The sequence below is a fragment of the Narcine bancroftii genome, chromosome 5 (assembly GCF_036971445.1).
Source record: "Narcine bancroftii isolate sNarBan1 chromosome 5, sNarBan1.hap1, whole genome shotgun sequence".
Lineage (NCBI taxonomy): Eukaryota > Metazoa > Chordata > Chondrichthyes > Torpediniformes > Narcinidae > Narcine > Narcine bancroftii.
In genome coordinates this window covers 176,832,631-176,904,719 of record NC_091473.1, presented here as the reverse complement: position 1 = coordinate 176,904,719, position 72,089 = coordinate 176,832,631, and the positions used below count along the sequence as shown (strand labels likewise).

The 72,089-nt window shown below is 40.4% G+C and overlaps 1 protein-coding gene across 1 annotated transcript; it reads left to right on the top strand.

Annotated features, from left to right (window-relative positions):
- Positions 1-29,998: 29,998 nt before the first annotated feature.
- slc6a1b (solute carrier family 6 member 1b) lies at positions 29,999-71,145 on the top strand. Its single transcript, XM_069942408.1, has 15 exons — positions 29,999-30,034; positions 32,645-32,951; positions 33,264-33,395; positions 33,800-33,900; positions 34,165-34,274; positions 34,396-34,528; positions 35,861-35,995; positions 36,094-36,197; positions 38,171-38,295; positions 41,315-41,427; positions 46,526-46,657; positions 52,234-52,336; positions 61,435-61,535; positions 62,007-62,174; positions 71,041-71,145. Exons 1-15 carry the CDS (start codon positions 29,999-30,001, stop codon positions 71,143-71,145), a joined length of 1,905 nt encoding a protein of 634 aa, XP_069798509.1.
- The last annotated feature ends 944 nt before the right edge of the window (positions 71,146-72,089 follow it).

Genomic DNA, 72,089 nt, shown 5'->3' with positions numbered 1-72,089 from the left:
CTCTTCCTCTTCTTCTTCTTCAGACACCAGCTTTTCACTCCTGGCCACCTGACTACGAGTGAGGATCCCCCTCCACATTGAGCCAACTTCGTCAGCCTAACGGACCCGATACAGTGCTTAGCGCATGGACGCGCTGGATCACAGCCCGATCACGCCCGTCATGCAAGAACGGGCTTCTTGGGGAGGCACTTCTATGTGAGGCTTCAGATGTTCAGTAGGCCCAAATTCTTCTGTTTTTTCAAGTGGTTTAAAATGTAGTTTTTTGGATTGTTGTATTTTCCCTTTTCTTGTTTCTTTCATTCTCAGAAGTTAAAAAAAATTATTGAAAGTGTTCAGTTTATAATCAGTCCTGTAAATTCGGGTTTTAAACAGTCCAGTCAGGGAGACATGAATTCCCACATCTTCGTCCTACGCCATCTTGCCATGCCCCCATCTTTTTGAATTTTAACATATATCCATATGTACTCTGTATTTTTCGATGTGAAATTTCAACGGTAATAAAAATATTGAAAAAGAAAGATGATCTATTTCTTTAATTTAATTCACTAATTCCAAACATTCTTTTTTAGCCCTTCTTTTCAGATTTATGGTATAATTTGCTCCCTAACATAGGCTTTCAATGCATCCCAGACAATTAGGCTGGAGGTTTTTGAAAAGGTATTTGTACTATAGAAAAAGGTTATCTGCTTCTCCATAAATTTCACAAAATCACTATCAGACTGTAAAGCCGAATTGAAACGACAGTGTCTATTTATTTTAGTAAAGTCAGAGATAGTACAGTAGGGGCATAATCAGATAACAGTACACTCTTGTAATCACAAGAGCGAGTCAATGGAATTAATTGATTATTAATAAGAAAATAATCAATCCTAGAAAATGTATAATGAACATGCGAAAAGAAAGAAAGAATTACACAATTTTATAACTCTCAAATATTAATTTACTGCCAAGCTATCTAGTTTGAGGGATTATTTGGTGGAGCAAACAAGAAAAGATGGATGCTAAATTGGTGATCTCTGGTCAAGAACAATTTATTTCCACCTTCCTACTCCCCTTCCCTACTCCAGCAGCTTTCCTCCTCTGGATACCCTTCATTCATTTTCACAGAAATAGTTATTTTGATAAAGAAAACACCATACATCAGAAATACCATAATCTGAAATGAAGGATTGAAAAAATGAAGTGGATTTACTCACTATTGCAGGGTTTGGAGAAGATCGATCCAACACAGGATCAAACCTCAATTAAAATTTTCACCAAGCACAAGAGAATCTGAATCCAGATCAGATAAGGAAGAAAGAAAACATTCAAAAAACCTCACATCATCCACATCTCCAGGTCAACAACTTCAGTTATTTTCACATAGGCCAGAGCAGACATCTTCTAATTCAGTAGCACATTGGCTTAAATATTCCGAAGTGAGCTCTAGGGATGACAAGTGCTGGCCGTGCTCCTTCACTCATGACCGAATTTTGATCAGCTTTAACTTCTAACAAGCTAAAAGAAGCTTTGACGTCAGCAACCAGTGCCTGTCTCTGTCAATCCAGTGGAGTAGAAATAGCCTCTAATGTTACGCTAGCAGTCACTTCTGTTTTCCAGGATTTTCCACTTCCTGAAGTCATTTTGAGGCAAACAAGAGTAAAAGAAGGGAAAGAGGCATAATACTTTGGTTGTAAACTAAAAATGCAAGAAGTGGAAAGATTAGAGAGTAGACAGGAGCTCCTGATAGTTGCGACTACACCACATCGCAGCTAGTCTGGAAGTGATTTTTTTTAACTCTAATGCCAATATTTCCCTATGTATATTTGTAAATCATTAACATATTTCTACAGGAATATTATTTGGCAGAAAAACATCTCAAACTTTTTATGCATTTGAAAGATATTTTTTGAATGGGAAGATTTTACCTCATAATTTTCCTTGTTTTAAATCAGCTAGAAGCTTGAGATTAGTAACCACGTCAACTTTATTGCTAGTTTTGTATCACCTTCTTGTTTCAATCCACACATTTATACATAAACACTTCCTGTTTCAATTATGAGCTAAGTACAATTAGTGGAACCTCTTAAAATAGCCATTAAGCATGTAATCGGCCTTGAACAACCAATCATAGAAATTACACAATTTTATAACTCAAATATTAATTTACTGCCAAGCTATCTAGTTTGAGGGATTATTTGGTGGAGCAAACAAGAAAAGATGGATGCTAAATTGGTGCTCACCTTCCTGCTCCCCTTCTCTACTCCAGCAGCTTTCCTCCTCTGGATACCCTTCATTCATTTTCACAGAAATAGTTGATTTCAAGGTGCAGCTCAAATCGTCTTGGAATAACTGGCAAGAAGGGAAGTGCTGATGACGGCGATGTCCTTTGCATGTGTGCTACAGCACTGTCAATCGTTTTGGAAACCTAAAATGACTGCACCTGGAATAACCAAGAGTGGGCAAACTTGCTGGCATAATCAGATGGATCCATCCAAGGTTTAAGTGCAAGCTGTGGACTATCTCTTTAAGCTGCAAATGTGTGATTTCTCCATGTGGCGAAATGCAGGCATTATTGCATAGTGGAAGGGCTGAAGTGTTGAGATACTAGGTGGCATGATTGGAATCAAACCTTAGTTACATATTCATTGATATTTTGATTTAACCATTGTGCATGCTTTCCATCATTGTTACCTGTGGCACAAGGACGCCTTTACCAAGCTCACCTTACATCACACATATGCTCACAAATGTGACGAGAACACAAACATAGGCATAATTCTCTGCATCATCAAGAACATCTACATAAAACATTGCTATCGAAGAGCAGCAGCAGGAATCATCAAGGATCTACTTCGTTCAGGACATGTTCTGTTCTTGCTGCTGTCATCAAGAAGGAGGTACAGATGCCACTTGGGAGATTAGATGTCTATTTAGTTAGATAAGTTTCCTCATGCTCGAGGGCACAATTATTTCAATAAATTTAATATCTCTCCAGCATGTTGTCTGTATGCACTGTAAATCAGAGTGCAGCTTATTAACTAATCATCTTCATCACATGGTAAAGCACGCTATCTAAAGCAGCATGTGATATTAGTTGTCACAGAGATAAAAGAAACATTTGATTACTAGAAATAAGGTCATCTACAATGTATTTTGGTATGTAGAATGAGCTAGTGGAGTGGGAAAACCATGCCTGACATCTGCAGCCGAGATCTATTCCAGATAGGTATGCTTCTTTGTGACCAGGTAGTTGTAGGGGAAAGCTCAACTTCTTAGTGGCTTTCAAAGTTCAAATTTATTGTCAAGAGTACATACATGACATCACATGCAACCCTGAGATTATTTATCTTGTGAGCCAGGCAGAATTTCTAATTACCAATAGCTGTAAACTGTACTCAAAGAATGAAAAATGTAAACAAAAGTAGAAATCCAAACAAGCTGACTGCCCAAATGCAGAAATATAAATATTATGCTGTGGCGACCCACTTACCAGTAAGCGAACCGGTTCCCAAAGATGGCAGACGTACTGTGGAAAATGCAAGAAAATGACCTGCATCCAACACAGGTTTTTATCTGGGTTGATGATGTCACTTCCTGTTCATGTGACAGAAGTAATGATGCCCAGCATGCATGCCTGGAGGTGTCAGGCTTGTATTATTATATCAACTTCCCCGAGTATACATCAACTTGACAATGTGTACAGTAATTCCACAATATGTACACTTACGTCTATGGTAGCCCAGTATAGAATACTTTGCTACACAGTAATTAATAATGAGCAAAATGTGTAGTAAATGAGTCTCTGAATAAATTGATTGTTCACGAGTCAGGTTGTGAAGGGGTGAAGACTATTCTTGAATCTGGAGGTGTGAGTCCTGTGGCATCTGTACCTCCTTCTTGATGACAGCAGCAAGAACAGAACATGTCCTGAACGAAATAGATCCTTGATGATTCCTGCTGCTGCTCTCCGATAGCAATGTTTTATGTAGATGTTCTTGATGATGCAGAGAATTATGCCTATGATATACTGAACTGTGTCCGCTATCATGGCCCCCATACCAGACCATAATGCAGCCAATCAGCACATTTTCCACTTCAACAGTTGTAGAATTTTGCCAAGGTTTCCAATGACATGCAGAATCTCCGCAAGTTCTTGAGGAAGTAGAAGTGCTAACGTCCTTCTTTGTGATGGCATAAATATGATGGTTCTCCAAGATGGCGACCCCCAGGATTCTAAAGTTGCTCACCCTCTCCACTTCTGATCCCCCAGTGATCACTAGATTGTACACTTTTGCTTTTCCTTTCCTGAAGTTTACAGTCAGCTCCTTGGGTTTTGGTGACATTGAGTGTAAGATTGTTGTTGGTGCACCATTCAGCCAGGTTTTCAATCTCCCTCCTGTATGCTGATGCATTACCCCTTTTTATACAGCCCACCCTAGTGGTATTGTTAACAAATTTGCATATGGTTTTGTTGCCATGCCGACCCATGCATTCATAGTTGTAAAATTAGTAGAGCAGGGAGCTATGTATCCTTGTAGTACTCCGGTATTGATGGAGATTGTGGAAGAAATGTTCTTGCCCATTGGTACTGATTGAGATCTGGAGTTGAGGAAATCAGAATCCAATTTCACAGTGGGGTATTGAGGCCCAGGTCTTGAAGTTTACTGATTAGTTTTGATGGTGTTAAATGCCGATCTGTAAATGATTAAAAAGCATCTTGATGTAAGCATCTTTGCTGTCCTGGTGCTCCAGGGTTTTGTGGAGAATCAGTAAGAGGGCATCTGTCATGGGCCTGTTACTACATAGGCAAATTGGAATGGATCCCATGTCACCGGTCAGATGGGAGCTGATAGGTTTCAACATCAGTGTCTTAAAACACTATATCTCTGTGGATGTTTGTGTCATTGGTCAATTGTCATTTAGGCAGGTCACCACATCCTTCTTGGCGGAGGGATGATTGAGGCCTGTTTGAAACAAATGACTACCACGCCCTGTCGAAGTGAGATGTTGAAGTTATCTGTGAATACACTAGCCAGTTGGCCGGCACAGGTTTTTAAGTTCTTGGCCAGACACTCCATCCAGAATGGTTGCTTTCCTTTGATTCACTCTCCTAAAGACAGCACATCTTCTTTGGGTACTGACAGTAGAGAATCATCAGGGGACGTGGGGATGCTCAGTGTTTTCTCCTTGTCCTCGTGGTCGAATTGGGCCCAGAAGGTATTCTCCTCCAAGAAAGGATGGAATGTGCTTTTGACAGTCTGAATCCTCTTAGAGAACATGCCTGTTGTGATACCAGTGATCAATATAAATTTAGACATACAGCACAGCATCAGGCCCTTCTGGTCCATGAACCCATACCACCAAATTATCCCAATTAACCTACAACTCCTGTACATTTTGAAAGATGGGAGGAAACCAGAGCACCCAGTGGAAACCCACGCAGACATGGGGATAATGTGAAAACTCATAGACAGTGCCAGATACGAATCTGGATCGCTGCTATTGGCGAGGTGTGTAAAGTGAGATTGGTGGGTGGGGGAATATTGGACAAGGGTCTAAACCAGGTATAACATGATATACTTTGGGTGGGTGTGACAGAGTATACAATGGTGTTTGGGAGATAAATTGGGAAAGGTTTGTTGGAGCAGGTCACACACAAACACTTTAAAACAGAATTTTTGCAGGAGCTTTTGCAAGATGCTCAGACTCCTGATGGACTGTTGTTTGCAAAAGGGCAACAAATGTAATAACAGTAGCAGCTTTGCCTGCTAAACAGAACTTGCTGTCTGGAAGGGCATGTGATCTTTGCAGGCAGAGAGCAGGAAAAAAAAAGCAGGCTTTGCTCTCAGTGAGGAGGGAGGGAGAGAGGGAGAGAGCCAGAGGGACAAGCTGGCAAGCTTTGGAAGACAACCTGGTCAAAGGAGAGAACTGGCTGTCCAGTGTTTCCCTTGGAATAGGAGAAACAGAAAGAAACTATGTGGTGGATGTCCTGGAACAAGAAAATCTTCTCTCTCTGAAAACCAACAAGAACCCTTCTGAGTGGTAACTATTTGCCTGTTAAGCACCAAAGACTAGTGAACTTTATTAAGGTTAACTTCTGTGCACAGTACAAGAATTGCCTGCAACCAGTGAGATTGGACTGTGAACCAAAGAACTTTGCTGAACTTACACACACACACACACACACACACACACACACACACACACACACACACACACACACACACACACACACACACACACACACACACACACACACACACACACACACACACACACACACACACACACACACACACACATTTCTTTACCCAGAGGGTGGTGAATCTGTGGAATTCATTGCCCTAGAGGGCATTAGAGGCAGGTTCATTAAATATATTTAAGAGGGAATTAGATATATTTCTTCAGTATAAGGGTATTAAAGGTTACGGAGAGAAGGCAGGGACGGGGTACTGAACTTTAAGATCAGCCATGATCTCGTTGAATGGCGGAGCAGGCTCGAAGGGTCGAATGACCTACTCCTGCTCCTATCTTCTATGTTCTATGTTTCTATGTTTCTAAGGGGGTTAAGTAGGTTAAGTGAGCTGGGTTTTGGGGTCCTCTGATGAAGACAATGAATTTCTTTAAGTATTACAGTTGCAACTTGACATTAATCTCCAACATGTTATCTTTCCATTGGCTGTGCAGTTGTAAATGAACATCAGGATGTTTTAGGCAGCATTCTGAAAACCTTTCTCTTATTTTCTGCAGCTATTCCTGAGTTTAGAGCATTCCCTCTGTTGTCCACACCACATAGTGAACCTTAGTTTGAATTTGTGCTACCTGCTTCTACATAGCATCAGGGGTGCAGAGCAGCTGCTCCAAGCTGCAAATGAAGTGAACTGTCCATAACATTTTATCCTGGGACAAAATCCATCAACCTACGCAGTTTCCTACATTATCCACTTTATCTGCAATCATGTTCCAGGGCAATACTACCAAATCAACCACAAAGTACTTGTGGAAAACTGACGTTGACCTGAAGATCCAAAGAATGGAGCTGAACAATAAACGATACCACATAATATCTGAATTAGCACACAGAGCACAGCCCAAGGCAGCCTCATATTTGATGAACTGTTGTTTTGCATTAGGGTCCAAATTTTTTCCAAGTATAATTGCATTGTCACTCTAACTGATGCAAAGAAAAAGTTAATGAGACCACCTAATCCAACTGGTACCTTGAGGGATGTTGGACCAGTGCCACATTGGCATAGCTAAAATGTTGTGATTCTACCTTATAAATGCCCAATTTGAGATACAGGTACGTAATCTTTTATCTTAAGTTCTGAAAACTGAAAACCAAGCACTTTTTCCATGGATGTCGTATGTACACTAAAGCTTGCATTGGGCGCCAAACATGACCCGATGTGACCCATACACAACTCACGCTTGAGTAAGAGAAAACATTTTTTTACCCAGAGAAGTGTGAATCTGTGGAATGCTCTGCCACAGAGGGTGGTAGAGGCAGATTCGCTGATTATGTTCAAAAGAGAGTTAGGTAAGACTCTAGTGGGCAAAGGAGTTAAGGGTTATGGGGATAAGGCTGGAAAGGGGTACTGATGGTAGTGATCAGCCATGATCTGTAAAATGGCGGTGCTGGCTCGACGGGCCAAAGGGCCTACTCCAGCTCCTATTGTCTATTGTCTATTGTCTATTATCCCATGTCGGACCGTGTCAGTAATTAGTGGAACCCTATGGAATTGTTACTATAGGTGCCAGCGAAAAAAAGCAGTCCAGCACCTCCAATTCTCCATATAGAGATGCATAATTCATCGTAGACAGCCCAATGACCAGATGCCCCCCATCCAGCACCACTGCAAACACCCCTCGACCAGCGCCACCGCAACCCCTGTCCAGTACCACCACAAATACCCCCTCCTGCCCAGTGTCCAAATGGGGAGCTTGGATGGGCAGTAGATTAGGGTGAGGATCTGTGGTCAGCAGTTTGGATAGGTGGGCAGCCAGGATGTCGGGGGTTCAGATGGGTGAATGTCCAGGGCAAGGAAGGGTGAGCTGCCGGGGCGTTGGGAGCTCCAGTGGATGGACGGCTGGGGCAAAGGTCCTCTGAAGGCCTGCCAGGAGCTCTAGTAGGCGGTCGAGAGCTACGGTTGGCAGACTGCTGGCACACGAGTCCACTGTCGGGGCATCAGGAGCTCAGATAGCCGCCGCAACCCCCTCACGTCCAGCACTGCCACTGCAGCCCTTCCTGTCTAGTGCCGCAATTGCAACCCCCCCCCCCCAGTCCAGCACAGCGGCTCAATCCCCCCTCCCAACCAGAGACCCTTTGCGTTGGAGTGTGTTTGTTTTGCATAAATCTGGAATCAGCACATTTACTTACTGTACTGCCATTACTGTTATTCTATTATCCAAAAATTCCGAATTCCAAAGAGTGTTTGGTCCCAAGGGTTTTAGATAAAAGATTATGTACCTGTATTATGTACCTGTATAAAGGTTCACTTTAATTGAGAGTTGAAATTCTTCAAATAGTATTATTACACATGTAGTTCCTCTAATTTCTTAATCCTAAAACAAGATTAAATAGTAATTTTTTGATATACAAGTTCCAATATTAGTTTAAAAAGAAAGGTCTCATTCATGCAGAGTACAGCAGCTGTTACCATAAATTAGAAAAATACAGATACTGACCAACTTACTCTTCCTTCCCCATCAGGGAAAATAATCGATATGTAAAGTGGCTCAAATCTGTGTGCTGCTTCAGGCATCTTGCTCCAGTTGGTGCCTTTCCAATTACTGTATGTTACAGGATCTTAATAAGAATGCGATGTATTTCACAGTTGAATCCAGAGCAGAACACAACCTTGAAAGGTAATACCAGATGGGAATTTAAACGTTAAATGTTTCCCATCATCTAACATGTTGTTTTACCACTCATTTGTTCGCCATCTGTTATTTTGATTTTTAAGGCAATTATGCCTTGAAAGTTCCATTTCATTTCCAATGTAAACATCCCTCATCTCATATTCGTGTTTTAGATACACAGCTGACATGTTTATAATCTGTACGTTTACTTAAAATGGTAGTATAAAATGTGTTGGAGTCGATATCTTTAGTTCTTTGCTTTTGTATTTAATTCATCTTAATCAGCCACTTAGAGATGGTCTTTGTTAATTATTATCTAATTGTAAGCCTCTTGAATGCTCACATGAAATAATCCTAGGTTAGGTTGGATTCCTTTCGTCTATTGTGTAGGGTGATTCTTACAAATGAATATGAGGAAGGCTTGATAGATGGAAAATAGTTATGAATTGGCTTTTACACCAGGTGACTTGCTATCAGATGCTCCTGTGTAAAATTGTACACCATGAACACTGCCTGGCAATATTTACTCCATGGAACAACAGTTTGTCAACTTGACTCGTTACTCAAATGATCATCAGCCAGGACCCATGACAATACTTGGCAGAATATACTAATCCAATCCATACAAAAAAAACTCACGTCCCTTCCTCTAACTCCTTACCACAACCAATCCACATTATTAAATACACAACATGGGGTGGAATAGTGAATTAAATTGTATTTAAGATGAATGCATTTACACCTCTCTGCCACACAGGTCAGCAACAGATGCCATCGTGCTGGCCCGCCACTCCGTGTTAGATCACTTGGACCACAAGCACTACGTCAGGTTGTTGATCAGCTCAGCATATTACACCATCATACCAGCAAAACTTTTAATCAGACAAAGGGATCAGGGAATCTGTTATGGCCCTCTGCAACTAGATACTCGACTTAATTACCAAAATACCCCAATCAGTGAGGATCGACAACGTCACCATCTCCTTGCTGGCCAACAGCACGAGGCAGTTCAAGCTGCATGCTTAGTCTCCTGCTCTGTTCCCTCCAAGCTCACAATTGTAAAAACAAGTTTGGCTCCAATGCAATTCAGAAACTCGCTGAGATTCCTAAACTTCTTCATACTCACTGTAACCATAACACTACTCAAAGATCTGCCTGCACTATTGTAACCACATTTTTTGCTCTAACTGCAACACTGACTAGCTATCCTTTTATATTTATTGTAGTTTTCTATTATATGATCAATCAATTTATACTTCTTGCTTGTTAATGTATTTTATGTACCTGTGTTACTGCAGTAAACAATCATTTCAGTGCATCTGTATATAGCACTTTTCACCCCACCATTCAAAAATGTACTGGGTGGGGGGGGGGGGGGGTTGTGGTGGATAATTGGGAATAAATTGGTGGCAAGGACTTGTGGGCTGAAATGGCATATTACCGTACGGTATATCTAAATTTTAAAAATTTCCTGTGAAACCTGTGTCAGTGTAATAACCTAAGCTGTCTCCATCTAAGATGGCAAAGGGAACTCAGCTTAGGTAAGGTTCTTTTAAGTTGTTTATTCTTGTAGCTTTCTCTCCTATGTGTCCTCACCAATGGTCATGATTCCCATCACCCACTGGACTCTCTGCACCCCAACTCAAGAATCACCACAGGTCCCTTTAACCCACAATATACCCACTCACTTCAATTTGGATCATACCACAAAGCCCCCTCCCCCATTATAATTAACCCAAACTTTGGCTTCTTTGACTTGTAATCACATCCTAAGACCTGCTAACCCCAGTGCTGCTAACTGCAGCCCTTCAAGCATTGACATCCATTCCCTGACTAGAAATCCCATCTCCATAGGAAGACTAGGGATGACCACCCTCTACTGCACATCAATAACTGTAAGTGGAGAGAGTAGAAAGCACCAAGTTCCTTGGAGCCCACTTAAGTAGTGACCTATCCTGGACAAAGAACATTTTGTCATGACTCGGGAAGGCACAACAGCGACTGTTCATCCTGGGAAGATGAAAGTGGGCAAGTCTACCGGCCCCCCATCCTGTCAACCTTCTACAGGAGCTCTCTTGAGAGCGTCCTGGCTGGCTGCATCATGGTGTGGTATAGTTGCTGTAGAGCAATGGATCTGAGGTCAATCCACTGGACCATAAAAGTAGCAGAGAGGATCACTGGCATCTCCCTGCTCCCCATTGATGTGGTCATTGTCTGAAGACGGCTTGCAAAATTGTTAAGGACTCCTACCACCCCACAAACAGCATCTTCCAGCTACTCCCAACCAGAAGGAGACTCACAAACATCAGAGCCAGAACCATTAGGCTGATAAACAGCTTTCTCCCACGGGCAGTAAGAAAGCTGAACAACTGATGAATTGCTCATACCATCCTTCTGAGATTCTACTCTTTATTTAATTAACAATATTTATGTATTTTTAAGAATTGTTTCACCTCACCAGCAGCAATTGAGAGAAGCATAAATAGATGTTAAGTTTAACACAAAATTTATTAACAAATTAACAATAATAGAATTACCTCAATAAACTTAACAACAGATATTTACAAGGTGTATGTGGAAGAAAAATCCCCCAGACCATAATGATTCAAGCTCAAAATGCCCCAATAGAAAACTCCCAAAACAAAACCTCGAGTCAGTCACGTCAAGTCCATCAGTGAAAAAGGAGCAGTTCATAGAGTCTGGTCTCCAGGCTGGGGATTCTTAGTTTGGTTGCACACTGATCTTTTAGTTGACGTGGAGACAGACAGCCATGATCACTGTAGACTTACGATCCCTGTAGACTTACAATCACTGTAGACTTACGATCGCTGTAGACTTACGACTTTCCTGAGATTTGAATATGGCAATGACCGCCTTTAACTTCTTCACAAAGGAATTTTCACCCAGTGAGCTCCTAGTCACTACACAAGGTTCATGCCTCCAAAGCCCACTTTAAGGTTAACAAGTGTCCTCCTGTCACACACATCTTCCCCTCTAAACACCTTGTTGTCAAGTGAATCTGTCACACAAAGTCTTCCTTTTGGAAGGACCCTGGGGAAGCCCAGGTCGGTCTCACACACAAACTATGGGTATCAGAGAGGTGCAAACTGCTATCAGGACAACAGTGCTGGCCCCCGCGGACTAAGTAGCTCAGTCTCCTTTCTCCCACTGAAGCTACCGGGTGAGCACCCTGACAAACAGTTATGGACGGCAGAGCTAGCACCCATGAACGAAGAAACTCAGCCTCTTGTTTGCTGTGAGCATGCATACACAGACCGACCGTCTGACAGACTTCCCTTCAACCAACCAACTAACTGAAAAACCTGTTCAAAACTCAATGTGCTGGGCTCTTCAACCACCCCAGCGCATGCCTTCAGCTCCCCTTATTGGTGGAGAGAGGTTGACTACAGCGGGCATGCTCTCCGCGAGCCCACCGGCTTCCAGCACTTGGCTCTCGTGCTTTTGACAGCAGTCAGTTTTTCCCAGCACTACTTCAGTGCTTCACAGCAGCACGATCCTTTATTTCCCCTATAGGCTCAGTCCTGTTCCTGGTCCTAAAGTAAAATTGTCCAGGATCCATAACAGTATGCACTGCATGTAAATCACTTGTAAATACATGCACTGTATCTACATATATGTGTTTGTATCCTTTTACACCAAGGATCAAAGGACGCTGTTTCGTCCAGTTATACTCAATAATAAACTTGAACTCGTGAACTTCTGAACTCCTCAACTGTTGACCTATCACTAAATGATGATCAAACCTTCAGCAGTCTACATTCTAACTGTGAGTGTCTAGCTACTGATAATGAACTTCCACCCCCCTGGCTGGTAGTGACAAACCTTGATTCCACACCTCCGCCACTAACAACAAACTACTCCTTCCACTGCTGCCAACCAACCACTCTCCAGCTGTAAATTCATGCACATCTCCCACAAACTACCATCATTCCTCAATTTGGTCTCCACATTTGACAGCTTCAAGCTCCAATCCAAGAGACTTTTCCACTCAACTAGCACCAACCCATACAAATGCTCCTCTCCAACTCCCTCTGACCTCTAGCAGCCAACCTCCTCCACTGAGCTCAATCCTGACCTCGCTACACACAATCTCCAACTTTCCCTCGTTCCGCCACCCCCACCCACCTCTGGTCCTGAACTTGACTGAATTCCTTTGCCTTGGGCCCCACGCTCTATTGAACCTCTGAATGGCCCAGGCCGACAAAAATATCTGTTTCCCCTACCCCTCTCTATATACACAGCAACTATTTACTTTGCAGGAACAGACCGAGTTCTAGGCTATTATAAGTGTATATTCATCTTGCATTTATGGGAGCTTTGGAATGATGTGAAGTGTTGAAAGATGCAATACAATGCAAATTCTTCCTTTTCAATAACACACTATCGGAGCCCCAGAAACTGCTTTATATCTTTATATCTTATTAACTCTATTATGCATACATCAAAAGATACAAGGTGTTGATGTTAAAAACTTCTAATCGCCACATTGAATATATTAGACTAGCAGTACTGGGGCAGATCATTGCAATCCATACCATACTTCATCCATAAATACCACAATTTCTTACTTGATATTAAATAGTAAAAAAAATCCGGTAGCTTTCAGCTCCTCAAACTTTCAATCTAGCCAGATGGTACAGGTGAGGAATGTATTTCTTTTGTGGCAAGACTTGTAGCCAGGAGCAAGGGAGAAGAAATCCTGCTCTCATGTATTACTGTTAGGGGTCACACGTAAACGAGGTCGTAAAACCAGCCAACATTCCTGTAACAGAGAACACAACAGGAAAATATCTCCAAATTACTTTGCTCAATGTTAACTATGGAGATAGATTTAACTCTGGAAAGGAATCATGTTGCGGCAACATCTTACTTCACTTTTTAGAGAAGAAAGAGTAGGTGTTGGTGTCAGGGGAATCAGAATAAACAAAAATAATGAAGAAGGTTCCAGATCACAAATAAGCTGAGGCTGGATTCAATGAGGTGGCTTCTCACACATCTGGGATAAAAATCAAGGGAGTGGCTCTGAATCCCCTCACTGCTCCAACACCCTACACCAGAGTTTCACCAATTTCAATAGAAGTGTAGATTAATTGGGGCCATTTAATGGTGTCCTGAGTGCTATCGGTTACTCACTGCCTACAACTAACATCTCCTCCATTGTTTTGAGCCAATTCTGAACTTTACTGAATGATATCTGCTGAAACCTCTTTTTATGGAGCCTTTAAAATGTCTCAGCTACATGCTTAATGGACATTAAAGATCACATGGCAAAACACCAATTTATCTCCCTTTTCATATCACTAAGCTAATCTTGCAAGTCAATATTTACATCTATCTATATATAAAACTAACAAATCTCAGTCACTGCCTGTTTAAAAACTTTACAATTTATCTGGTATATAAATGTATGGCATGCATTTTTATATTTTACGTAATTTCACACATCTTTAAAATACCAGATTGTATTTACCAATATTATTATACCAAAAACTAACAGAAATCCTTTTAAATACTTGCCATTCTTGCATCATGCCAAGAAAAAACAGAGATGAGATGAAAGCTGAAATATCCCCAGTTGCTGCTTTGCTAATTCTATTTCAAATTGGCTATGGAATTATTATAACAGCACCACAATTCTCACCCTGAGGAATCATTAGGAGGCAATAAATTCCTTTCAGAATCTTTGCTTTCCAGCTATTAAATACTTGGAAACAAGTTGCTTTCCTCAAAATATATCAAAAACAATGGAGTCTGTAAAAGGTTTTGAATGCCACACAGTTAGTTCTAAGCAGAATTTTTACCTCGTCTGACAAAATTCAGGAAGTAACACAAGCCACAATTGAAAGGAGCTCTGTATTTATATTTTGCCAAGAAAACTGTGTTTTCCACTCAGATCTAGTACAAACTCTCAACACAGTTCTACTCTGACCAATTGCAGCTCACAGACAACTCCAATACTTTAGCATGCCAAACAACATGTTACTGATGCACAGGCTCATTTGAATTCACTGCTATAGTGAAGTGCTCCACAAAATCCATGGGAAATTGGCAGTCGAAACAGAGCAAAGCCCAGACAGTACAAAGCCAGATTCAGGAGGCAAAGATTGACAGTTGAAGCTTGACATAAAGCAGTAAAACATTTTTGGAGCCAATACAAAGATCTCCCAGAGAACAGAGAAGAAGAGGACCTGGGAGAAACCTGCTTCCCAAAGGTAATATCAATTTCTAGAGGGAGGTTGACTTAATCAGCACTGACTAAATGTTGCCCACAGAGCTGGGAAAAGGCAGGTGGATGAGAGCAGTCAGAAGAAAAGCAGAGAATTCACTAGCCATCTCAGGACAGATGTGCTAAAGTGGCTTGTGTCTGAAGGACCTGATAGCCAACAGCAAGGTTAGGATAACGTGTGTTAAAAACAAATTTTCCTTTTTAATGTAAACATAGTTAGGCAATGTAATGCAAATACAAAGAAAATAATAATTCTAAGCAAACCACAATTCAATCAGCTATTCCATTGAACAATAACAAGGAGATTAAAGGACTCTTAGAGACACTTGGGTGGCCTAGTGGTTAGCACAACACTGTTACAGCACCAGCGATCAGGACGAGGATTTGAATCTCACACTGTCTGTAAGGAGTTTGTAAGTTCTTCCCATGTCTGCCTGGATTTTCCCCAGGGGCTCCGGTTTCCTTCTACCGTTAAAAATGTACCAGGGTTGCAGGTCAATTGGATGTAATTGGGCGGCATGGACTCGTGGGCCAAAATGGCCTGATACTCTGCTGTATGGCTAAATGTAAATTTAAATTTAGAAACTGCAATTGCAAAGTTTAGAAGACTTTCAGACAGGTACTTGGATAGGAAAGATCCGGAGGGATATGGGCCAAATGGGTAAGATTAGCTCAATTCGAAAACTTAGTTGGTATGGATGAGGTGGGCCAAGGCCCTGTTTCTGTGGTGTATGATTCTATGACTGAATAATTCAAGTATATCAGTGTAGCGTTCAATCCACGCCAAAACAAATGGTAAATAGTTAAACATGCTTAATTGACCTGTTTATAAGTTGTTACAGCACAATGGCACAGCGAATAGACCTGCAGCCTTCCAGTAACACTGCCTCACTCTCAAACTCCGATGTCCTGTCCAGTTTGCACATCAACCCCTGTGACTTTGTGGACGTCCCCCAGGTGTCTGGTTTCCTTCCACTTCCAAAAGGCATACAGGGTGGAAGGCTTACTAACAACTGTAAATTGTTCCCAATGAGTAGGAAGCAAAGGAATCTAAGGGGCGTGAAGAGGAATGCGCAGAATAGATTGCAAGGAAATGGGAACTGGAACTGTGCTGTGAGCAGACATAGATTTGATGGCAGAATGGCTTCTTTCTATGTTCGAAAGAAGTATGTGTGGAAAAGAAGTAGAACATGAAACGTTAATAAATGAACCCCTGCAACATTATCTGAAATGTCTGAAAGTAAAGAACATGAAAAGCCATTCTTCTTCTAGTGTCCACTCCCACCGTAAGGCCAAATGCATTTGCCACTATCAAGGGCTGTTGAGGATTAAATAACATGCCTGGAGGAGGGGTGACTCAGAAAAGTAACATTTTCAATCCGCATATTGAAATTTCTTTCCAGTCGCAGAAATAATTAAGTAATACATCAAGGTTCTAATTTTGCATTTTTAAAACACAATTGCAGCCCAACTTTATTTGTTGTAAATAGTGGAAAAAAATTGGACATATTTCCAAACACTCCGATATCAAGGTATTTAGCTTTATTTGCAAACCATGTAACTTCCTATTCACATTGTACATTTTCCAATGGAGCATTAACGATTAATTATATTGATTGAATTGAGCACACCTTTAAATTCCCACATATTCGATGGGTGAGTGGACTGAGAGTCAATGGAGGCCTCCAATGAGATGCCCAACAATGAAGCTCACGTGGTCTCCACACATCGATGTATATTCTCCTCAAAAGTGATTGGTTCAGGAAACATATTGAAACTGTGGTTATCTTCAATGCTGTCATCTGATTGCAGGCTAGAAGAAGATAACCGACCTCAAGAAGAAGATCAAGGTAGACCAGAGAACTGTTTCTAGATATAAACATCAAACAATTTATTCTGATAACTTAACTGTGCATACATAAAGACACAGAGAAACACAAAAGGAGCAGATGTTTGAATCTTGGCTGAAGGTCTAATTTTTGTGGTTATAAAACATTCAAGATAAGGTTGAGAAAACAGCAAGTTTGAATTGAAGGATCCTATTGGAGACTAGCTTAAATGTTTTAAAATATTAGTAAAGTTAAGAATCAGACATGATAAAAGACATAATTGTCCTGGATATGGTAAAACTAATAGAAGTGTGATTTAATCCAACTAGCTGGCTCTTTCCTCTTCCACATTTCTTAGAAAGTAAAGGCATTGGTGTGCTGGCTCCAGTAGCAGTTCTATGATTGATGGAATCCCAGGAATCTGAAGGTACTGGAACTGTGCTGTGAGCAGACGTAGATTTGATGGCAGAATGGCTTCTTTCTATGTTCGAAAGAAGTATGTGTGGAAAAGAAGCTCCATCCCATCAATACAGACAGGCGCATGGTCCCTCAGTCCCCCTTCCTAAAATCCACAATAAGCTCCTTGGTCTTAGTGATGTTCAAAACAGGATGAAAAATAAAAACACTGGAGAAATTCAGCAGGTCAAACAGGTAAAGATACATCACTGACGTTTCGGGCTTGAGCCCTTCATCAAGGTGTACCTGCTGAGTTTCTCCAGCATTTGTGCATTTTTTTTTCACTTAACCACAGTGTCAACAGAATCCTGTGTTTTACTTCAAAACAAGATTGCTATTCTGGCGCCATTCAACCTGATTCCCAAGCTCCATCCTGTATTCTGACTTATCATTTCCTTTATTCAGCGAAGGACAGTGGTGTGGTCAGTGAATTTTTAGATTGAGTTGGAGCTGAACTTGGTTATGCAGTCATGATTACAGAGAGAATAGAGCAGGGGACTAAGTATGCAACCTTGAGGGGTCCCTGTACCGATGGTCAGCAAGGAGGAAGCAATGCTGCAGATCAGAACTAGTTGGAATCTGCTGATGAGGAAGTTGAGGATTCAGTTGCAGAGGGACGAGCAGACTCCCAGATCCCTTAGTTTGATCATAAGTTTTGAAAGCATGATGCTATTGTAAATGAACAACAGCCTGAAGGAGGTTTTCTTGTGGTCCAGGTGTTCTTACCAAGTGGAGGGCCAGCAAGATGGCATATGTTTGCTCCATTTTAAAAAGGCTCCAACATACAACATACAACATCTTAGCAGGCTCCTAGGTAGCATTGAGTAACACTCCCTATATCCTTGAAGGTGGGAACTCAGGTAGATAAAATGGTTACCAACCTAAAGAATTGACTCAGACTCTCTCCTCATAGATGCCGCTGAACATTCCCAGCAGGATCTATTTTTGATTCAGATTCCCAGCCACTGCAGATTTGGTTTCAGTTAAAAAAGCAGCCATGATTTCAGTAGATGAATAACCTCAGACTAAATTGGTGATTATATAAGTTGTCCGAACCATAACAATTATCTATTTACTTCCATCACTTTCCTTGAGATATTATGGCAACAATCTTTCACCACTTTGCTGTATTGTACTTTCATTTGTCATTCAAATGCAGCTGTGGATAGGGATACAACCTCCAATGTTAGTTGTCTCCCTGTCCGGCAAACATCACTCTTGCCTCTCCAGTTGAAGGAACATCATGGTACATTGCAGACCAGCAACGATAGAAATTCAACAAGAAACTGTAATTTTTAAAACAAAATATTTATTAATAACTACTTAGCTAACTTAACCCCCACTATGTGTGAATATACTTGTGTGTGTGTGTGTGTGTGTGTGTGTGTGTGTGTGTGTGTGTGTGTGTGTGTGTGTGTGTGTGTGTGTGTGTGTGTGTGTGTAGAATATCCAAACCATTGCATCTTAGGCACAATTCTGGAAAATCATTCCAAAGTTCTGTGCTGAAACTCAGACTTTTAAACACGGAGGTGAGAGAGACTGAATGATCAGACTGCCAAAAACTCACAAATCCTTGTCATGTTGCATCCAAAGAAATGTCCTTTCATACAAATTGTGGTCACAACTCTCCTTTTCCTTGCGTAGGGGAAACAAAACATGTGACTTCCACAAGTCTTCCAAAACCCAAGCACAGGTCAGATGAAATGACCATCACAATGGTTTCAATCCAATAAAGCAATTCTCCTGCTTTCTTTACCCAGATATGCGTCATTCAAAATGACCATTACATGGTCACGGTGGTTCAATAATTCCCCTGATAAAGAGAATCATCAGAATTGTCCATTTCACACAGAGTCATTCCACTTCTGTGTTTATCAGATAGCTTACTGATCAAATGGAACACTGTTTATTTAAGTGTCACAGTCACATGGCCTTCTCTCACCATCTGTTTTTTTCCTATATAAATGAATTGGTTCTTCTTCCAGGGCATCACCTTGTTTATATAATCAATACTTAACGGTGCCACTCCATCTTGCCACAAGCTATGAATGGTTGCCCCTTGCACCAATCCTTAAAAAGACAGTCCTAAATGAAATGAGCTTGTAATATCTCCCCAACAAAGAAAAATTTGAGACATAAGAGCAAAATTTTAACTGCAACCTACAATGTTTGAAATAATTCATTCACTTTTTAGTAATGGCAAGTAACATTCACTTTTTAGTAATGGCAAGTAACATTCACTTTTTAGTAATGGCAAGTAACATTCACAATTGTTACATGATATAATACAGACAAATATAACATTTTCAGCAAAGAATACAAATAATAGGTTTCAATTTGCTGTGAAACATTGCAAACATAACATCTTAGAAGGCAATCAGCAATTACATTAGCCTTGCCTTTAATATAATTTATCATTCAATCATATCCCTGCAGAATTAGACTCCAGTTTAACAATGTTCTATTTTTGTTTTTCATTTTACTCAAGAACTCTAAGGGATTATGGTTAGTATACACAACAAGTACCCCCTGAGCTGTGCATTGAAATGCTGCAAAGTCAGTACCAAGGACAATAATTCTTTCTCCATGGTAGAATAATTCTTTTGATCTTGGATAAGTATCATCAATATCATCACCATCCTTTCTTTGTAATAGCACTGCCCCTGCAACCTCATCACTAGCATCTACTGCTAAAGAAAATGGCTTCTCAATGTCAGGTGACTTAGCACAGGCTGGTGACATCAAACGGCTTTCAGTTTATCAAATGCTTCCTGACAATGTTCTGTCCAAGCAAACCTTTCACCTTTCTTCAGAATGTTGTCAAAGGAAGGGCAATATCCTCAAAATTTTTAAAGAATTTCCTATAATACCCTACCATTCCCAAAAACCTAACAGCTTTCTTACCCATGGGAATGGGAAACTCAGAAATCATCTGAACTTCTCACCTGGACAGGTGCCAACTTGCCCTGATCAACAACATAACCAGTCACAGTAGCATGGCCAAATTCACTTTTAGCTAAATAAACAGTAAGGTTTGCTTTTGAAAATTTGTCAAATAATTTCTCTCACTCAGAGATATGTGCTTCCCAGGTGTCATTCCCTGTAACCACATCATCAATATAAACATTTGTATGCTCTAAACTTTGAATCACAGAATGAATCATTCTTTGGAATGTCCCTGCAATATTTTTCATTCCAAATGGTAAAACATTGTATTGATAGAACCCTGACGAGGTTACAAATGCAGAAATTTACCAACCTCTGTCTGTTAAGGAAACACACCAATAACCTTTTAATAAGTCTATCTTTGTAAGAAGCTTAGACCTTCCAACCCTGTCCACACAATCATCCACCCGAGGGATAGGATAAATATCTCTCGTTTTTTACCACATTAACTTTTCTATAATCAATGCAAAACTGATTTAGACTGATCAGATGCCATCTGATTTAGGCACCTGGACACAAAGTGAACTCCAAGCAAGATTCAAGATTCAATTTATTGTCAGTGTAATAAAACTGTGTCATGATACATGAAATTGCTTTTGCCTGGTGTAAAGCAGACGGATTCGCCATCAGCAGAAATTGCCTGAAGACCCTGTTACAGTCAGAGAGAGAGAAGCAAAAGAGAGTTCCCCCAGGATCATCGTGTCGGTAGATTCACCTCCAGCACTTCTGCAGCGACCCAGAGTCCAGTTCAAATCACTGGCAACCCGAGCTCCAGATCTGAACCTCTGATGCGGTCAGGGACCCTTCAGCTCCTTCGGCACTCCCTCGCATCCCGGTTCTGATACCTGGTACCCCTTCAGCCAGTTTCAAGCCAGTCTCCAGCAGTCTGGAGCCTAGTGTGAATCTCCCAACAGCAGTTTCTAGCAGCTCCCAGCCTCCGTGGGTTCCTTGCTTCTAGTTGCCAGCAGCCCGACACATGCCTTGGCCTTTCAGTTGCAGAGCCCCCTTACTGGTCTGTCACCGTGGTCACGTCCCCAAAGGTCATCTCTCTGCTTCTCCTTCTCAGACGGGGATGGTCTCCCATTTTCTTGCATCAATCCTCCACTCCTCTGGAGTCTACAACCCCTCGTGGCTGCCGCCGATCAGAGGCACCGCCGTCTTGAGTGAAAATCGTGCGGTCATGGGATTTTAAATAAAATTACTGTTGGCTCCTTTAATGGGCCGCCCAAACCCTGTGCGGTGCCAACGGCAGTTAACTGGGCCATTGGACCCCGTGGGAGTGTTGTATCTCCACTCCACCCTTCCTGTGGGTCTGCACCAGTGTTACAGTGCCTCCGACAGTGCCGCCGTTTTCATTAAGTAAAAATTCTGAGGTAGAACATCTAATAATATCATTCTTCAACATATATTCAATCTCTCGATCTACTTGTTTGCACTTTATAACCTTCATTTGATATGGATGTTGTTTGTTAAGTTTGGCATCTCCAACTTCAACATGATGATAAATTATTGGGGTTCTCTTAGGGATGACTGCAAACAGGTTCCTAAATTTTTAAATTAGCTGTTTCATTTGCTCATTTCATTGGGCTGAAGATGAGCCAATTTAGCATCCAAATTCAGAAAAACACTTGAATTAGACGAACAAACTGGCGCAATGTTTTATTTGAAATTAGACGAACAAACTGGGGCAATGTTTTATTTGAAGTTGCCCTCACAAGTCAGTCTCAAGATCTCTAGACTCTTTTGTTCCATCCACAACCAATACCTCTGGTGAAGGCTGTTCCTTGTTAAAAGCCAAGGTCTCAAAATAAAGTTTTAACATGTTGACATGACATCTTTGTAGTTGACTTCATTCACCTTTGAATATATCTCATATGGGCCTGAAAATGTTGCCCTAAATTGGAATTTGTTGGGAACAGGATTAACACTTTATTCCCCAGTTTAAAAATTTTCATCCCAGTCTTTTTTAAATCATTCCAGACCTTAATTTTGCTTTGAGCCATTTTCAAATTCTCTTCAGCTAATTTACAGACTTTCTGCAAACAATCATTAAACTTTGAAACATAATCTAACCAATTCAATGGGACACCCTCACAAACCCATTGTTTTTTCAACAACACTAAAGGTCCTCTAACTTGGTGCCCAAACACCAGCTCAACAGACTTTCTCACTGGAAACAAAAGCAAATGGACACCCTCATCCTAATCTTTCTCATTCTCAAAACAATGGGTCCTCATCATGGTTTTGAGGGTCTCCAAAGCCCCTTGAGATTCTGGATGATATACAGATGATGAGATTTGGTTAGCTCCCAATTTATGAACTATCTGCTGACACAGCCCTAACATGAAATTACTTCCCTGGTCTGATTCGATCTCTTTTGGCAAATCAACTAAAGTGAAAAGTTTTGAAAGAGCTCTTGACACAGTTTTAGCTTTAATATTTCTCAGTGGTATTGCTTCTGGAAACCTGGAGGCCATACACACGACTGTTAACAAATACTGATTTCCAGCTCTTTTCTTGGGGAATGGGCCAACACAATCCACAATAACTTTAGAAAATAGTTCATCAGAAACCATAATACCTTGTAAAGGAGCCACTGGGAGACCCTGATTGGGTTTACTCATAACCTGACAAATGTGCCATGTCTAGCAAAATGTCACAACATCTATTCTTAAACTAGACCAAAAGAATGGCTTTATAATCTTGTACGTAATTATCCTTACACCAAGATGGCCACCCAAGGTGGTGCTATGGGCCAAGGTTAAAATTTCATGCCTATAGGATTTAGGAACCACAACCTGGTGAACAACTGCTCATTCACTGGCAGGGATATCAGGGGGTCTCCACTTGCTCATCATCATGTCTTTCTTGAAGTAATAGCCAACTGGTACATTCTTAATTTCATCATCAGAGAGAGCCTTATCTCTCACGTAAATAAGGTCAGGATTCTGCTCTAACCTGCTATAAACCCTTTTTGAGTTAACAACAAATCTTTACACCAGAACTCTGGTCCAATAAAGAAGGATGTAAAGTCTTCGACAGGTCATTACAAACTGAGTGCTGTTTTATACTATCATAGATCCCAGTTCCTTTTTAAACCGCCTGCACAGCACTGTCTGTTCTGGCAAACTTTTTAGCCATAGCTTGAATTGCTGCACAGGCTGGATATATATCAGAATCAGTCTTTGTCTCATCAATGAGTGGCTTAGCTGTCAACCTCACCTCAGGGACAACTTTACCCTCTGCAAGGTAATTTCCTAATAATAGCAAGAACCCCTCCCACTGATAAGCTTGATCAGATCCCTGTCGTAACACGACCATCAACTGATTCTGATTTCAACATTATCCTGTGCAGAGGCATCAACTCTGGATCACCCCCCGCCCCTGATCTCGAATCAAATTTATTTCTCCCAGGGCAGTCTCACCACAAAAATCCAAAACGCTGTCCAACACAAATGACTGGTTGGCCCCAGTATCTTGAAAGATTTTCATTGTCACTTGTGGTGACACTTCCTTTACTGAAACCAAACCCTCTGACACAAAATATTTGAATTCATCCCTAATGCTATCAGCAGATATGGAATCCTTTTGGTTTCTATTTGTTTCATCTCTTTAAATACAGGCAGCTGGCACTGCCTCCTTTTCTCAACACAGAACAATTTGCTGCCACGTGACCAGGTTTCTTACAATAGTGGCACAAGGGACTGAAAGGTTTTTCTTTTTCTTGCCTCCCTTCTTTACCCCCCACACTACTTCCCAGTTTATTTTCTAACTGACTTGGATAGTCTATATTACCCTTTGAAAGGTTCTACTTGGTACAAATTTAACCTTGTGGGTTAAAGCATACTCATCCACTAATTTAGCGGACTCCTGCCAAGTTTCTGCTACCTTTTCATCTAAATATGCTTTTATGTCATTCAGGGTGCACCTTTTAATTTCCTCATCTAACACCAGCTCTCTCAGTCTGTTATAGTCACCATTTATATATTTTTTTTTGTAGTGCATCATTAGTCAAAGCACACAGCTTTGTCATATACGAAATCCATAAAAGACTGGTTCATCAAATTCCTGAATTTTTGCCTATAAACTTCTGGAACCAATTCATAAGCCTTAAGCATGGATTGTTTTACAGTCTCATAATCGGCACCCTGTTGGGCTTTTCCTTTAATCACACTTTGCAACATTTCGGACCAATGATTTTTGGCTATTTTAAACTCTTGGCAACTTTCTCAAAATGCTGGAAGTATTTTTCAACCTCAGTCTCAAAAATGGAGGAACTAACCTAACCTCCCTACTGGTCACAAACCTCTCATTAGGACCAGAAGGTGAAATTCCTTCTTTCATCTTCTCTCTTTCAAACTGCCTTCTCTGCTTCCTCTACCATAAATCTGTATCTTTCCAGCTCAACCTGTTCCAACTTTACCCACTGTTCAAGGGAAATTGTTCTAACTCCTCCTCTCCAAACATCCCCGTTAGTATATAGTGTTCAACTATAACTCTCTGGATCTCTGCCTTTTTCGGCAAGTTTTACCACTGCAAGTTCCAACTTTTGGGCAATAGCCACCAACTCATCCTTTTTCGCCCTCTGCAAACCTGCAGAAGTTTGCAATCCCAAAAGCTCATCAATATCCATTACTGCTATTTTTCCACACACATAATTGGTATTCAAAAAGGAATTTATTAAGTCCCCAAATAGTTACATGGCAGACCAGCAGCCACAGAAATTTACCAAGAGACTGTTATTTTTAAAACAATATTCTAATAATGTATCAACTTAGCTAACTTTACCCCAATTATGCATGAATATACCTCTGTGTGTGTGTGTGTGTGTGTGTGTGTGTGTGTGTGTGTGTGTGTGTGTGTGTGTGTGTGTGTGTGTGTGTGTGTGTGTGTGTGTGTGTGTGTGTGTTTGTAATATCCAAACTATTACAGCTTAGGCACAATTTTTGAAAATCATTCCAAAGTTCAGTCTTAGATATCTCGTGCTGAAACTCAGACTTTTAAACTGATGCCAGAAGTTATCAGAAAGGAGGTGGGAGAGACTGAGCGACTGACTGCGGAAAACCCACAAATCCTTGTGTCGGGAAAATAAAATGTGTAACTTCCATGACTCTTCCAAAATCCAAGCACAGGTCAGACAAAATGACCGTCATGACCCAATGAAGCAATTCTCATGCTTCCTTTACCCAGATATGGGTCAATCAAAATGACCATTACACGGTCACGGTGGTTCAATAATTCCCCTGATAAGGAGAGTCATCAGAATTGTCCATTTCATACAGTCATTCCACTTCTGTGTTTATCAAAGGCTTACTGATCAAACTAAACAGTGTCCCAATCACTAGACTCCCTCTCACCATCTGTCCCCCCCCCCCCCCCCTGAATAAACAACCATTGTTCTTGGTTCTTCTTCACTTTGTTTATAATCAGTACTTAATGGTGCCCCACAGTCTGGCCACAAGCTGTGAATGGTTGCAGCCTGCACCAATCAGTAACTCAATGAGATGTAACCTTCAATTAATCAAAACTGATCGAGACCCCTGCGGGGTCATCTGAACCCTTCGGCCCTTCTTTAGATGGTCGATCGGATTTGATCTTAATTTTGTTGGAGCCGGCATGCTTCATCATCTGCGGCAGTTCGCCGGACAGATCCAGCTGCAAAAGCGCGATGTTGTTCATGCATCGGTCCATTGGTTTTCTATCCCGAATCACTCTTGCAATGGAAAGCCCATTGGCTTCAGATGACCAGTCAAACTTGCGTTAATCATCTTCTGTGAAGACATCTTGTACAGGTATATCAAAATGTATTAACCCGATTACAATATGTCAAGTTCTTTCCCAACAAAATGATTTCTAGTCTGAATAAAAATTCAACAGACAGTTAGTTTGAAAAGATAGCTCTTCTGAAATTGGTAACTTTGATTTTATGTTCGCCCACTCAATTCAATTATGCCTTAAATGCAGGCGTTGTCTTCTTCCTGCTCTTTGAAATACTTGCCCCATCGGACGCTTATAGGTCACTTTTATGCAAGATGCAAACGTTCTCCTTCTGCATAAATTAAATGTTCTTTTGAATAAGGCAACATTTGTGTATGTAGATTTCACAGAATACCTAACAAGCTCCCCCTTTGAGCAGTTTTATTTTCTAGTTAATTGAATATCAATGAATGTAATTCCTTTAATTTAACCACTTAAAGGAATCGAGCAAAGGCAAATAATGCAGAAAGTTTTTACCTCTGTGTATTTTGTCATTGCTTGAGAAAATATTGCCGCGCCGGGGGGGGGGGGGGGCAAATTTCGACAAATTGTCGCCCGTTGTCAAGCGCTGTTATTCTTGACGAGGTATTCACCTTGGGGCCAGAAATGGAAGAGCCATACAGCGTGACCCTATTGCTCAGCCAGATGTGGTGAACGGAAAGGTGGTGTCGTGGCAGAGTCCAGACTTGCATGAATGCAATTCAACCACGACTTCCTCTCATAAATCACAGTGGCGGGGTTCGATGTGGAGAGTGCAGAGTGTGTGAGAGAGAGTCTCGATTTATCACCAATAAACAATGCGACACAACGACGTTACTCTATCGGATGGCTGTGATTAATATTTACCATTTGGAACATTTCATTATCTAATCCGTTGATCGAGAGCAAGATGTTTGGACTATGTATGAGCTGGATAACAAGTATCTTGTATGTAACTTAATATGACACCCTTCTCAGGGACTTCGGCGGATGTAGAAGGATTTCCGCTCTGCAATATCCAAGCATCATATATGAATCGATTTTAAGAAAAGATCATTTAAGCCCGCTTGGGGTATATAGGTATCTAGCCACAACCTGCCTTAATATTCTGTTGGTGTTTCGACCATCTATGTATCTGAGATCAATGAAGTGTAAGATCTTCAATATAATCCATGTTTTTACGAATAAACATGTTTTCGAACAGGTCACGATATTTTCCAGGTTTTTTTTTGTTGTAGGTCAGTCTCAATGACAAATTTGAGCTTGCACAAGGTGGCATTGTTTTCCATTTCTCCCGCGGTGGGCTCCGTAATCACAATCTCTATTGCCCCAAATATGTATCAAATTTCATAGGAGATATTGCAATTGGGACCGTTAATGCAACTAGGGTATTCCAAGGTCCTATAACATGAGGGAGAGCGGGGGGGGGGGGGGGGGGGGGTGGGGCAGCACAAAACATTGCAGAGGACTCTCAGAATCAAACGCCGAGAAATTGCTTGGGACCCAATGTGAACCACGAAGTTTCCAACGTTTCAAAAGAGAGCTATAAAGTTTGAGCTGCAGTGCATAAACTTTCTTCCAGTAAGCTATATGGTAACATTTCAGACATTAAATCTCAATGGGCTGTTATTAATAAGACACTATCAATGACTTTGCAACATGATTGGCACAGTTACAGCGTTGAAATGGAGAAAGAGAGCTGATGCATAGATGCACTTGGTCGTGGAAAATATTGGGTTCCAATCGATGCCCATTTCATGAGAATTAGTATCCCCGTTCTCACTCCATCCTATTTAGCACCAGTTGGGTTTCCATCTGCAAATCTAATTCATTTGGAAGTGAAACCAAATTTCCATGAGATCCTCAATACCACAGCAAGTGTTTCTAAACACCTCCAAAGTAAAAACCAGGCGTGTATTCTGGAAAAGCCCACGCAATTTTGATTTTTTTTTTCCTTAGATGAGAACCAGAGACGTGGAAATAAAGCGGATGATTGGTTTCATAGACTTGAATTAAATTCAGCAAAACTGAATGCTTTATTGATTGCTCACACGAGGATGTCTGCATCTCCCTTTATTTGATTATTTCACGTTATAAGAACCATGGTCTATCCTTACATTCATTTGTTCGAGAGAGGGAAAAAAACATTCAGTTTTCCTTCTCTCTGAAGCTCAGGGAATTGTGATGTTCACTTTCCCTCGCTATCCCAATAGATTTGAGCATCTTAAAAATGACACCAATTGCCACTTGGAAAGAACACAGTTTCCATTCTAATTGTCCATGGTGGAGATTGGTTTCAATTATTATCCTTAATTTTTTGTAAAAAAAACCTAACATCCAAATCAGCATGTTTCTGTGAGAACTGGTGTGACCTTAATATGGTCCACATCCATCTTGGCCAAGACCATTCAAATGACCCTTGGAGCAACTTCACCATATTTTAATGTGCCCAGACGAGGAGTGAGCTGTTTATTTATTTAAACGGCAAAGCCACTGGGCGTTTTCTTCCTTTGGTGTGCAGAAGTGAAGATTATAAAGACAAGATACCGTTTATCTATCACCCTCTGCGCGCAGACTGGGACCCGCTTCCTTGGACTTTCCGGGTTCTAAATTCTGCCTGTTGAAACTGTGCTGTTGATCCTTTTTTTGGTTTTGAATAGAGAACTTCATTTTTTAAATAAAAGAAACGTATCCAAATGGGTTGCCTTCACATTGATATTATTGGGGTGTTCCTCTCCATTCCCTTGACATCAGGACTGGTATGTGACACATAGTTTGCGCACGTTGAATAACAGCTTGGACCTCGGTGTTGATGAAGGGTTGGAATTCGGTAGAGATGGATTGTTTTGGAGCTCTGTCTCAGTGAATGGTCAGCACTCAATGCCATTGAATCAAAAAGATGACATATCCCATATTAGACAGGAAAACACAAACATTTCAGTACACGTCTGAGGAAATGAAGTTTCCTTAACGAGACTCCTTGCTCTGTTGAGCAAGATGGTTGCAGACTAGAACTATATGGACGACCCCCTTCGACCGTGAACCTGGCTAGCTTTCATTTCACCATCATTGCTATTGCAGGGCATCATAAGTGCAGGAGAAGGCCATTTGGCCCTTCAATATGATCATGGCTGATCAGTACCCGGTTCCTGCCTTCTCCCTATACCCCTTGATCCCCTTATCCACAAGGGCCAAATCTAACCTCCTCTTAAATATTGACAAGGAACCGGCCTCAACTACTTCCTGTGGCAAAGAATTCCACTGATCCTCCACTCGGTTTAGGACTGAGAGGAGAAATTTTTCCTCCTCTCAGTCCTAACCACCCCCCCCCCCCTTATCCTTAAACTTGACCCCTAGTTCTGGATTTTCCCAGCACTGGAAACAACCTTCCTGCGTCTAGTCTGTCCAAACCCTTAAGAATGTTATACGTTTCCCCTTCAATCTTCTAAATACAAGCCTAGTCTATCCAACTTTTCTTCAGATGGATATTTGGTGTGCGATAATTGCCTACCGATGTTTAAAATCTTATCTACACCACATTGGGTTTCAAGGGACTTTGGGAATGTTCTGAAATATGTTATTTAAATTTAAGTGGATCCCTTCTCGTCCTTTATTGCTTTTCTGGGACTGATAACAAACTTTCATATTCTTTGGTTTTGGTTTTTATAAATATATAATTGACTGGTTTATAAAATACATCCTATGAAGAAGGGAAAATGCGGATTCAAAGGAAACGAACTTAATTCAATAAATATCTAATGCAAAAAAGAATTGCTGGACAACAGTTTAAACGTGAGCTCGGCGCCCTCGCCTTTTTCTCCCACCGAGAAACAAACTAATAGACTCCATTTACTGAGCCTGGTGCTTTGTCAAACGACTCGGGATTTGATTTTCAAAACAAGGCGCGATCCTGTTTAAATATTAACATTCTCCACTTGAAATGGCGCTTGCTTGGCATGTGAACGGCGTTGAGGTGGTAGGTGCAGTAACAAGGACCCCAGTCTCTGCAAGCGTTGAAAGGAAAAGACGGGGGTAGCGGAGCGAAGCCCCACTGCCATTTCAGTGGATGGTGACTTTGAGATAACATTGACGTTATGTAGATGAGTGTGTCAGGCTGAACGCCGCACGCTACGTTGTTTGTTGGAGTTATTAGCCTCCATCCTTCCTGCCCCGCTCCGTTCCACTCTCCCCATACTCGCAGCCGCGCTGGGTGGGGAGATAGCGCGCCGTCTCTGATCGCCAAAGCTGGTGGCTCGCACAAACAAAACGAGAAACGGCGTTAACAAGCGAAGCTTCTCAACAGCAACTCCGGCTTCTTTCAACTTGGGGTCGGAACAGTAAGTGTTACGGTCAAACCATGTAACATTTGCGGAGAGCACGCGAGGTTCATGTGAAAAGAGATAGCAAACAGAGGCGGGACGCCGGTAAGCGCATTGAATCGCACTTCTCTGTGAAAGAATTGAAGGATCGCCTTGCAACCGTGAGTTCCCTGCACTGCCTTTTTATTTTCAAAACTGGCGATTGAAAATAACTTCGCATCTTGTAGTTTGGGAATGTAATGGAGCAGCGGGCAAGCGATAATCAAATTTTCTCTTATTCTAAAGTTTGCTTTCTCGGGTCGAGACGCCAGGTCAGTTCATGCGTTGAAATTGGGCTGGAGGAGGACAAACCCAATGCGACCTTGATCAATGGAATGTGACAAGCGCTATTTTTCAAGCATATCAGGTTGTCGGACGATTCTTGCCGCGTGAGAGGCGCTCTCTGCTTACAGGGCTTCGCTTTCCCTCTGTGACCATGTCCGAAAAGTGCGAACAGGGATGAAGGAAAAGGCACGTCTGTTGCCCAGAGCTGCCGCTGGCAGACCCGCTGCCTGGCCAGCTCCAGGCTCACATCCCTCACCTGTGCACGCTCTCCTTGTGATTGTGGGTCTCTCTCCTCAGCCCAAAGACGTGGGGGCGGGAGAGAGGTTCAATGGACATTGTGAAATACCCGAGTGTGTCGATATGTGGTAGAACCTGAGTGGAAGGGGTGGGCGTGAGGTCCTTGGGTTAAATGGACTTTGTGAATTACCCGACAATGTCTATATGTGGTAGAATCCGAGTGGAAGGGGTGGGGGGGATCTTAGGTTAAATGGACATTATGAATTACCCGAGTGTGTCGATATGTGGTAGAACCTGAGTGGAAGGGGTTGGGGGATGGTCCTTGGGTTTGGGTTAAATGGGCATTGTGAATTACTCGAGAGTGTCGATATGTGGTAGAATCTGAGTGGAAGCAGTGTGTGTGGGGGGGGGGGGGGGGTCCTTGGGTTAAATGGACATTGTGAATTACCCGACTGTGTCTATATGTGGTAGAACCTGAGTGGAAGGAATGGGGGGGGGGGGGGTCCTTGGGTTAAATGGACATTGTGAATTACCCGACTGTGTCTATATGTGGTAGAACCTGAATGGAAGGAGGGATCTTGGGTTAAATGGACATTGTGAATTACCCGAGTATGTCGATATGTGGTAGAACCTGAGTGGAAGGAGTGGGGGGTGGGGGTGGTCTTGGGTTAAATGGACATTATGAATTACTCGAGAGTGTCGATATGTGGTAGAACCTGAGTGGAAGGAATGGGGGGGGGGGGGGTCCTTGGGTTAAATGGACATTGTGAATTACCCGACTGTGTCTATATGTGGTAGAACCTGAGTGGAAGGAATGGGGGGGGGGGGGGGTCCTTGGGTTAAATGGACATTGTGAATTACCCGACTGTGTCTATATGTGGTAGAACCTGAATGGAAGGAGGGATCTTGGGTTAAATGGACATTGTGAATTACCCGAGTATGTCGATATGTGGTAGAACCTGAGTGGAAGGAGTGGGGGGTGGGGGTGGTCTTGGGTTAAATGGACATTATGAATTATTCGAGAGTGTCGATATGTGGTAGAACCTGAGTGGAAGGAATGGGGGGGGGGGTCCTTGGGTTAAATGGACATTGTGAATTACTCGAGAGCGTCGATATGTGGTAGAACCTGGGGGCGGGGTTGTGAGATTGCTGGGAGAATAACAGATGGTTGATGGTCGGCGCGAACGATGGGCTGAAGGGCCTGCGTCCTTGCTGAATCTCTCCTGCTCCGTGCCTTGTCTAAAACGGGGCGATTTCATTTCTTGACGTCTCCTGTTTGCACAGAGGAATGTGATCAACAGTTGTATTAACTTCTACCTTTTCTATTTCTTCACAAAGGTGATATTTTGCATCGTGCTTTTCTTGTAAAGAAAGTTTAAAGCTCCCCCGTTGAATACTCAGATGGAGCGAGGTGGTCGGGCGCGGTCTCCGGAATCATAGATGTGTTGATTTTAACCCAAGTCGTGTCCCAATTCCATCAATAGGACCAAACCAATGGCAGAATGAAAGCACGAAGTGCCTCGGGCTGTTTCTATCGTTACCAAAGCTAGCCAGCGTATCGTTGTCTCTTTGCAGCATCTGTCGCCCTGGTTCAACCCGGACGCTCGCTCGCCTGATCCAATACGAGCTCTCCGCCACCCCTAGAGGGACCAGCCGTGCCCCGCACTCTTTCTTCCCGCCGGTGCTGGTCTGACTGAACCGCAAAGCTGCTTTCCACGTGGTCTGGTGCTGAAAATTTCCGACCAACTCCCAGGCGCTGGGCGCCCAAGTTTAAAATCCTGGCGACCAACGGGGCAAAAACGCCCGACGGGCAAATCTCCACCGAGCTCCACGACGCCCCCGTCTCGAACGACAAGCCGAAAGCGCTTGTGGTGAAGGTGCAAACCACGAGAAAGATTCCCGAGAGAGAGAAATGGGGAGGAAGATTTGACTTCCTGCTCTCCTGTGTTGGATATGCGATCGGTCTGGGGAACGTGTGGCGATTTCCCTATCTTTGCGGGAAGAACGGAGGAGGTAATAGAAAAATGACCTTGCAATCTATTTCCTGCGCGGTTCAAACAAAGAGAAATCAGGATACTTCCCCTTGTCCGTTTTGGATTTCCAAAGATAAAGTCAGTCACCCTTTCATTACTCCATTGGGACACGATTATTCTATGTTTAAAGCTCCAATGAGGAGAAGCCATACTTTGTAATGGAATACACTCGTGGGGTTAATGCTCGCTGCACTTGACACACATGTACTCGTAACGCCGATTTCGGCTGGATTTAATCAGTCTGTGTTTCTAGTGAATTTCTTTTTAACCTGCCGCTTATTGTTCCTCAAAGGGGCCTTTCTCATCCCCTACTTCATGACACTGATCTTTGCTGGAATGCCCATCTTCCTGTTGGAATGCTCCTTGGGTCAGTACACTTCAGTCGGTGGCCTCGGTATCTGGAGACTGGCGCCAATGTTCAAAGGTACATGGACTAAAGTCATATACTAGAGTAACAAGTCATCTCGACCGACCCAGGTGTAGGAGGGAATCAGAACGCTCCTCATCTTTCCCACTGTCCAAATAGCAGCTCCAGTAAACAATGGGTCTGGCTTACAACAACCGGGGGGGGGGGGTTCTGCGTCATTTCTTTGGAATTGTTTTTATTTTTTTAACAAAAATGTCTCGCTCATTCTCAATCGGGCTCGAATGTCTCCGAAATGGGGCGGGGAGAATTGATCACACGCGCCTAAAGTTGAGTTTTCAGAGGAAATTAACAAATAAGCTGTGAAGTCTTCGCTGGAAGTTGCTAGTGGGAGTGGCATTTGTCTAAACGTGCCTTGAAACGGGTTTAACGCTTTGGGCTTCTTGTCTTCCATCTGTTCACAGGTGTGGGTCTCGCAGCTGCCGTCCTCTCTTTCTGGCTGAACATCTACTACGTGGTCATAATTGCTTGGGCTATTTATTACTTGTATAATTCTTTCACGTCAGTAAGTTCTATTTCCCGAGCGCGAATTAAGTTCTTGGTGGTTATAAACACCCCTGATTCTCGAAAACAAACGAGGGCGACGAACCCTCCGAGTCAATCAATACATCTCCAGTATTGGAGATATCTCCAAACATACTGTTTTTCATGGTGTCGTGTGTCTGAAGTGGCAAATTGCAATGGAAAAAAAACACATTGCACGTTATAAAGTTGGTTAATAACCGAGATCCTGCAAAAATGCCAACTAATTCTAGCATTCCAACAACAGGAACTTCCTTGGCAAAGCTGTGGAAATTCCTGGAATACGGACAGATGCTTCTCAAACTACAGTCTGACCAATTCAACCAACCTCAGCAGCCCCATTGTGGAATTTTGGGAGTAAGATGCTTTTGTCTTAATCTCTCGCGAACGTTTGCCTTATTTTGTGAGCGGAACCCTTAACAAATATTCGATCGGGATTGACATGCATTTCTGATAAGAGGCCTGATTCGGTTCACAGGCGGAACATGCACCAGTTAACGGATGGATTGGATCAACCGGGACAGATCCGAGCGCCGCTTGCAATAACACTGGGTATCGCCTGGGTTCTTGTGTATTTCTGTATCTGGAAGGGTGTCAGCTGGACGGGGAAGGTAAAGTCATTACACATCGAATGAACACAATTCTCCCACAGTGGAATCGTGTGGCTATGTTCCCCCCCACCCCTTCCCTCCCTCCTGCCAGGACATAGAATGTTCCAATGCTAAATGTGCAACAGGGATGCACTTAAATCACAAATGGAGACCTCATCGGATCTGTATCCAGTCCCAGCGTTCTCCTGGAACATTTACTATTCCAAAAGACCACTCTCCTGCTCCAAATCGTCCCAGCACGAACCTCAACTCACCCTGTGGGCAAAGTACCCCCTTGCTGCAGCTGAGGACGGGTGTTCAACAGGCCATTCAATAGTTTAGCATTGGAAACCATCACCAGAAAGCTTAATATATGCAAGGGTGTGGGGTGTTATTTACTTCCATTCTCACCTTTCTCCCCCTCACACTGAGGCGGAACAGATCCTGCGGTAAAGAATAACGAAGCCAGTCTAATAAAGGTCAGCTGAGATACAATTAAAGTGGATATGCTCAGAAAACGTTACCTCATGGAAACAGTGCGAACAGACAATCACGTTTGGTGCATAAACTAAGCCGTCATAGTCCTGGAAAAGCAGCCATAATATCCATAAGACATAGGAGCAGATATAGGCTCTTCAGCCCATTGAGTTTACCCCACCATTTTATCATGAGCCTATCTATTTTCCCCACTCAGCCCCACAGTCTACTGGCTCCCCATAAACTTTGATGGCCTGGCTAATCATCAATTCTGCCTTAAATACATCCAATGACTTGGTTTCTACAACCACCCGTGGCAACAAATTTCACAGATTTACCACTCTCTGGCTAAAGAAATTCCTTCACCTCACTGTCCTTTCAATCCAAAAGTTGTGCACGAGACTCCCCCACCATGGGAAACAACTTTTTTTGCATTGACTCAACATTCATGCCTTTCAACATTCAAAATATTTCAATGAGATCCCCCCCTCATTCTCCTAAATTTCAATAAGTGCAGGACAAGAGCCGCCAATCATCCTTGTGAACCTCCTCTGAACTCTCTCTAGTGTCAACACATTCTTTCTAAAATGAGGAGCCCCAAAACTTCTCACAATTCTCACAATGCCTTGAAAAGTCTTAACTTCACATCTCTGCTGTTGCATTCTATTCCCCTAGAAATGAAGGCCAGCATTACATTTGCCTTCTTCACCATGGACTCAACCTGTCTTCAGGGCATCCTTCATGAGGTTGCCCAAGTCCTCTGGGAATTTTCAGCTTTATCCCATGGAGTTTGTACATTTATTTATTCTATCCTAGTGTATGAAGTTTGCTCAAGGCACCAGTCCAACATTTTAAATTATCCACCTCTTTTCACAGGTCGTTTACTTTTCAGCAATCTATCCCTACATCATGCTTCTTACCTTGTTCTTCCGTGGAGTGACACTGCCAGGTGCTCGCGAAGGAATCTTGTTCTATATCACTCCCGATTTCAGCCGCCTTTCAGATTCGGAGGTATGCCAATTGTACCATTTGGTGGTCTATAGTTGTGTGTGCTTGAAATTGCTTTCATTGCCACTGCTCGTGGGTAACCCTGACCATTTCTTCCTCAGGTATGGCTGGATGCCGCCACGCAGATCTTCTTCTCCTACGGGTTGGGTCTTGGTTCTCTTGTGGCACTTGGCAGCTACAACAAATTCCACAACAATGTTTACAGGTACCATTTGCCACATTCCATCTGTACTGGCAGCACCCTTCACTCCTAAACTGAATAGCAATAGGATAACCAGAACCATGCAGGACATGAGTCCAGTTGACTCATCATGCCTGTGTTTCTTCTTTATCCAACTGAAAAGAGAAAATGTTGGAAACACTCAACAAGACAGACAGCTTCTGTGGAGAGAGAGAAGTGAAGTTAATGTTTTGAAGTTAATGAATAAAGGTCTTTGACCTAAACGATTAACTCCGTTTATCTCTCTGCAGATGCTCTCTGACTTGCTGCATGTATTCCACATTTTCTATTTTAATTGAGACGTCCAACATCTCCAGTTTTCTTTAATGATTAATCCACACCCCGTTCTTTCCACATAACTTTGTTTTTACCAGCTGATAACATCAAATTTTTTTCAGATGGTTTGCTTCATGAGAAAACAATATGGATTATGATAGACAACTTCAAGGTGGACCCAAAGATAATTTATGGTTTGCTGTATCACGTAGGAAGTTGGAGAAACATTAAATTAACTTTTATTGAACTTAGCCTGTTTAATCGCATAATGATGCTGACACGTCGCATTAGTTCAACTGATCTAAACATGTTTTGCTGCTGATTTTCATTTGTACTCGGCATCTGATGCCTCTCATGTCAGTTTACAACAATTATCGGCCAGCATTGATGAATTCCAGTTGCCCTGATACTGTTCTCCCATGGTCTCAACGTCCCGGTGAAACCTTTCACCATGTTCTTCACTGACCGCACCAAGATCAGCAGGGAAGAAGTCCAAGTGCGAATGCAGGAAATGAATTTTCAGTGACATGCTGCATTTCATGGTTTTATAGGCTTGAAGAAGACTTAAAATATGACAGGTAATCACAAAAATAGGTTATATCTAAAAAATAGTAATTACTTGGAACATTTTAAGGTGATTTTCTTGGTCAATCAGCCTAAAATCCACAAAATACACTCAAATTTCTTCAGGAAGAAAATGTTTTGCTGTCAAGTGTAATTAAAGCAGTGTATTGTCGTGTATTAAGATAGCAACTTGTATTCTAAATTATCTTCAGTCTAGGAATTCGGCAATGATATTAAGGTTTAATGCTTATTCCAGGATTCGACATTCTTTGGTTGGGGATAATTGGGGGAAGGGGCTGTGGAAAGGGGAGTGGGGGGTGGGGAGGGACACTTATTACAACGCACTTTACATAAATGCCTTCTGAATTAATCATGCTCTGGGATATCTATAATTATAATTAATTAGGCATTGTCCACTTCCTTCAGTCCTGGCACTCAGGGTTTCAAATTAGATACTGTTTTATTCATTCAAACTGTACAAGAGGCAAAGAGATGAGCTCCTTTCATCCACAGGGGTGTATTTTCAAAATGAGAAAATATAACATTGTACAATTCAAACTTAAGAACAGAAGCTCCACTCTGTTATTTCACCAACAAACGTCGAGAAATATAATAGTAATTTCAAATTCGTGTCAGCTGTTTGGAGTCAGTATTCACTTCTGTACAGTCCCCTACTGGAAGCTTACAGTGCTTTGTTGCCCACCAAATTGCTCCGTTGAATTAATTGAGCCATTGGAAATTTAACATGTTAAGGATGAGATTTATCATCTTTAATGTTAAATTAAACAAGAAAACCAACTGTATCACACATCCATCTCTCTCCTCACTCTGGTCATCTTTCCATCTATGCATCTCTGAAATAAACTAGCATTTGGCAACATGTTACAGGAGGAACTGTCTGTAGGAGGCTGAACCGCCCTCCAATCCCCGAATACAATGCACCAGTTGTCAGGTGATAAACAACATCCAGCGACCCTGACTGAAAAAAGCTATCCTCCATAAAATGCACCATGCATCAGTAACTTGACTTCTCGAGCGTGAATCCAAATCTCACTCAGTGCCCAATAAGTGCGGACGCAATGGACAAGAGCAACCTTGTTTCTTTCTCCTTGTTTCAGAGACTCCATCATTGTTTGCTGCATAAATTCCACCACCAGTATGTTCGCTGGTTTTGTGATTTTCTCCATTGTCGGTTTCATGGCACACGTGACAAACAGGCCCATTGCCGATGTGGCGGCTTCAGGTACGTTAACACCCTATTTTCCATAGGCAGTAGTTAATTAAACACCCAACACCCACTTTTATTTTAGTGCAGGGAGATTTTCTTCACCCTGTTTCTGAATAATATTCACATCTCTTCCATTGCCAAGTCCTGTAATGGCACTTCAGAGAGAGAAAAAAATTGCAACTTTGCTAAAGTGCCGGAGAAAGGCAACAGGTCACACAGCATTCCATAGGAAGTAAAGGGTCACCAACTTTTCGGGCCTGGCCTCTTCATCAGTTAAAAGTACCTGGCTAAAAAGGTGGGAGGAGAGAGAAAAATATAATGTAACGTTTATGTTTTATTTGTCTTAAATTAGAAAAGAACAGGAAAACCATTTAAAAAAAATGCTGAGGAACTCAGAAGGTCACACAGAGTCCGTAGGAGGTAAAGATATATAACCCAGATTTCAGACCTGAGCCCATAGACGTTTCTTTTTATAACTCAGAATATTACTCTCAAAAGGATCTTTTCTCAAAGAACTACTCAAGAGGGATTGTCTGTAGGACAATGTCTGTCCTCGTGACATTGTGCCACAAGTAGGTGGAAGCAAATCTTTCTTGCACGTGCATACTCCGGCTCATGCTGAAAGGCATCTGCCCTGCGATGGAGACTGATTTACACTTGATTCATGGAGTGATTCTGCTACAAACCTAATCTGAATAGGTTAGAAGCCTGCACCCCAGAAAGTGGTCTCACCATCAACAGAAAAATGCCACTTTGGAATCTGACATCACTTACAGATTCAATAAGGAAGATGCTTGTAGTTGAATGGGGAACTAAAATCAAAATTCATCAAACCACCGTGAATAAAATTGTACAACTTGGATCTACAGCCTAGGAAAGTTTCAATTTCCTTATTTCTGCACCGTTTCTCATATCAAATAACTCCCGGTCAATCCATTGTTGGTCTAGAGAAGTGATCCTCTCCATTGTTAAACAAAAAGAAGAATGCGTGAAGGTTACTCTAACATCAGCAGGAAGAAGGGAAGCATTTCCTTGATGGCAAGATCAAACAAGTGTTGCACAAGGTAGATTGCACCTGGAATGTATTACAATGCAATGTGGGTGGAAGGGCCTGAAGGATTCAGGCTGCCATCCCAAGATTAAGTGATCTTTAAACCAAATTGACAGTCAGTGGATCAGATGTTGCAGTCAGTCGTGTCATTGACAATGCTCACTTTTGACCTCAATAAATCTATCTGCTGCTGAAGCTTTGATGGACACCTTGACGGATTTCCTCTTTCAAAGTATCAGATGCATAATTTATAGGGCACTGCTGCGTCCAGTGACAACAAAATAATACAAAAACAGAAATATCGTTCATTAAGTTTTTGAATGTTTGACAGAATAAAATAAATATTGGAACATACACAAGTTAGAGGGAGACATTTTTAAAAAATCCCTGTAATAATCATTCTGTGGGAATAACAATTTATATCTACAGTACATTTCCTTTCTGAAGCCAGAGAGCATGTTTGGCAGTGATTGTGGAGCAGTGAAAAACTTGTTTGCACCTTGTGAAGTTGTGATGTTTTCGATGTACACTTGCAGTGGAAACAGTTCATAAAAGGTTGACATGTTTAGCCATCCATTGCTTCTACATTTAAATGGTGCACTCTCACATATTCATAGCCCAGAACAGTGGTTTTCAAACTTTTTCTTTCCACTCACCTCCCACCTTAAGTCATCCCTGTGCCACAGGTGCTCTGTGATTAGTAAGGGATGACTTAAAGTGGGATGTGAGTGGGAAGAAAAAGGTTGAGAACCCTGACTCTAGATCCAATTTTTACTGAACTATTTTGCTTGAGAAAAATTGTCATTGACTCATTTCCTTGGGAGTTATGAAACCATGCACATAACAAGTCATTTAGGTACGATTAAAACAGTGGTTTTCCAACCTTTTTTTTCCACTCACATCCCACTTTAAGTCATCCCTTACTAATTACAGAGCATCTATGTCATAGGGAATACATAAATTGAGATGTGAGTGGAAAGAAAAAGGTTGAGAACCACCGGTCTAGAGGCTGGCTGGCACATTGAATTGACCATTTAATCATTGTTCCCATTATAAAATCAGCATAATTATTTCTGTTAATTAAAACCCGGCAAAGGGAGTGCATGACATGTGCATTTAATTCAGACACACGCAGAATCAATTTGCTATTTAGGAAAGAACAGGAACCGGTCCAATGGATTTTTGAGTGAGATGCAAAATTTAAACATTCTTTGAATCCTGCTGGCAACATTTTGCGATAAATTATATCGAACTTTCTGAACTCTATCAATGTTTTATTCTGAGAAGTGTTTATGTAGAAGGTCAGGAGTATGCAAAATGAAGTACATTTTAAATGCAAAGTACAATGCCAGTCACATACAAGAGCATTTGCCTACTCATCAGGAAGATGAAATAACACTTAAAATAAGCAAAAGTAAAAATGATTTATTTTCTCTTTCAAGGCACATTCTAGTCTCCTTTAAAAAATGGTGAAATATAAACTCCTGATTAAAAGGTCAGCTAGGGAAAGATCAATAAAACACATTGGTCTCCAGGGCCCTGACAAGAGAAGACAACAATCCAAAGATGGCCAATCTAAGACGCTCAGCTCTATTTGTAGTGAGCTTTGCTTCACTTTAATGAGTGACCCTGAACTGATCATAAGGAATAACCTTTTTATGTTCACTGCTTACACTGAAGGCAGATTTGAAAAATTTTTCATTAATTTGCCTATTAATGTTTGTTCTTAAACTTAAAAACAAATTCCATATTGGATCACAAGTTGTGGAGACCAGCCATTGAGTGTATTTAAGGCAGAGATGGATAGGTTCTTAATTAGACAGGAAACCAAAGGTTATGGGGAGAAGGCCGGGCAGTGGGGCTGAGTTGAGAAATGGATCAGCTCATGGTTAAATGGTGAGGCAAACTCGATGGGCTGAATAGCCTATTTCGGCTCTTATGATCTTATATGTGAACAAGACATACTGGTTTTCTTTTTCTCAGGACCTGGCCTGGCATTTTTGGCATACCCAGAGGCAGTGACACAGTTACCAATATCTCCATTATGGTCTATCCTATTTTTTTCCATGTTACTTATGCTGGGAATTGACAGCCAGGTAAGCTTAAGTTTCAGCATTGATGCTGAATGGTGTTTCATCTGGAAATTACAGTGGCTAATTTTAATTTGATTGAATCATCCTATTTTTATTTTTTGCTTAAAAGTATTTGATCACTATTTTAAGACAAAATCAAAGTAGCACCGTCAAGTATTTTTGAAAGTGGGTATGATTGGAATTATTCACATTTGTTACTGAAAAATTGATGCAAACTGTTTTAAATTTGTTTAGCATTGTTGAATGTTTTCAAAATTCAATCAAATGTTTTGAAAATACTACTGAAAGGAATTTTAAAATGTGGAATGCATGGAACATTTTGTATTACAACTTAACAAAGATGATATGTGCGTTGGTTACAACACAGAGAGGTTTAGCGAGACATCACAAGATCAAGGAGCAGAACCAGGCCACTAGGCCGATCGAGTCTGTTCCGTAACTCTACACTAAGCTGAACTATGCTCACACCTAGTTCCAATTTCCAGCCTTTTCCCCATATCCCTTGATACCCTGACTAATGAGATACTTATCCATTTCCTGTTTAAATACTCCCAGTGATCCGGCCTCCACTGCTTTGTGTAGCAGTGAGTTTCACAGATCCACGACCCTCTGACTGAAGAAGTTCTTCCTCCTCTCTGTTTTATATTGGATAACTTCTAATTTTAAGACTATGACCCCTTGCACAAGGGAAACATCCACATTCACTGTCAAAACCTTTCAATATTCGAAATGTCTCTATGAGATCCCCCTCACTCTCCTATACTCCAACGAATACAACTCAGGAACTGCCAAATGCTCCTTGTACGTTAGCCCTTGCATTCCAGGAATCATCCTAGTAAATCTCTGCACCCTTTCCAACAACATTACATCCTTTCTAAGATAGGGGGACCAAAACTGTACACAGCTCTCCAAATGGGGTCTCATCAGTGCCCCATAGAGCCTTATTAACACTTCTCTACTCTTATATACTATGCCTTCTTCACTACCAATCCCACCTGGGCATTAACTTTTAGATTACTCTGTACAAGGACATCTAGGTCTTTTTGCACCTCCGAAGATTGAATTTTCCCCCCATCCAAAGAGTTGTCTGCCTGTTTATTTCCACGGCCAAAATGTAGAACCAAACACTTCTCAACATTGTACTTCATCTGCCATATTTTTGCCCCATTTCCCAATCTGTCTATATCCCTCGGCAATTGTACAGTTTCTTCAACACTTCCTGCTCCGCCACCTATCTTAATGTCATACGTAAATTTGGCCACAAAACCATTCATTCCAAGTCGTTAATATAAATTGTTAACAACAATTGTAAACCCCTGCAGAACACCGCTTGTTACAGGCAGCCATCCTGAATGGGATCCATTAATTTCAGCCCTTTGTTTCTGTCTATCAGCCAATTTTCTATCCAGTCTAATAGAGTCCCTGAAATTCCATGGGCCCTCATCTTATTTAGCAGCCTATCATGTAGTGAAACAATAAAGTCTGCAGAGGCTGGGCTCTTGTTCAATACCCAAAGATGCTGGAGAAATCCTTTGGATGTAAAAGGTTATCCAATGTTTTGGGCCTGATCCCTTCATCGGGATTCCGAATATTTTACACTCTGTGGATGCTATCTGACCTACTGAGTTTCTCCAGACCTTTTGTGTGTTGCAACAGTGTGAAATGCTTACTGCCAGTTTTAATCTTGCACCACAAATCTGATAATGTACTAGCTGCAAAAACCTTTCAAGAAGGTCTTTACTGATAGAATGTAACAGACGCAGACATATTGTGTTTTAGTCATCTATCGGTATTGAACAGCATACTGTTGTTCAGGGTAATGCTGTTGAATAGCCCCTATATATTTGTGTTGTGTTAAAAGGTGTTTTCATTATCAGTCAATTTTAAAATTCATATTATTTAATTAACAATTTTAAAACATTGAACTACATTGAGCAGTACTAAAAAAAAATTGTATCAAATGTTAAACCTTACCTATATCAAAATGTACAATTCCAGTTAAAACACACCTAAAAGGACTAGCAATTTTCAAGAAATAATTTCTGTAGTTTAAAAAAATTCCCCACATTTCTGAGTAAAAAATCAATGATTTGTACTTCATGAGTGTATTTCAACGGTAGTGACCAGGTAAAACTAATTCTATTCTCAATTTAGGTTTCCACTGAGGTCTAACAGTCTAAATAAACATGTTCACTGTGCAGTTTGAGGAGTTTATTTGAGCTAATATTTGACATTATGTAATGTTATGGTAAGCATTTCATATTCAAAGCGACTGAGACAGGGAATCATAACTTCTTCCATTATTTAGTATTTGCCTTGAAAAGCAAAAGATAGTTTGAGCCACACTGCCCTGGGCAACTTTGATATCAGAATTTATTCTCATGAAATTCATTGCTTTTCAGGAACATCACAGTAAAAATATTTACTTAAACCACATTTCAAAATAAATTAAATAGTGCAAGAGAAAGAAAGAGACAAAACAAGGCAGTGTCTGTGGATCAATGGTCATTCAGATATTTGATGGCAGCAGGAAGAATATGACCTTGTGCCACTGAGTGTTCATCTTCAGCTTCCTGTACCTTTTCCCCGATGGTAGCAGAGTGAAGAGGGCATGGCCTGGGTGGTGGTGGTGGTGGTGGGGGGGGGGTCCTTGAGGATAGAGGCTGCTTTCTTAAGTCACCACCTCTTGTAGATGGAGTGAAGCTTGGTGCCCGTGATGTTGCAGGCCGCGTTAACAACTCCCTGGAATTTTTTCCTATCTTGAGCAAGTTGCTCAAGATGCAACTAGTTGGAATGCTCTCTACGGCACATCAGTAGAGGTTTTCAAGAGTCTTTGGTTACATTCTTCTTTCTTTGGCTTGGCTTCGCGGACGAAGATTTATGGAGGGGGTAAATGTCCACGTCAACTGCAGGCTCGTTTGTGGCTGACAAGTCCGATGCGGGACAGGCAGACACGGTTGCAGGGGAAAATTGGTTGGTTGGTGTTGGGTGTTGGGTTTTTCCTCCTTTATCTTTTGTCAGTGAGGTGGGCTCTGCGGTCTTCTTCAAAGGAGGTTGCTGCCCGCCGAACTGTGAGGTGCCAAGATGCACGGTTTGAGGCGAAATCAGCCCACTGGCGGTGGTCAATGTGGCAGGCACCAAGAGATTTCTTTAGGCAGTCCTTGTACCTCTTCTTTGGTGCCCCTCTGTCACGGTGGCCAGTGGAGAGCTCGCCATATAACACGATCTTGGGAAGGCGATGGTCCTCCATTCTGGAGACGTGACCCACCCAGCGCAGCTGGATCTTCAGCAGCGTGGACTCGATGCTGTCGGCCTCTGCCATCTCGAGTACTTCGATGTTAGGGATGAAGGCGCTCCAATGAATGTTGAGGATGGAGCGGAGACAACGCTGGTGGAAGCGTTCTAGGAGCTGTAGGTGATGCCGGTAGAGGACCCATGATTCGGAGCCGAACAGGAGTGTGGGTATGACAATGGCTCTGTACACGCTTATCTTTGTGATGTTTTTCAGTTGGTTGTTTTTCCAGACTCTTTTGTGTAGTCTTCCAAAGGCACTATTTGCCTTGGCGAGTCTGTTGTCTATCTCGTTGTCGATCCTTGCATCCAATGAAATGGTGCAGCCGAGATAGGTAAACTGGTTGACCGTTTTGAGTTTTGTGTGCCCGATGGAGATGTGGGGGGGCTGGTAGTCATAGTGGGGAGCTGGCTGATGGAGGACCTCAGTCTTCTTCAGGCTGACTTCCAGGCCAAACATTTTGGCAGTTTCCGCAAAACAGGACGTCAAGCGCTGGAGAGCTGGCTCTGAATGGGCAACTAAAGCGGCATCGTCTGCAAAGATACTACAAAGATATAAAGACAATTACAGAATATATTTCCCACCAGACTCCAACCAAAATAAAAACAAATAGAAGTTAGATTTTAGGGTGCAGAACCTACTATTTCCACATATTGCTGGACCTATTGAATCTAATTCTTTGTATTCAATGGTAGGTTTCCCTGCCACAGTCCACACGCTTAATGTGTAATGGATGAGTGAGATGCAACTTTGCACTTGCCACTACTTATGCGCACTCACTTGATTATGTTTACAAGACAAGGAGATTAGTGTAGACTAGATAACATTCTGCCACCATAAAGAACTAATTATCTCGAGGTTTCTTTGAAAATCTCCCTATATGAAGTACCAGAGAATGGAATTTCCCAAAGTTGTGAAGCCCATGGGGTAGATCAATGCAGGCATCAGTTGAATTAGATATATTAAGGTGAACATTTTTTTAAAAATCAAAAAATTTGATTTGTTCAATTTGAAATTCTACATTCATTTGCTGGAGCTTGTTTTAAGGCAAACATACCAGTTTGTGAGATTGATTGAAAAGACGAAGAGCTGAGAAAATACAATTGGAGTTGAATAAAATTAAAATTGTAAATTGATCCAGTCAATGGGAGAAGACACAGAAAAGAAACCTGAAGCTGAAATTAGAGGAGGCTGAAACCCAAAGAGAAAAGAAGCATGAGGGAAAGAACCGATTTAGTATTTGTTTTTTTTAAAATCCAGTATCTCCTTCAATTTCTGGCTAACTTCCAAATACAGTGCAATGCATAAAAGTGCTGGAGAAACTCAGCAGGTCACGCAGTATCGATAGGAAGCAATACATACAACCAACGTTATGGACCTGTGCCCTTCATGAAGGTTCAGGTCCAAAATGTTGGTTAGCCTTTAACTTTTGATAGGTGCTGAATGACCTTCTGAGTTTCTCCAATCACTGTGTCTACAGTCTTTCCTGTTTAATTCTATATACAGTGTTTCTCATTACTTGCTTGGTAATAGAGAACAGCTGCATTTGTCGATTTTTCAAATCAAGCTTTCTGTAAACAGACAGGAAGTGTAAATAATCTAATGGCATGCAATCAGGTGTAAATGCTGGAAATTTGATATACAAACAAGGAATGCTGGAAATAACCAACAGGTGAGGAATTTGTGGTGTGATGTTGATGACTTTCTATCAGAACACCACCAAGCTAAATTAGTTTTGATTTTTGCAAGAAATGGTTCTCAAAAATAGAGGGAAATAAATATTTATGCAAAATATTTCTTCATTTTCAGTTTTGTACCTTGGAAGGTTTCATAACTGCCCTGGTGGATGAATTTCCCAAACTGTTACGAGGAAGAAGAGAAATCTTTATTGCTGTTGTTTGCATTGTTTCTTACTTGATAGGACTATCTAACATAACCCAGGTAAATGACATGATCAATGTCCATGAATCTATATGAAAGCTTTCGATGCAAGTTGACTTCAATTTGAAAAAGTGATAGATTCATTGCCTTAGTAATATGAAACAATTTGTGCTTGTTCAACTCTAATTCCACCAGAACTGAAAGTGGAAAGTCTAGGATATCTGTAAACAAAAGAGTTATAACTGTACTTTTGATATCATTTCGGACTAACGTTACGTATACCAGTCCAGTGTTTGTAAAACAGAGGGCACCTAAAATGTCATCAGTCTGCTTCCTATCCACTTTAAGGTCCTTGCAAGGAATTTCGTAGGAGCCATAAAATATGCAAAATAAGATTTCATGGCAATGTCCACATTTATAATGTTCATTACTGCCAAAGAAGTGCTGTTAGTCTAATTTTATTTTTTTAGTGTTATGACACGGAAAATCCAGATACATTTTAATGTAACTGGGGTTATCTATTTTCACCTCTCTTTCAAGTGGCGAGTTCCAGGGTTTGAAATTTCCATGGGTGAAAACACATTTTCTCCATCCTATCCAATTACCTTAATCAATGCCCTTCTAGATATTGTCAAATTTAGTAAGGGAAATGGACAAAATAAGTGAAACCCAAAAAAGGGCTCAGGCCAGTCACATCAGTTATAAACCTTTCCCTCCTATTAAAGCTGTGAGACCTGCTGAGTTCCTCCAGCATTTCTGTGTTTTTAAATAAATTAGGCAGCTGGTCTAAGACTTCGGTTGCAGTTTTTTTTCAGGTTAGACTTAATGTGCACCATACATGACTGTCCAATTATCATTTCATACCATTCGCACCATCCAGCCAACTTGCACCAACTCAGACCCTGTTACCTTAACTTCCTTCCATCCTTTAAGACCTGATTTGATTTATGCTAGACTGGTGCAATGGGTGGCATGGCTAGGGTGGGGGCTAGCACAACACTACAGTGCCAGTGACCCGGGTTAGAATCAGGTGTATATTCTCCACCTGGCTTGCGTGGGCTTTCCCTTTCCTCCCACACTTCAAACCCTACGGATTTGGGAGGTTAATTGGGAGGCATGAGTTTCATGTATTGTTAAAATCATATTCAAAAATCATTATCAAAATGGAGTTCATGGCTCAAGAGAGAAAAAAAAAATCAAAATTGTGTTTCTTTACACTCTTAAAAGCAATGAATAGCTGATCAATTAATGGGCACATTTTGCCAACGTCCTTCTCTTTCAATACATCAGGAAAGTTTTGGGAAAAAAAAATCAAGGGTCTTTTGCTCACAACGTTTATGGTGAGAATTCACTGACCATTCTGTCTAAGATGAAGTGAACGGCTGCGACCACAGCTTATAATTGTTAATATAAACTGAACATGCTACAAAAGAGTTGTTTCAATAATTTTAAATATTGTCACAGTAGTAAATCAGTATCTGCGAATTTACTGCATTCCAAGCAATGCTCCCCTTTAGTTATGGTGGGAACACAAAAAAAAAACAATCTTTATAAATGGCAAATTCAACTTACTTGGAAGCAATTTGCTTCCTCCGAAGAAATTTACCGAGTCACTTTGCACCACTTTTTTTTGTTGTGGGATTTTAATGTCATTGATCTTCAATGTCTGATTTTTCCTCTCTTGTCCTCCCAGTATCCTCCACCACCTAAACACAAGCCAACCGAAGTCATCCCTGATATTTATCTTAACTCAGTCTTTAAGTTTGCATTACAGACAATGTTAATTTTTTTTCCTTTTCTGAAAACAAACTATGCACACTTTTAAAGCTTGCCCAAGGGAAAATGATGAGGAGGAATAATCCTGGCAGATTGTTATCGCCACATTCCAAAACATTAAAGTCAGTTCTTGTATTGTACGAGCAACCAAGATGAGCTAAACTAACTGAAGAGAGCAGGTCTAATGGCATTTTAGATGCCAATATTTTTTTGTTTGTTTTATGGATTAAAACAATCACAGGAACCTTTCTTATTTTTCCAAACACTTTTTCACTCTAGTTTTCTTTGCTGTGGGCAAATAATATTTTTTTTTAATTTTTAAGTAAAAAAAAGTCAAACCCACAGCAATCAAGATTAAAATTCATATTGTATGTAAAGTTAAATCTGAGCAAGAGGCCTCAGGGGATCCAAACAAGCACGCCCAGTGACATTAATCATCGCACCCAGTTAGTCAAATTATGGACGTGAGTTATAAATGGGCCCCAAGTCTTATCAAAAAAAATCTTGATTTTTGTGACTTGTGTCTAATTTTCTCCAGATTGAAAAAGAACATAATATCTAATAGCCATTGATTATGTGTAGGTGGGAAATTATATTATAATCTTAACTGGTGTTTCAGCAACAAAATACTGTATAACAAAAAATAATCTGCAGCTGTAATTTAGTTTTAGCAGGTGGAGTTTGTGTTTTGTAGAAAAATGGCTGAGTACAAGTAAGAAAAACCCGATTTTCTTTTTTTTACCCCCGGAACTTGTAAATATTTTCCTTTAGGCACATTTTTGATAGATTTCACAGTATTTGCAATGATGGCTTTAAGCCACACTTAACCAAGTGATTTTTAAAGCTGATGAGTATCAAGATGAGTGTCATAGTTTGTTGAATAAATCTACCAGTCCAGATAGTAGAAGTTGAAGCAGGACATTTCACGCTATAAGCTTTCCTTGATGTCCTTCTCCACGAGGCATTTTATCCTTTATCTCTCCCTCCTTTTTATGATTTCCTTCATTTAGCAATTGTCTGATACCTGTTTCAAACAAGATATTGATTTGATTTACTTCAGCAATTACTTTTGATACTGACAGTCTTTCAATTCAGTTTCTAACTAGATTAACTTAATTCTGTGTTGGCACCACTTGCCCATCAATAGGAACAATTATTGCATTGTTCTCCAGAAATGTAATTATGATCAGGTCACATTTCAATGTTCTCAGTAACATTGAATACAAAACTTAAATTCTTATTTATCTTTATAATCACTGTAGTCTCACCAATTAATAATATTTTCAGTTTTTCTGCTATTTCTATACCTTCCCTAAATCTAAACGTTCAAAACTCTATTTCGAACTGTTACCCAAGATCTGTGCATCTTAACATTGCTTCCTCATTTTGTACTCCAATCCTCTTTTGTTCTTTCCTGACTTTATTCCTTTACGGCACGCTGTCAAAGAGTTGCTTTGGCCTACCAAGATCCGCAAAAAAATTGTTAAAATCTGAACATTCTGGGTCTTCTCCATTTATTAATTCCATGTCAAAAGAATCAAATTGTATTTGTCAACTTAATCCATTGACTGCTATTTTTGGAATTCTAGTTCCAGAGGTGGGTCGAGTTCCCACTTCTGCACATCAGGTTTTACTACACGGTTGGGCAGAAGAGCTTCCAGCTAATCTCCATACCACTTCCCACAAGTAAATGCTATCAGGATTGTTTTATATTGTCCACTCAGGTCTTAGGATAATTTCTAGTTGCCTTTGACTTCAAAAATTGCTTTCTATATTCATCCAGGGATGTAGATGTTTGATGTCATCTTACCATGAAGTTTAGAACAATCTTGTCCCATCATTCCTGGAAGCATTGCACTTTGTAGACTCTGGGACCTATTTTGAATATCAAAACAATGTTTAACCACAACTAGTATTAGGTGTTTATTTGTATCAGAGCCTGGTATTAAAATTAAGACTTTTTTTCCCCAAACTTTGTGATAGTAGTTACATGTAGAAAATTAGTCCTAACTTGATTGGTTCATTATTATTCTTTCTTCTTCATTCCTTTTACTAAACATATTATAGTGAACAGTACATGAGGAGAATAGAATACAGAAGTGAATAGTTAAAAACAGACATCAATATTTTGCAATACATAATACCAACGTGTAACATTAGAACATATTGAACAATATTGTCCCTTTCTCCTCAATTTGGAAGATTCAAAAAAGAAAAAAAATTGTGATTAAAACCCCATCTAACCTATCAAAATAACCCAAATAACAGCAACAAGAAGCAAGGCTGGACTAGCCTAAACTGAGAGGTCAATACAACCTATTTATCTGGCCCTTGCCAATATAAAAAAAAAACCCACAGAAATCCAGAACAGTCTGGAAGGTAAAGACAAAATACAAATGAACTCGTACAAAAATAATTTGTAAAAGGACATCAGAGGAATCAAAAGTGCAGCTTCTAATTTTTTCTAAACTTAAACATGACAGAACTTGAAAGAGCCATTGCATCAAAGTAAGTGAATTAGGATCTTTCAATTTAAATAAAATGGCTCTTCTGCCCAACCGTGCAGTAAAGGCTGCAACCTGACGTGCTGAAGTGGGAACTCGACCCACCTCTGGAACTAGAATTCCAAAAATAGCAGTCAATGGATTAAGTTGCAATCTCATACCCAGTATGATTGACAGAGTCTTGAAAATATCTGTCCAATACTTTTCCAAAACAGAGCAAGACCAAAACATATGTGCTAGTGTGGCCATTTGTGATTTACATCGATCACACAGAGGACTAATATTAGGAAATATACGGGCCAATTTATCTTTTGTCATATAAACCCAAGAAACTGAATCAATGCATGTTGGGCACATAATAAAGAGGTATTAACCGTTCAAAAATCTTTTCCCAAAGTTCCTCTGGGAGAAGTGAGTGAAGTTCCAATTCCCAAGATCCTCTAATTTTATCATTAAAGATCGATTGCAATTTTAATAAATATTGTAAATATTACCTATTAAACCCTAAAAGAAAAAGAGTATCAACCTAATCAGGTTGATTGGATATAGGAAAGTTTGGTAATACCTTATTCAAAAAACTCCTAACTTGGAAACATCTAAAAAAAATGTGACTTAGGTATATTATATTTATTAGATATTATATCAAAAAGATATTAAACATCCTTCTACAAACAGATCCAAAAAAGAGAAAATTTCTTTGCTGTTTGAATAAAAAGGTTTGATCCATTATAGACAATGAGAAAAAATAGTTGAGATGATTAGTACAAGATAAACTAAATTTTTTTAAATCAAAAAACATTTGTGAAAATGAACCCAAATCTGTAATGTATTTGTAAGTATTGGGTTAAAGGTATGACTACTAATCTTAGAAATTGTAAGATTCAGTATTATCCTTTTACAGAGCTCATGATAGAGATGGTGCACGTACTTGAACTAAATGCTTAACGTTTTGGAAATTGGGACAGTTGATAGCATGCTTCTGTTGAATTCTTCCCACTGAATTCCAATGGGAATTATTAATCTGTGTTCTGGTGATTATTTCCCATTGTCAGTCACAATCTGTAAGGCATAAATGATGAGATACCTGTACAAATACACTGAGGTTCCAAGGATGGATATATTATTTAAAGCACAGCTTATTTAACTATCAGAGAATTGGGCGGGAATAGTAATTTCAGTTTTGTGATGTGGAAGTTATGTTAAACTCATTGAGAATACCAGCTGTAAGACTCTTTAACCTGTTAATAATATTTGGAGTAATTATAGATTGAGCATGTCTGCAACAATTAAAAACAGATATTGCAGAATTATGTCCTAAAACTCCCTAGTGATGTTTTTTTTTCCCTCTCTCTCTAGGGTGGTCTGTATGTCTTTAAGCTTTTCGATTACTATTCTGCTAGTGGAATGTCCTTGCTCTTTCTTGTTTTCTTTGAGACCGTTTCAATATCTTGGTGCTATGGTAAGAATTAGAAGCCAACTCTTTGCTATCTTTATACCATGAAACTTCAAATGCTAAAAGTATTTTGAACCTACATGAATGGGACTAATGTCATTTCCTTTGAATGTAACCATTACAAAGCCATAATAATTTACCTTGCTGAACAGCTCAACTCCATAGCTGGGAGGGGGGGGGGGGAAATATTCATTTTACCCAGTAGCTGGATGTAGAGGGTCGTCGAAAGAACCAAAGACTCGTTGATCCAAACCAAGGCTTTTATTAGCAAAAGACAGGAGCTCTTCACAGTCCGGAATGATCCGACCTGGCTAGGGACACAACCCTTTAAGGCCCAGACAGTAGGCGTGGCTAAGCTCTCAGCCAATCGCTGTAAGCACAGTCTAGATACTGTAACTATATACATTGGTGATAGGTCTGTACTATTACACTGGATATCAAGTCATTTCACTGACGGCTTTGCTCGCATACAAGAGTGATTGCAATCTTTTGAGCAGCTAGATTTGCCCATCAGAATCAGAAATCAATTACAGACCAGATTCAAGTTGTAAAATTGCACGTCTTCTCATCAGGGTAGCAAAGTACCAACCTAATTACACTTAGCAAATAGTGTATAAATTTCTGTACAAATTTTCTGAATTCCATTACGACTGTGTGACTGTGTTGAACCTGTGTTCTGATGAAATTATTATTGCTTGCATTTACCAGATCCATTGGATGTGTAATACTCTATATTCACACCTTGGACAGTCAAGTTCCATATTTACACACACCTCTTATGTTGAAATGAAAATAATAATGAATTTCTTATGTCTGCACATGAGGGGTTTTTAGGTTCAAAACGCACGTTATCACCTGCTTAAGTTTTTTTAAAAAGACAAATTTACCTTTTATGCAGAGGACGGAAAAGACCGATCTTGCAGTCCTTTTATGTAGCCAAGAGTAGCACACTGGCTTCTCAGGGCTAAAGGCGGCAGGATGTATAGCACAACAGAGGCCCCCCCAACCCCCGCCCCACTGCCTGACAGCCCCATCAGGAGTGGGCGACGTGAGAGTGCAGGGTGAGGGAGCGGATTGACGGAGCGGGGCAGTGTGAGGGAGCGGATTGATGGAGAGGGAGCGGGGCAGGGTAGCAGCTTGAGGGAGCAGGGCGGCGCGAGAGAGTGCAGCCTGACAGCTCCACCGGCCACTCTGTGACAGCGCAGTGGGCTGCCGGGGCTGTCAGCGCAACGTCAATCATCTTACCTTCCTGTTTGGAGCCTCTTTCAGTGGAAATCCTTTCACGCAGGAGGTGGAGCGACTTCGTTCCACCTCTGACACTACCACCCTCGGCGGAGGGAACGTGGAGCTAGTTGAACCAGCCGATCCACCTTTTATGCAGCTAAGTGGAGCGTGTTAAAGGCAGAGGAACTCTTCTTTACAGACTGCTAATTTTCACTATAAAAGTGCCTCAAGTTTCTGATTGGAAAGTGCTCATTGTGCTGGTTGACTGATAATGGATATACTTCCATCTTCAGGCAAACAAGAGCAAAAACTGCAGGCTGTGTTACACTTGGCTCTTGTGACCATTGTGTTGATCTACTCCCTTTGGGGACATTTCTTACCTGCCTGCTCGCTAATAAAAAGATCAGAAAAAGCAATAATGAACATAAAACAAATGGCTTTGGCAAAGCCAAGCAAATGAACTTGTTTGATCACAATACCAGCGCAGATTAGGTCAAGGCGATTCACTACTTATGACTACAGCAGCAACTGATTAGCATAAATAGGAGGATTTAAAGCAAACAATGATTAAACATTGGTTTATTCTTGGAGGTGTCATACACAGTCAATTTGAAGACTTGGTCTATGTCCTTTATTCTGAGCTAATGTCTTCATCAACCCCCAGTCAGTCATCGCACTACTGTTTCTGGAATAGGCTGAGCCCCTCCTCTGAGGAAGGCCTTGATCATCTCATATGATCAGAACATTGTGTACTCGGTTCAGCCAGGTACTGCCTGTATTCCAATCTGTTAGGTTTCATTAACAAAGCAACAGTTAAGCATTTAATTCACAATTAGTACACGACATACATTGTGACAATAAACAACAAACTCTGCTTAACACAAATGGAATGCAACATTTGATGAAACTACTTGTCAGCTTTTGTTCATAGTATCACAACGTTAATCATTCAAGTGTGGACTGCCTTGGTGTGGAATTCCCTGAATAGATCACATGATCCTTCCCACGTATTGACAATATCCAGTGAGCATTCCCCAAAAGATGGGAAATGATTCATTGAATATATATCTGAATAATACTTAGAAATGAAAAAAATGTATCGGTATCAGATTCAAAATGATCATAATGATGTTAAATTCAATATGTACGAAAACAAAGCAACTGAACATCAGAATCGCTCCATGAATATCTGTAGTTCAAATGATGGATTAGACTAACCATTTTCTTCCAGTTCATCTGCTGATTTCCCATGCTCCTGAGCGTGTTTCCTTAAAGAGGAAGTTTAAAGCAAAGAAAAACTGAAATATATCTGTGAATTTTCCTTGCCACCTTCCAATATCAGTCAACAAACACAAACTCTGTGATATCCATTCTCCATGCTTGTACAATTTATTTGGCCTCTAGAGGTAGAATTTTCAAATTGCCATTGCCAAAAAAAAAATTGCTATCTGAATTCTAATTTAAAGGGGAAGAAGAATGGAAGAGAGGAGGAGAGAGAAAAAGAGAGAACAAGAGATTATACCCTCTGGAGTTCACAATTTTGTCTTACAACTCTCTATTGTTGAAGCAAACAAATAATTGAAGTTGGGCTACACCATTGCCTGACTTTATTTATTGATTTCAACAACCCAACTTAGGCTGTGTACATCACAAAATGGGACAACCTGTTGGAAAGAAAGGAAGTCAAAAAGAACCATTCCGTGCAACAAAGGGGAAGGCCGAGTGAGTGAGTTAAAAGCAGGCAGGAAGTCTCTTGCAAAATAAAGAAAAAGGTGGAAACGTAGACCATGTTCCCGACTGATAGAGTTGACTCTTCAAATCAGTTGAGATCAGAAGCTTAGAGGTTGTGATCAAGTTATTACATGGCCTAGCCCCCTCCTCACTATGCTTAAAATCACAGGTCTGGAAAAGATGGGAGCTGCAAAAGTTCAGAACAAATATTTTTGAATGGTATTTCATAGCCATAAGGCTTTGAAAGTTAAAAAAAAATTCTTCCCCATAAAAGTTTAGCCCTGCAATTCCAATCCAAAGTTACATTAAGTAATATTGTCAGAAATAATTTGACTGTATGATCATGTAAATGACTGCAGGTTCCGCAAAGAAAATGCTATTGAACATGAGGTAGTATTTCTAAAAGGCAGCTGGATGTCTAAAAAAAGATAAACACCTGGCAATTGTGTCATTTTGGCTTTGATGGAATAGGCATGCCCTCCAAACGTTTTGGCGAATCTGTTTTATTTCTTGCCTTCCAAATATGTCGGGAGATAAAACAATAAAACAATTATTTGATCCAATTAAAACCTCATCTCCAAATAACCCTCAGTACTATAGAGAAATCCATATTTAAGTATTTCAGAAGCATTGCTGTGGAAGATATATGTAGTGGAATTAACGATGCATTCAAAAACGGCAATGTACAAAATTGGAAGCATTCTTTAAATTTTGATAATTCTTGGTTTCACAGTGGCAGACAGTACAAATATACAACAAGCTATACCACATATTAACAGGATTTGCTCTTAAGATGTGCCAAGGGATTTAATTAAGAGAAATTAAGGACTTCGATAAGATGCAAATCTAAATTAAATGAGTGACTAATGTTACGCAATGGAAACTGTATCAGAAAAGGAACAGACCTTGTAACTGGTGGGTGCAGGAGAAATGTGGAAGAAAGCAGAGATAAAATAAACGTAATTGTTAGCAGTATCTAAACAAAAATCAAAGTGACATGATCGCAATAATATCATGCCAGTGGACATCAAAAACTTGATAATAGTTAAGAGAAATCAGATCTCATTTTATGATTATATTAAGAAGACTAGCAAGAGAAAGGTTTAAAATGTGATAGTCCTACGTCAGGATGCATTATCCAATGCTCACTATGATGTGCACTTTGGACCCAATGTGGCATAGAAGGCAGGGCAGATCTTGGGATTGTGTAAAACCCCTGGTAATTGGACCCATGGGGGATTGGTGGATGCTGGGTAAGTGATTTTTCCGGTTGCTTGAGATTAGGTGTTGTGTGATTGGTGAACTAACGGCGAGGAGCACCACTTTTAAACCTGTATTTTTTACCTATTTATTTTGCGCAATTTTTTTTTTTGCTGGTTGCTTGAGTCTGTTGGTTGCTTGACTTCCAGATAATAAAGGGTTTAAACTGCACGACATTTAATGCTGGTCCAAAAAAATGATAACTTTTTTTTAAAAAAAGAACACTTTTGACAGCAAATGGGAAAAATGTGATCTGTTTATATATCAGTTCAACAATTTCAATAATCAACCTAAAATTGTTACTCTTCAAATCTCATGGTGGAATAAATTAATTTTCACCTAATCCATTTCAATTTATCCATCAACTGAAACATCTAGAAGAAAAATAACAACCTATATGCAGCTAAAGGACATTAACTCCATGGGGTCTTACACACGTGACAGACTTTGATTACTATTTAACTTCTAAAACTTCTAATACTATATACAAATTTATTGCAAATTCTGTGATCTTGATTTCACTGAAGGAATTTTTTTCCCCCAAATCTCCCAATATCTGGTTGTAAAGATCTTTTGATGAAAAAATGGTCAGACAAAGGTTAGAATTTAAGATTCTAATCTCAGATCAAGACTCCTCTGTGTAATCTCACAGATGATTGGTAATTTCCAAAGAAGAAAATCTACTTCAAAATGTGAATAATTTTGATTGGCTGAGCAAATGGCAATGCATCTGCTATGATACTAAGGTGATTTAGTTACATTTATGGGAAACCAATAAGTGAATGTACTGTCACACAAATGTAAAGGCATCCAAGGAGAATTCACAAGCAGAGCGTCTCAACATCTCAAAATGAATGATATTTTTCCTCTTTGCGAATGCCATCAGTGAAGCAGAATTCAGCAAATCCTTCTCTGCCTCATAGATTTCTATGCAAGCTGTAATGCAAGGCAACGTGCTGGCTAAAAAATTATCTACACCCTTGAATCCAAGCTTCAGAATCCAATCTCAGAAATAATTGAACCAGGCTCTCATTTTTAAACTAAAGCTTATAGGTAGATGATTGTTGATTGGCAAACAATTTCGATTTGAACTATTTTTGCGTCAAGGCAATGGGCACAATTTTCTTTCCAAAACAAATCTGGGCAGACCTACAATTAAATAAATTTTCTGCGAAGGTAATCATTTAAATTCTGTGTCTGGAACCTTGAAACTTTATTTAAATTTCTGCTTTGAACATGTTCTGGATGCAGCATTGCTGTCATTGGTACAGAATAATTCTTAGCTATGCATATGGAACAATCCAGGAGTCAGATTGCTATCTCACACTTGACTGCGGGCAAGGAATTTCAGTGAAATCTCTATCAAAAACATCTCGGAGCATTTTATTACTTGTCTGAGCTGCTTTATAAATGTCATAAATGCAGCTTTTAGTGAATTTGGAGTGAGGGCCAGACTTTCTGGGTTCAGTGTGGAATTCTTCTGTATCATAAACCTGAAGCAAAACCTCTTCTTATTGACTCTTTTATAATGTCAGAATAATCTCACATTAAATTTCTTTTGCCCTGCATATCAGTTTAATGTGAAGCCACCTATTATGTATTCATCAACTTTTATGGCGACTTTATAGCCCTGAAGCCCTTTCTCACGACACAGAGAAGTTCAATGTGCAGTAAATTGTGGGAATGGGGCCAGAGAATTAGATAGGGATGGAGACAGAGTAAGTGAGTCGGCAAAGCATGGTGGGCAAAGCTAATGTAAAGTCATGCCATTTGGATGCAAGAAGGAAAAACAAAATGTTTTCGACAGCTGTAAAGGAATGCAAGATTTAAAATGGCAATTTACGCAAGCTGTTAACACTGGTGCACAGTAATGAAAGGGAGGCCAACACAGTGCCGAGTCTGCCTTTATCTCAAAGAGGTTGTAAATTAAAATTGTGTAAGTTACATGAGAAATAGCCAATTCCCAGATAAAGCATTGCTCTCAGTATTGAAACTAAACCTCAGGAAAATTATATTGCCCTTCAAGAAGGCCTAGTGAAGAATCACAAAAAGCAGTAAAGGAAATGTACTTTGAAACTTACATTTTCTCTCACTCTTTCTAATTCTGATGAAAGGATGTCAACATGAAATCTCCACTTTGTTTTTTTTCTCTCTTCAAATTCTAAGCTGCCTGTCGAGTATTTCTTTTACTTCAATGTCTTTGATTCGGACTTCCATCATCTGCAGCAATTTCATTGTACATACCAGAAAGAAAGCAGGACTGACAGAGTTCAATTATGGGGAAACTGATTTATATTTTTTAGGTTTAGAAGGATCAGGGTAGGAAATGCAAAATAATTAATTTATCTGGCTGAATGGCGGTATTATGTTAAAACTAGAGTTAGGAAAGTAGGAGGCTATTCTGATCTATAAATCTGGATCTCTGCCCAAAAGGTTATCAGTTAAAATGTTTAAGAATTGCATTTTAACTTTTCTTTAAGTTCAGGTATCTGGAAGTATAAAACAAACACAAGGGACTGGTAATATGGATCAGCATAAACTTCAGGAGTTGAATTCAGGGGTTGAATGATCTATTTCAGAGTGATTTCTGCAAAATAATGGAGGTAGGAATTCACTTTTTAAATTTTGCGGGATACATCGACAAGAATTAAATTGCTGAAGAAGTTTAAAGTCAAGCAACAATGCAAATCTCTGTGTTTCTGAGTTCAGTAGGTCTAGAGATTCGGTTTCAATTGTAGCAATGTGGGTGCCACATTGTGCAGCTAAACAACTAGCCATCATAGCTTTAGCTCTTCGTAATTCATAGCCATACAAAATGCTTGCATTGAATGTTCCAGCAAAATGATTAGCTTTTCATACACCTTTTTTAAAAATCATATTATATTGTAATAGAGGAAATCTATTGCAATTATTTTGATAGGATCTACAAAAGCATAATAATTGCAACCATGCTTGCTTCTGGGGAAGTGTTTAAGTTGTTTATATCCCTATAAGGTTTTTTTTTCAACATTTTATCAGCCCTCCCTGCTCATCTAATAGGCTTATAAGTACTAGGCATTAATATTCCATGGACATTCTTGTTAAACCCCAGCCACGAAAATAGTCCCCCAAAGGAAATTCACCAAGAATCCTTCCTTTTTAACATGGGAGGAGTTCAAACAGATCCTTCATTCTCTGTCTGGTACTGCTCAGCTTTTCTGACGGAGCTTTCATCTCATCAACATCAGGCTGTTAATGTGCTGTTCTGAGCATCCAATGGAAACAGTTTAGTCTCCTTGTAATGTTGTGAAGGTGAGTGATTATTGAAAGACAATCGAACCGATTAATGAATAAATATGGAAAATGCTTCTGAAGAAAGCCTTTGAAGAATTTAAATAAATATAACAATATATTTTCCAGACAGAAAGAGGACAGGATTGCTTTTATGAATACCTGAATTGGGGAAAAAAATGAAGAAAATTCAGTAATGAGCAAGAATGGATAATAATTAGAGCAAAATGCAAGTCACATCTTCAATTGAAGATGCACTGAGTCTGGAACAAAATGGCAAATTGCACCAAATATAAGTCAATACCAATGAAGAAAATGTCCTCACCTTTGTTCTTTCAGCATAATGACCAACCAAATTGGAAGCTCAAGGGAATGTGAAATAAATGGTCACTGTCGTCCCTTCCAGCAGTGCTCAGAGAAGACTGATTTTCATTGCTTTATAATTAAAGACTAATTGAATTAACAATGAAATGATTATATGACAAAATCTTTGTTCAGACATCTAATGAAAAGATTATTTGCTATTTTAGCCTATTAATAATTTGTAATGGATCTCATTTGGCAAACAAACAAGTTCCCAATATTTATCTCTCAACCGTCCTCTTCATCCCAAGTTTTTCAACATATTAAATTTAAGTACTAGCCCCATTACTCAGTTCACTGGAAACGATTCTGCAGTTACTACAATTTTTCCAGAGGAACATCCAAAATTCTTCCCAGCTTAACGTGATCAAAAGAATATCTTAGATTATCCAACAGCCTCTTACCCCTGAATTTGTTTACAATGGAAACCTGAGGGCAACAAACCAGTAATTATCAGTGGAGGTTTGATGAAGGTGGAGTTGTTGTGGTAAGATTCTTGCATTGTACTGGAACAGTTTTGAAAATAATTATTAAGCATTGAAAATGCAACAATTGGAAAGAATTATAAATAACATAGGAAGAAAAATTATTCATGATCATAGTTCTAAGTAACGACACCACTTAAGTGCACTATGTTTAGTGAGAGGCGGCTACTGAAGATGCATCTATTTTTATGTGTTGAGCGTATTGTATACCAATCAAACACTGAACAAAATCCAATTATCTTCAGCAGACAGGAGGTTTAGGGAGAGATCCTACCAATTCACAGATTCTTTCCATTCTCAGAATGGCTTGTAATTATAACCATATAGTACGGAAACAGGCCGTCTCGGCTCCTCTAGTCCAAACCGATTTAAGTGAACTCCACTAGTTCCACCTACCTGCTCCCTGTCCATCTAAGCTTATTCAGCAATAATGTACAATATCATTAGAGTATTTGAAAGAAATCTATCTATCTGGCAAACATTTTTCTTCAGATCATTTCAAAAACCAACACTGATGAAAAAAGCCTAACGATATTTCATTCAATTGCAGACTATTTTACGTACTCAGGGTTTCAATAAAGCATCGCCTCTCACTTTGAAATATAAAATTTGTTCTTTCTGGATACAGTTTAGTTTAACTAATGACTAAAAAGAAAACAATGGAACTGTTAATTGGCAAGTACTTGGTAGCATTAGGTCCACATGCATGTGAAAAAGATTATTACAATTGTTTGCAATTACACAAATGAGATTGATATGCCCTTTCTTCAGGTGTGAACAGATTCTTTGTTAACATTGAGGAGATGGTTGGCCATAAACCTTGCCTATGGTGGAAACTCTGCTGGTCTTTCTTCACTCCAATTATCGTGGGGGTAAGAAAGAGAATATTTGCACACAATATATTAGTACTTTAATATGATAGGAGGCTAATGTACTCCAGTGTTATTTAATAATAAAAGCAAATAAAAGGAACGCAGATATCGTCTGTGAAATCAGGTTAATCTTCTTGATGTGCCTAGGATTTCTTTGAACTGTAGCTCCTTATATAAGAACAGAGAAATAGGAGCAGGAGTTGGCCATCCGCCCATCTGATGATGGGCTCATTTCCATCTATCTGCCTTTTCTCCATAAATTCACCTGCTATGTAAAAATCTATCCAACCTTGTGTTAAGTATATTGACTGAGATAGCCTCCATTGCTTCATGGGCAGTGAATTCCACAGATTCACCACCTTCTGGGAGCCAATATAACCAAGAACTATGGTTTCAAATAATGAATTGAACTGAAAAAAATTTTCTTTTAAAACACTGTTGGTTAAGACAGATTTTTTATTTTACCTTCAGGGTGTATTTCTCTTCAGTGCAATTCAAATGAAACCTCTCAAGATGGGAAGTTATGTTTTCCCCAAGTGGGGCCAAGGTGTGGGCTGGTTCATGGCTCTGTCATCTATGGTGTTGATTCCTGGCTACATGGGATACATGTTCCTCACTTCAAAAGGATCTTTAAAACAGGTATGTTTGAACACTTGAAGAGCTGTTCTTGAAAAATATTGTGACTGCCCTGCAATTCTAGCCATGACCTAACCTATTCAAATACCCAAAATTAAATAGAACCGTGCTTTCAATTTGCAACACAAAAGAAAGAGCTGAAATAATGCCAAAAATATATATCAACCCAATGTTTCAACACAATACCTGTAAGCAAGAAAATAACTTTTTTCCACAGTATCTCAATAATCAATTCAATTCAAATTTTTGGTTTCATGACCAACAATTGTCTTCCATTCCAACACTGGCTGGCTCCTATGCTTTTGGATCATGTTCCTGCCTTTGAAAGGTTTACCATGTGCCTTTGTACAAATTACTAGCAGCTCAATGTTCCAGGCTTCCATTGCTTTGCATGCAATAGAATGAGGTGGGTGGGGGGAGGGGGCAGAATGAAAGGGGGAGGAGCGGCATTGCTCATCAGGAAAAATATCACAGCTGTGCTCAGGCAGGACAGACCAGAGGGCTTGTCTATGGGTGGAGCTGAGGAACGGGAAAGGGATGACCACAGTCATGAGGTTGTATTATAGATCAACCAATAGTCAACGACAATTGGAGGATCAAATCTGTAGAGAGATAGCAAACAGCTGCAGGAAACATAAAGTTGTGATAGTAGGAGATTTTAACTTTCCACACATCGACTGGGACTCCCATAGTGTAAAAGGGCTGGATGGATTGGAGTTTGTCAAATGTGTTCAGGAAAGTTTTCTAAATCATTATGGAGAGGTACCAACTGGAGAGAATGCAATATTGGATCTTGAATTGGGGAATGAGACAGGACAGATGACAGAGGTATGTGCAGCAAAACAATTTGAGTTCACTGATCATAATGCCATTAGTCTTAAATTAATTATGGAAAAGGGTAATCTGGGGCTCAGGTTGAGATTCTAAATTGGAAAAGGCCAATTTTGAGGAAATGAGAAATAATCTAAAATGTGTGGATTTGGGATAGGTGGTTTTCCAGCAAGGATGTACAAAGTAGGTGGAGGACCTTTTAAGGAGAAATTTTGAGACTACAGAATTTGTATGTTACTGTCAGGATCAAAGGCAAGGTTAGGAGGCATAAGGAACCTTGGTTTTTGAGGATATCGGGAATTTGGTTTGGAAGATGAAAGAAGTATATAACAGGTGCAACACGGAGCAAATGAGGTACTTGAGGAGTTTAAAAAATGCATGAAAAACATCAAGAAATAAATCAGGAAGGCTAAAAGAAGACATGAGGTTGCTTTGACAGATAATATGAAGGTAAACCCAAAGAGTAAAAAGATAGTAAGGGTCAAAATTGTTCCCCTTGAAGATCAGAGTGGTCATCTATGTGTGGAGCCTACCGAGATGGGGAGACCTAAAAAAGTTTTTTTTGCATCAATATTTCCTCAGGAAACTGGCATCGTGAATAAGGAAGGAAGGGGAACAAGCAGTAGTGTCATGGAACATATAGAAATTAAAGAGGAGGAGGTGCTTGCTGCCTTACAGCAAATAAAAGAAGATAAACTCCCCCAAGCCTGACATGATATTCCCTCGGATCTTGAGGGAGACTAGTATAGAAATTGCAGGAGTCCTGGCAGAAATATTTAAAATGATCTTAGCTATGAGTGAGGTTCCAGAGGTTTGGAGTCTCATTCATGTTGTTCTGATGTTTAAAAAAGGCTCCAAAAGTAAACCAGGAAATTATAGGCTGGTGAGCCTGATGTCAATAGTGGGCAAATTATTGGAGGCTGTTCTGAGAGATTGGGAATACAGGTATTTGGACAGCTAAGGACTCATTAAGGATAGTCAACACGGCTTGTGTGTGCTAGTTCATGTTTAATGAATCATTGAGTTTTTAGAGGTGTTTACCAAGTAAGTAGATGAAAGAAAGACCGTGAATGTTATCTACATGGACTTTGACAAGATCCCACATGGTAGGTCAGTTTGGAACATTCAGACATTAGGTATCCATGGAGAAGTAGTAAATTGGATTTGAAATTGGTTGTGAGGGAGAAGACAGAGAGTTGTAGTGGATTATTGCTTCTCAGACTGGAGGCCTGTGACTAGTGGTGTGCATCAGGAATCTGTGCTGGGACCATTGTGGTTTGTTGTCTATCTCAATGATCAATGGGAAATTGGATCAGCAAGTTTGCTGATGACACTAAGGTTGGAGGCGTCGTGGACAGCGAGGAAGGCTTTCAAAGCTTGGAGAGGGATCTGCACCAAATGGAAAAATGGGCCAGAAAATGGCAGATGGAATTTAATGCAGACAAATATGAGGTGTTGCACTTTGAAAGGAGAAACCAAGGTAGGACATACACAGTAAATGGTAGGGCGCTGAAGAATGTGGAGGAACAAAGCGATCTGGGAATACAGATAAATAATTCCCTGAAAGTGGTGTCACAGATAGACAGGGTTTTTGGCATCGTGGCCTTTATAAATCAAGGTTTTGAGTACAGGAGTTGGGATGTTATGGTGCAATTGTATAAGTCATTTGTGAGACCCTATTTGGAGTATTGTGTGCAGTTCTGGTCATCTAAGGACAGGAATGTTATCAGTAAGGTTGAAAGAGCATCGAGAAGATTTACTAGGATGTTGCCATGTCTTCAGGAGTTGAGTTACAGGGAAAGATAAGACAGGTTGGGACTTTATTCCTTGGAGCATAGAGGAATGAGGGGAGATTTGATAGAGGTTTAGAAATTATGAGGGGTATTGACAGAGTAAATGCAAGTAGGCTCTTTCCACTTGGATGAGGAGAGATAAATGCGAGAGGCCATGGCTTTAGGGTGAAATGGGAAAGGTTTGGGGGAACTTCTTCACTCAGAGAAGGGTGGGTCTGTGGAATAAGTTGCCATCTGTTTTGGTAAATATGGGCTCACTCTTGAGTTTTAAACATAAATTGGATAGGTACATGGATAGGACTGGGTGCAGGTTGATGGGACGAGCAGAATGATATTTCGGCACGGACCAGAAGGGCTGAATGGTCTGTTTTCTGTGCTGTTGTGTTCTATGACTCTATGGTTCTAATATCACTTTCTACCCACAGAAAAATGTCACTGTATAATAAATTCAATTTCTTGACATAAGGCTAATCTACCTGGGCCATGTAAACAGGAATAATCATAAATATGAACTACACTTCATTTTGGAAATACTGTGTGAACTTTCATATCAGGGGCAGGTACCCCTTTACATATAGGCCTTGACAGCACCAGTGATCAGGCCCGGGGTTCGAATCCCACGTTGTCTGTAAGGAGCTTGTATGTTCTCCCCGTGTCTGCATGTGTTTTGACCGGGGGCTCCGGTTTCCATGGGCACCGTGGACTCATGGGCCAAAAGGGCATGTTATTGCACTCAATGTATAAATTTAAATTTAAAAAAATAATGATGGTTCGATAAAGTATTTTATATTAACTGAAGTTCCTTTCACATATCTTTTCCCCCTCACAAGATGAATTTCAGTTTTTAAAAATAAGGCCTTAAAATTCCCTTGTGCACCTCCTCATCTCCTCAGGCAGAATGCAACAGGCCGTGCTGATGCTTTCTCACCAAAGTTACAGCAGACGGAGTGCCTATTTTGTTATTAACCCTCAAAACAGAAAAAAAAAGAAAAAAAACCAAAAAAAAAACAAAAAAAAAAACCAGCAGGCATTATGAAAATACCTTCAAATCTTAACAAAGACAATTGGTTAGATCTTATCTTGGTAGTATTTGTGGTGTGGAATGATGGGTTAAATGGCCTGCTTTATGTGCTGTAAATTATTGGAAATTTATATGCCCTTAATGCATTGCTCATGTTCTCATTCTTGTACATTATAAATCTTAGGAAAAGTTTTTCATAAAATTCAAAGCTTGTACAATTGCCTTGTGCCTTATATTCAGCATTACTCTCTCTGTCTAGGGCAAGAATTATTACTTTGAATGAATAGAAAATGTCTTCTCATATATACAGTGAAATACAGTGAGGATTTAAAAATACACACGCACACACACACATTTTTGGATGTGGGCGTTGTTGTAAAGCTCGTGTGTAATACACTTGCCTTTAATTGCCTCTGAATCACCTTCTTGAACTGTTGCAGTCCCTTTGGTGAAAATGTTTCCGACAATGACATTGGGTAATAAGTTCCAGAATTTAGATATGGTGATGAATGGGGATATATTGCGAAGTCAGGATAGTATGTGGCTTGAGGAAGCCAGAAGGGTTTGTTTCTATGAGCCTGTTGTCTTTGTTTTTGGTGGTTGAGGTGAAAGTTCTGAGAATTGTTTTTGGATGCATTTTACTTGATCACAGGTTCCTTTAATGCATGTAGTCATTTACTTTTGAGATTTAAGCTGTGTAGTTGGACATCTCCCACTGTTTGTTGTTACTGATTGTCTTCTAATTTGAAATGAGGTGCATGTCTACAGTCTATAACATCAATTGTTATGCCAGGGCCACCAGCTTGTCCTTAGTGGTATCAGGTGTTCAAGTTACAGAGAAGGGTTTTCTCAAGAGAAGGTACCTGTCTTTTCTAGTCAAAGGAATGAACAATGGATGGCCAATTTATCATTGATTGATTTCTACCGACTAGGGTCAAGTAAGCAACTGTTTTGCATTTTCAGCTCCTGTTTTGCATTAAGGGAGGGTCAGGAGGAAAGATAATGGTGTCACTTGCCCCAATTTCTAACTATTTTAATTAATATTTCCCTAGGAGCCCACCATGTGAAATGAGGTGAGATGTACAGGATGACGAAAGAGCTGAGGGAGAGGTTAAGGACCCTTAACAGTGGGTATTATCGAGCAAGGGTATTCATGGAGCAATTCTCCACCAGCATCTCATAGAAGAGTAGTGGGCAAGGAAGTCCCAATAGAAAAATGCCACATTGTGTAATGACACCATAAACTGTAAGGAATGGCCATTCTGTTTTCACAGTGGCTATTTAGGGCACAGTGGCCCAAAAACAATCAACTTCCTTCTAAATTGGAGCATTAGGAGTCTGCTACATTATACAGTTTCTGGCACACTAGAACTTCGAGTAGCTCATGGATGGTATCTAATCAGGGAGGGCAGAAATTAGCCACAGTGGGCCCACGATTTCAATGAACTACCAAATTGGACTGTGAAACTGGGGTCTCCTGGAACCAGAAGCACTGTACTTGCTGAACATACAACTACTACATGACCAAAAACAGTTCATCATGACAGAAACCATTCAAGGTTCTTTGTCAGCCTGTTGTGCTCTATCACTCTAAACCACCACTTAAAAGGGTACCCCTTTACATATAGGCTTTGACTCCACTGTGTAAGCCCCCACACAAGGAAAATCTACTGATATTGAATACAATATTGCCACTCACGACTTCATAGAGTTTTGGTGAATGTAATTAACATTTATATTGTCTGGATTATCCATTTCACTTGCCAATTAGTCCTGTGGGGAAAGAGTATTGGTGAATATGTTGCAGTATGTTTATTTGGATCTGTTGTGGTTGAATGGTTGGAAAAGGTGTCAACAATGCACATACCTTGGAGTAAAGGAATGTGATAGTTTGGTGGAGCATGTCCCAGGCCAGAAAGATAAAAAATTACCCTTAGGTTAGCACTGGGGGTGGTCCATTGTGCAGCCGGGGAAGCTGGTGAGGTGTTCAGTTTGGTGGTGATGTGCCAGATAGTGAAGAGATCAAATGCAGTGTAGTTAAACACATATCATGGCTTTTATTTGTAGAATCTCAGTAGTACAATAATGAACGATAATGGGTGCATCCACAGTTCTAGTCAAGGGGAGTGCCCTTGGTGGTAGAGATAATCCACGTCCAATGCCAGTATTAAGCAGACTAAGCATAGTGAGAGATTGACGGCATGACACAGATTTACCACAGGTGGCCATGGCTTTCGAAGGCGTAGTCACTCCTCTTGACTAGGCATGTATAGTTTTCAATATTTGCATCCAGATCTCTACAGTTGCCATTCTGAAACTCATCTCCACTGCTGTCTCCATCCATTAGCTTGTCAGCATTCATCTTGAGAGGATCACCATCTGTCCATTTCGTGACCTGGGCTGCATTGGAAGATTGTAGACCCCACTCTCTCCTATATTATTTAAACTAGCTGAAATATTTATTTGAAATAACTTTCAGGCTTAATGCATCTTCCCTTTAAGAAATATAAAATCATCGAATGGGCGCAATCCACAAGTGTGCTGGAGAAACACAGCAGGTCATGCATCGTCTTTTGGAAGCAAAGGGTAACAACAGTATAATGGAGACTCAGGTTCGAAAATTGGTTACCCTTTACTTCCTTTGGATAATGCGTGACCTATTGAGTTTCTCCAACAGATTTGTGTATTTCACTTGACCTCAGCATCTGCAGACATTCTCGCTTTACTCACTGAATGGCTGCTAACCAGCTATGAAGTTAATCCTTGCAGTGATGAATGTTGGCAAGTGAAAGGGTGTATCACACTGCCCTAATGCTGAAGTAATGATAATGAGCAGATAACACTACTCTCATGAATAGTCTCCACTCTATGGAATTGGTGAAGGCATGTCAACCATAGAAAACTACAGCACAGAAAACAGGCCATTCGGCCTTTCTCGTGTGTGCTGAGAAATCATTCCTCTTGTCCCACTGACCTGCACTCAGTCCACGATCCTCCAGACCACTCTCATCCATGTCTCTATCCAATTTATGCTTAAAACCTAAGAGTAAGCCCACATTTACCACGTCAGATGGCAACTCGATCCAAACTCCCACCACTCTCCCTAAACCTTGCACCTTTCACCCTAAAGACATGTCCTCTTATATTTACCACTCCCAATCTAAGTGGAGAGCCTACTCGCATTTACTCTGTCTGTACCCCTCATAATTTTGTAAATCTCCATCAAATCTCCCCTCATTCTTCTACACCTAACAAATAAAGTCCCAACCTGTTTAATCTTTCCCTGTAATTAAACTCTTCACTTTTTCAATCCTTCCTAAAGTTTGGTGACCACAACTGCACACAAAACTTCAAATTTGGCCTCACCAATGCCTTATATAACCTCACCATAACATCCCAACTCCTGTACTCAATACTTTGATTTACGAAGGCCAAGATGGCAAAAATTTTCTTTACAACCCCGTCCACCTGCGATGCCACTTTCAGGGAATCATTTATCTGTATTCCCAGATCCCTTTGCTCCTCCGCACTCTTCAGTGCCCTACTATTTACTGTGCATGTTCTACCTTGGTTTGTCCAACACCTTACAGTTGTCTGCATTAAATTCCATCTGTCATATCCTGGCCCATTTTTCCAGTTGGTGCAGATCCCTCTCCAAGCTTTGTAAGCCTTCCTCGCTGTCCACAACGCCTCCAATCTTAGTGACATCAGCAAACTTGCTGATCAAATTTCCCACATTATCATCCAGATCATTGATATGAACAACAAACCACAATGGTCCCAGCACCGATCCCTGAGGCACACCACTAGTCACAGTCTCCAGTCCAAGAAGCAATAATCCACTACCACTCTCTGTCTTCTCCCACACAACCATCTTCAAATCCAATTTACAACGACTCCATAGATACCTAGTGTCTAAACCTTCTGAACTGACCTCCTTTGTGGGATCTTGTCAAAGTCCGTGTGGACAACATCCACAGTCTTTTCTTCATCTACTTTCTTGGTTAACACCTCGAAATATAAAATTCATTACACATGAGCTACCACACACAAAGCCATGCTGATTATCTTTAATCAGGCCTGAGTTGTCCAATTATTTGTATATCCGATCTCTCAGAACACCTTTCAATAATTTACCTACTACTGATGTCAGGCTCACCAGCTTGTAATTTCCTGGTTTACTTTTGGGGCCTTTTTTAAACAACAGAACAACATGAACTGGACTCCAAACCTTTGGCACCTCACCCATGACTAGGACATTTTAAATATTTCTGCCAGGGCCCCTGTTATTTCTACTCTAGTCTCCCTCAATGTCTGAGGGAAGATCAAGTCAGGCCTGGGGCATTTATCTACTTCTAGTCGCTGTAATGCAGCAAGAGCCTTCTCCCCTTTAATCTCTATATGTTCCATGACGCTACTGCTCGTTTCCCTTCCTTCCTTGAACACTATGCCAATTTCATGATGGAAAAATACTGATCCATCTTAATATAAACCCAAGATTCCAGCATCGTTCAGTTTAACCCTTTAGTTTATCGGCCCGATAGGTCTTTGTTCAGATGCATAATCCATAAATACAAATTAAGAATTTTAAACTTTTATTTTTAAAATGTAGACACACAGCTTGGTGACTGATGCTATCAGCCCATGAACCTGAGCTGGCCAATTACATCTAATTGACCTACACTCCCCCTCCCCCCCCCCCACCCCCAGTATGTTTAGAATGGTCAGGGAACAGGAGCACCTTCTGGGTGTAGGAGAGAATGTACAAACTCCTTACAGAAGGGGTGGGACAAGTTACATTTGGAAGCAGGATCACCCTTCATTTAATGTCAATTAGCCTGTCCCGGAGTGAATAGGAAAATGCTAAAAGCGAGGTGGCCAGACATTACATCGCAACTGCACCTTGGTCTGAATGTCTTCAGATTAATATCAAGGGTAATGAAGAGCTCCATATAAGATGATATTACTTGGCAGTTAGGAAATATTTCCAGTTAACTATGAATTATACAATTAGAGAGGTTCAATGTTAGCTCATTCTTCTTTAAATCAAAGAGTGACACAGTGTATGTAGGAAACTATCTATCAAAGTTAGTCAAAGCCCAAGCATTTTCAAAGCAGAATATTTAAAAAAAAATTCCAGATTCATTTCTGATAGATTCACCCACAGGTTATTGTCATTATGTTCCAAGGATTCAAGTGTGTGTTTTTGTTTTAATTCTTGTAGCGCCTTCGACTGATGACTCAACCAACTGAAGACATGAAATGCCGGGAGAATGGGCCCGAACAGCCCGAACGTGGCAATACTCCAAGTGATGAAGCATATATGTAGATTATTTATTAAGTATAAGATACTAACACTGCCCAGAATATAAATCTTACTATGGTTGATCGAGACCAAGGATTGTAGTTACATTATTGTGCACCTACCTCCTATCGCAAATATGACCAATAGTTTAAAAAAAAAGGCTATAAACCTTTGTTGTTGGACATCAAGTAGAAACCTTCACTTTAAAAAAAAACATTTCAGGTTTTGATAACAATGTCATTTTGGCAAACGGCCATCTCAATGGAGGCAGACTGTTAGCATTTTACAACCATGACTTTCTCTTTTAAAACGTGAGCAGAGGTACGAGGGGATAAAGGCTTCCTCCTGTGCTGCGTGGGTCTAAGATATTGTGATCATATGGACGTGATTGTAATCACTGCCTTATTGTTTGCACATCAACCTATTCAGTCTGTCAAGTTCAGAGAACTAAGAGCATTAATCAAAATTATGGTTTTGCAATAATATTAGACAATTTCTTTCCTGCTCTTTAACCGTCTAGCCATACTTTTCGGGAGTCTACTTCCTTTGACCTGCAACCCCAATGCTCATTTTACGGATGCTACACTGAATGGGAATCCTCTGTGCACTGTTGCCAATCCCCCCTCCACCCCCCCCCCCCCCGCCACTTTGTATGTGTCTAAACAATAGTTTCTGCTCCGCTGTTGTCAAATGCCGGCGTGGGGATTCAGTATTTTTTATCCTGTGAGAAAAAGCAGAGTATTAATGTTAGGAAAATGAATTCTCTATATAGTTCATAGAAATTTATACAGTGTTTAAGATAGTCATTTTCAATACTGTTCCTTTGTTGTCTTTTGTGGGAATGAGAAGAATCACTAATTTATCCAACAATTGTGACAGCACAAGTCACACAGATTGGAATAAGACTGGAGAAAAGTACGAATTGGGCGGGTGGGTGGGCGATACAGTATATGGAAGAGCAAATGTTA

Excerpts from the sequence above, each read along its gene's own strand:
- slc6a1b (XM_069942408.1), top strand. The coding sequence starts at position 29,999 with ATGGCGCTTGCTTGGCATGTGAACGGCGTTGAGGTG. Across the intron at positions 33,396-33,799 it reads ACTGGCGCCAATGTTCAAAG|GTGTGGGTCTCGCAGCTGCC; the intron begins GTACATGGACTA and ends ATCTGTTCACAG. Across the intron at positions 41,428-46,525 it reads TGCTGGGAATTGACAGCCAG|TTTTGTACCTTGGAAGGTTT; the intron begins GTAAGCTTAAGT and ends CTTCATTTTCAG.